Source organism: Bos indicus, chromosome 23 (genome assembly GCF_029378745.1).
Source record: "Bos indicus isolate NIAB-ARS_2022 breed Sahiwal x Tharparkar chromosome 23, NIAB-ARS_B.indTharparkar_mat_pri_1.0, whole genome shotgun sequence".
Classification (NCBI taxonomy): domain Eukaryota; kingdom Metazoa; phylum Chordata; class Mammalia; order Artiodactyla; family Bovidae; genus Bos; species Bos indicus.
Window position 1 is genome coordinate 35,809,430 of NC_091782.1, and position 72,089 is coordinate 35,881,518.

At 37.4% G+C, this 72,089-nt stretch overlaps 1 pseudogene; it reads right to left on the minus strand.

Moving 5' to 3' along the window:
* Positions 1-41,303: 41,303 nt before the first annotated feature.
* LOC109576739 (ras-related protein M-Ras pseudogene) lies at positions 41,304-41,923 on the minus strand (annotated as a pseudogene).
* Between the last annotated feature and the right edge of the window lie 30,166 nt (positions 41,924-72,089).

Genomic DNA, 72,089 nt, shown 5'->3' on the forward strand with positions numbered 1-72,089 from the left:
GTATTGTGTGTGTGTGTATATGGTGTGTATATGTATATTTGTATGTGTGTTTATGTAGTACATACATATATATGTATATACATAAATTTTCTACCAGGAAATTTATTTGCCTAATATTCCAGTGTATCAATATAGCATAATTCATTTAATATCTGTTTATGAAATTTCAGTGTTTTTAGTCTTTTTTTCCTATTCAGTTCCATTCAGTCACTCAATCGTGTCCAACTCTTTGTGACCCCATGGACTGCAGCACGCCAGGCTTCCCTGTCCATTTTTATTTTCCTATTAAAATACTATAATCAAATATTTTTCCCATTTGTAAGATTATCTGGAAGATGGATCTCAGAATTGAAATGACTGGGTCATAATTTTAAATTATGATGGATTGACACAGCATTCCATAATATTACATACTACTGATGTCCTGAGTGAACTCTGGGAGTTGGTGATGGACAGGGAAGCCTGGCGTGTTGCGATTCATGGGGTCGCAAAGAGTCGGACACGACTGAGAGACTGAACTGAACTGAACTAAAGTGCATACTCTTTTAGTTCAACAGGTTACTGAATGTTTTTCATGTACAAAGCATTGGCATTTAATAGCTTTTCCCAAGAAAGTTATTCATCTTTTAACTTTGTTAATAATATTTTTCATCATAGATTTTCTGTTTATTAAGTATTTTATGACTTAAAGTCATGCTTAAGATACCATTTAATTACTTTTATTCAAAACTTTTTATTTTAAAATAATACTCCCAAGATCCCTTTTGGAATTTGAATGGTTTCCATTTTAACAAGCAGAGTTTGATCCATTTGGAATCAATTTTGTATGGAACTTTAACATAGAAATCCAGCTTAATTTTTCTTCCAAATGATTAGATTTTCAAAGTATGCATTTATATACTATGCTTTACTCACTGATTTAAAATGCCATATTTATTATATACAACTAGATTCCCTATATTTTGGGATCTGGATTCTCTTATCTTCTTCTATTTACTCATTTCTCTGTCAGTGTTAGACTGCTGGAAGCAATGTAAGTTTATGAAAGTATTTTAATGCTTTCAAGACTTGTCCTTTCTTATTATTCTTCATTTTCAGGATTTTCCTGTCTATATTCTCAAGCTTATTTTTCCATGAAGATATCTACCCCTGCTGTAACCCATACTGACTATTTTAAATAACACCAGAAATATATGTTCTTTGAAAGTTTAAAAATTATCAGCTTTGAGGTCATCTAGACCTGGTGCTATTCTTGAACATAGCTCTTTAGAATATTTTTGTGTGTGTGTGTGTGCGTGTTTGTTTTAAAGCAAATTTTATCATTTATAACTTCCTTAGATATATCCTATTTATCCAAATTTTCAAAAAGAAGTGCATCAAGTTGAAGAATATATTCCCATAATTTTTTTTTAATTTTATTTTATTTTTTAACTTTACAATATTGTATTGGTTTTTGTCATATATCAACATGAATTTTTATGTTATTTGTTTATTAACTCATTTTAAACTTTGATCTATATTTTTTATTTGACTTTATTCTCTCTCTTTCTGGATTTTGCCAACTGCTTTACATTGAGGGCATTTCAAAGTGCTGCTCTTTAGTTTAATTATTCAGACAATTGTTTTCTAAACATTATATTATAAAATATATTTTTTACTCCATGTTATTGTCCTTTTCCTCATTTCTTGATTTCAATAGATAAATTAATTTTTAAAAGATTTTAGAAATTTCTAGTAGATATTACCTATGCACTTGAAAATAATATTGAATTGTTATTGTGCACATAGTTCTACAAATATTAGGTAAATTCGGCTGATTTTATTGTTTGGGTCTCTATTTTTTACTGACTTTCTGCCTATTTTTTCTGTCAGTTACTCAGGGATGAGTTGTTGAAGTCTCCTTAATGAATTAACCCTGTAATCAGTATAAAATGTCTCTCTCTATTCCTTCAATAGTTTTAATCCTGAAGTATTGTTTATCTGTTGTTAATATGGTCACTTCAGTTTTGTTATGATTAGTGTTAGCAGAGTATAACTTTCTCATAATTTTACTTTTAATCTATCTCTGTCTGTATATTTAAAATGTTTTCCTGTAGACAGGCCTTTAAAAAAATCAACTTAACACACTCTGTCTTTGTATTGGTGTGTTCAAATATTTATATATAATTTTATTAGTATTATCAATATGACTGCTGTTTTTTCTGCCTCTTTGCTATTCGTCTTCTGATTATACCATCTATTCTTCATCTTCAAAGACTTTTTCAGTCTTTGCCAGCTCTCTCTTATTTTAACTGTTTTCCAGTATCCCATATTATCACCATTGTTAGCTAATTTTTATGCTGGTATTTTTATTATTTGGGCTCCCCAGGTGGCTGTAGGGGTAAAGAATCCTCCTGCCAATGCAGGAGACATAAGAGACACGGTTTCTATCCCTGGGTGAGGAAGATCCCCTGGAGTAGGAAATGGCAACCCACTGCAGTATTCTTGCCCTGGAAATCCCATAGACAGAAGAGCCTGGTGGGTTGTGAATCCATGGGGCCGCAAAGAGTCGGACACAACTAAACACATGTTTTACAGCACTCTTGGGAAGTTATTTTTAAGCTACCATTTTTAGTAATAGCTCTAGCTTCTGCAAAATACATCTCTAACTTCTCATAGTCTACCTACAACTGATATAATAACACTTTCTCATATAATGTGTGACCCTTGCAATATTATAATTCCATTCCCTCCATCCTTTTTATTTTGCTGCACATTTTACTTTTTCATATGTATATAATCCCCTTAATACATGTTATATTTTTTTGTTTTAAACTCTCAGCTTTATTTTAGAGAATATAAAATAGGAAAAATGTTTCATATTTATCTTTACTTTTACCACTTCTAAAACTCTTCTTTCTGTAGATCCAAGCCACTGTCTGATACTATACTTCTGCTTGAAGAACTTTAACACTTGTCATTCAAGTATTCTGACAGTAAATTCTCTCAGCTCTAAGCTTCTGTTGTTTGAAAAATCATTTTCTTCTCATTTTTAAAAGATATTTTTGCTGAATATGAAATTCTATGTTTATAGTGTTTTCCACCCCCCTGTTTAGCACTTTGAACAGGTCATTCTATTGCCTTCTGGCATGTGTATTTGTACTTGTGAAGTTTAGTTATATATGTTTTTGATCTTCTGTATAAATGTTATCCCCTCTACTTCACCTGGATTCTTTTAAGTTTTTCTCTTTATTTCTGATTTTAAAAATGTTTATCATGCTATGCCTCAGCATGATTTTATTATTATTTATTGAGCTTTGAGTCTGTCAATTTATAAAGTTTATATTTCCAAAAGTTTCAGCCATTAATTTTTCAAATACTGTTCTTTCTACCTGTCTTTATTCTGGGACTCCAGCTATGCATTTATTAGACTGCTTGGTTTGTCCCATAGGTCACTGTATTTTTCTATGATTCATTTTAGATAGTTTCTTTGGCTATATCTTCATGTATTTTGATCATCTGTCTTATCTAATCAATTAATATCATCAGTGAATATTTCACCTAATGTATTTTTTTTCAATTGTAGGAAGTTTTATTTGATACTTATTCATAGTTTCCATTTCTCTTCTAGTCAAGATGATGTTTTCTTTTAAATTCAGGAGGGCATTTATAACGTAGCTTTTCCAGTGTTCTTGTCTTCTAATTTCATTGTCTCTGTCACTTTATACTTCTGTTTCCTTTGACTTCTATGGGCTTCCCAGGAGACATTAGTGTTATAGAATCTGCCTGCCAGTGCAGGAAATGCAAGAGACTTGGGTTCCATCCCTGGGTTGGGATGATGCCCTGGAGAAGGAAATGGCTACCCACTCCAGAATTCTTTTCTAGAGAATCACATGGACAGAGCAGCCTGGCCAGCTATAGTCCCTGGGGTCACAAAGAGTCAGACATGAGTGAGCATGTGTTCACTGCACTGCATCTGCCTTCTACGTATGGATCAGATTTTCCTGCTTATTTTATGACTGGGAATTTTGTTTTTTCATCCTGGTATTTAGAATTTCACTTATTTGATTGCTTGGATTTGATGTATGCTATGAATTGAATTGTGTACCCTCCTCCCCAAAATTCATATACTGAAGTCCTAACCTAGGTACCTAACCCCCAGTACCTCAGAATGTGACCTTATTTGGAAATAGGGTCATTACAGATATAAATACGTGGTTAAGATGAGGTAATACTGAAGTAGAATGAACCCCTAATTCAATATTACTTTTGTCCTTATAACAGGAGGGAATTTGGTTATAGTTTATATATAAGAAGAATATTATGTGAACATGGATATGACTCCACAATGTTAGGAAAGGGTCTTGGAACAGAGCCTCCCCTTACAGCCCTCAGAAACAACCAAGCCTGCTGACACCTTGGTCTAAGACTTCCAGAACTGTGAGACAATACATTTCTGTTGCATCAGTCAGTTCCGTTCAGTTGTTCATTCGTGTCCAGCTCTTTTGCAACCCTGTGGACTGCAGCACGCCAGACTTCCCTGTCCATCACCCAAACTCCCAGAGCTTGCTCAAACTCATGTCCATATTGTTGGTGATGCCAGCTAACCATCTCATCCTCTGTCATCCCCTTCTCCTGCCTTCAATCTTTCCCAGCATCGGGGCTTTTCCAATGAGTCAGTTCTTCGCATCAGGTGGCCAAAGTATTGGAGTTTCAGCTTCAGCATCAGTCCTTCCAATGAATATTCAGGACTGATTTCCTTCATGATAGACCCCCACTATTTTGTAGTACTTTCTTACCCCAGCCCAGAAAACCAATGTAGTGTATTCTATTAAAGATTCTTGGCATTTGTTCTGGAAGTCAGTTAAGTTACTTGAAAACTGGTTTTATCATTTGCAGAAGTGTTTTCAATCTTAGGGCAAGTTTGGAATAACCTTTACACTAGTACTAGTTGAGCTCCGCTGCCAAGGCATGACTTCCTAGTTGATTCTACTGAGGGTTCTTGGTATTAACAAAGACTCTCCACTCTGGCTTGTTAGAACTCAAATATATCTTGGAACTGCGTGGCTTGGGAACCATTCAGCTCACCAATCCACTGTGTAGCTGAATGGAGTCTACTCTGTGCCTATTAAAGGGGAAAAGTTTAGTATTCAGCAATAGACTCGTAGGGAACTCAGCTTCTTGAAGCTCTTTCATTATAGAGTGTTAATCCTGATATTACATATTGCAAATTCTATCTACTTCAGCCTTCCTAGACTCTTAGATTTGTTTTATCACTCAGTGATAAGTTTTAAAGTATCAGCGACAGTTGATATTTTGAATTAAAGGTCTAACTGACTATGAACTAACTGTAATTTATTCTTATTATTGCTTTATCACTTAAACCCCCAATAATCTTAGAACATATTGTTAAATGTAATATGCATAGATGTAGGTAGTTAATAGTCCCATTGTACTCTTCAAAGTTTGTATATTTTCTGAGTATTTCTTTTAGTTTCATGTTCAAGTGATATTAAATAAAACTAAATTATTGTTCTTCCTCAATCCTAGGAATTAGTGTCAAGCAGTGATGATTTGATCCAAGTTTCATTTCTTGCAGTTATCAATTTTTCTCTGTTTTAATCTCATGAGGATACAGCTCAACTCTGCAGCTGTATTTGAGGTTTGGCATTCAAATCTTCAAGAATTGATAAATGGAAGCAACCTGGCAAGGAGTATGAAGAGTGATTAAGAGACTGACTTATTGGACTGGGATATATATTTCCATTCCTAAATTATTAGATTAGAAGCAGGAGATAAGATAGAGCATGTTAAAAATGTAGGAATTTAAGGAGTTATGTAGAACTGTGAAAGGAAGTAAAACAAAAAATACCAGGTTGAAACTAAGATAGATATGAATTGGATAGAAAATCCTAGGGGCCAGAGAGAAATGTTTTGAGCTGAAGATCTGCAGGTCTTTGAATTCGTAGAGCAAAGACCAAACACATGTTTATTATTACTTAATGAATCTCTCTCTCTACTGATAGGCTGGTGAGACCTTTAAATATTGAATGGCATCATTAAGAACCATTGATTACTAGGAGGGATGTGATGTGATATCCTGTGCATGAACAGAGAAATCACCAAAATTCATTTCATTTATGGACCATAAGGGTCCTACAGGCCCTTCAAACATCAAAATCAATCTACTTATGCTGTATTAGGAGAAAATACTTTAAAATTTTTGCTTGAGTAACTGCCAGTGGTTGTATTAAGATCATTAGAAGATTGTACTACTGACTCATTTGTAGATGTGGATGGTCAATATGAAAACTTACATTTATTATAACTTCATTAACTAGCTCATGAAATATCTCTAATTTAGGAATAGTTCTTTGAAGGATTATTTCTCTAATAGCTGAGGCTTAGTTTTTGTTTCTCCCACATTCACACACACACACACACATTTGTTATAGAGGTGATTGAATCGTAGCATGAAAGGACCATAGAGATCATCTAGTTAAATGGTATTCCATAATTTGGGCTTCCCTGGTGGCTCAGTGGTAAAGAATCTGCCTGCCAATGCAGAAGATGTTGAAAAGATCCCTTGGAGAAGGAAATGGCAACCCACTCCAGTATTTTGCCTGGGAAATCCCATGGATAGTAAAGCCTGGTGGGCTACAGTCCATGGGGTTGCAAAGAGTCGGACATGACTTAGTGACTAAATAACAACAATTCCATAATTTAACAAGTTAAAAAAAATAAGAAAGAGATCCTTTGGTGACAATTACATAACTAGGGTGGGGTAGGATCAAGTCTAGTCTCAATCCAACCACCTTTTAGCTATATCCTGTACACTCTGATGTTTTTTAATGACATAAAAAGATCATGGAGAAGGGCATGGCATGGCAGCCCACTCCAGTATTCTTGCCTGGAGAATTCCATGGACAGAGGAACCTGGCGGGCTACAGTCCATAGAGTCAAAAAGAGTCAGACATGACTGAAGCGACTCACACACACACACAAAGATCAAGGATTCTGACTGCACATAGTGTTGATATTATTATTCAGTTGCTAATATATGTCACAAAAAGGTCAGACATGAGTGATCCACTAAACAATAACAATGTATGGCTAAATTTACTGATGTGTGATAGATTTCTTGATCCTATAATACAGCATGCACATGTTCTCTGTTGTTGTAGATGCTGCCTGCCTGGCTTATCAGTGTGCTATTGTGAGAATCATTTCTTCACGTGGAAAAACCCCTTTTCTGGTAACTACACCCTGAATTTGGAGAAGGCAACGGCACCCCACTCCAGTACTCTTGCCTGGAAAATCCCATGGACGGAGGAGCCTGGTAGGCTGCAGTCCATGGGGTCACACAGAGTCGGACACGACTGAGCAACTTCACTTTCACTTTTCACTTTCATGCATTGGAGAAGGAAATGGCAACCCACTCCAGTGTTCTTGCCTGGAGAATCCCAGGGATGGGAAAGCCTGGTGGGCTGCTGTCAATGGGGTCGCAAAGAGTCGGACACGACTGAAGTGACTTAGCAGCAGCACACCCTGAATTGGTGTATTGGTTACACCAAGCTACAGAATGATGCCATATTGCTTGAAGTTTTTCCATTAGACCAACAGGGGAGTTCATGACTCAGCCCTCCTGATGTTACCTCTCTGTGTCAGCCTTTTTTTGAATAGTCATTTCTTAAGAATAAAGCCCTTATTTACGCCCTACACTTGTCCAGTTTTGATGGAATTTTTTTATTAAAAAAGCATTATTTGGGGTAGACAGAAATGTTGATGTTCACTGCTATCAGTATATTTTCATAAATCCTGTCTCTTCTTTTATGCTATATGATTATGTTATGCTAATTAACTTGCTGACAATTTGGATGTGGAAGGTTGAGGTGGAGCCAACACCAACTGGTTCTAGACTTTTAGTGACTTGGAGGAGAACTTTAAAATTGAGCAAGGTTAGCCAGGCTCCTGTATTTCACAGTGAAGTCCATAAAATATTATGCTATCACCGTAGTATTAGTTTTTGCTTATTTTCTTCCAACTGGATCCAGATTTCACAAAATCCAATATAGAAAATCAAATCTAATTATGAAACACATAAATTAGGAGGTAATTATTTGCATGACAGACTCATCCTTAGCCTCTCAGTGTGAAGTCCATCTGTGATAGGGGATTCTTTCATGTAAATGCTAGCATTTATGAACTTAGATACAGATTATGAATTATTTGACAGGCTGAGTATTTGACTGTTTGGGAGATGATCATAAATAGGGAAAAAACTCAATGTAAGACTTTAATATAATTCCAAACTGATGAAAGAATAATTAGAAAAAAAAATTCCCTGAAATTTTAACATGTCATTGGGAGAATGACATTTTAACATGTCACTGGACATGATTTAACAGATCATATTATGTTTTATGAATAAAATTAAAAATAGTATCTCTAAAAATTGATAACACTAGTGAAGCTACTGCAGACTGACTTACAGTGGGGGGGGGAACCAACAAACACCAGGGAGCCAGATAAATATAGATTAAAAGGAAGAAAAGTTAGAAATAACATACTTCCTTTGGTGAGTACTATACTAATAAGTAAATGCATAAAGGTTAGAGTTTTATACTATGTAACTCTATTGTTAAATGTAAGATTCTGCTGATCTTTCAAGAATCCTCACCTTGGAGTGTACCTCGTTACACTCAGGTGCCTTTCCAAATCACTAGAGTCGTGACTCAAAGTCTATTCTGCTACTCACGAAGTAGTAGCCTCCTCATTGTCTCTTCAGTGTGATAAAAACAGAGAACCTGGCTCTGAAAATGTGCAGAAAATACTGATTTACTTATACTAAGTGTGTTCTCTGTCTATACAGCAGAGTAGTGAAGAACAGTTGCATGGTTTACTTTATCATATAATCAGAAAATCTTTGAATTAATTAGGGAAATTCTTCAGTCAGTTTAGTTGCTCAGTCGTGTCTAACTCTTTGTGACCCATGGACTGCATCATGCCAGGCTTTCCTGTAAATCACCAATGCCCAGAGCTTGCTCAAACTCATGTCCACTGAGTCAGTGATGCCATCCAACCATCTCATCCTCTGTCGTCCCCTTCTCCTCCTGCCTTTGATCTTTCCCAGCACCAGGGTCTTTTCCAATGAGTCGGCTCCTTGTATCAGGTGGCCAAAGTATTGGAGTTTCAGCTTCAGCATCAGTCTTTCCAATGACTATTCAGGGTTGATTTCCTTTAGGATGGACTGGTTGGATCTCCTTGCAGTCCAAGGGACTCTCAAGAGTCTTCTCCAACACCACAGTTCAAAAGCATCAATTCTTCAGCCCTCAGCTTTCTTTATGGTCCAACTCTCACATCCATACATGACTACTGGAAAAACCATAGCTTTGATTAGATGGGCCTTTGTTGGCAAAGCAATGTCTCTGCTAATATTCTGTCTAGATTTGTCAAAGTTTTTCTTCCAAGGAGCGTCTTAATTTCATGGCTGCAGTCTCCATCTGCCATGATTTTGGAGCCCAAGAAAATAAAAGTCTTTCACCATTTCCATTGTTTCCCCATCTATTTGCCATGAAGTGATGGGACCAGATGCCATGATCTTCGTTTTTGAATGTTGAGTTTTAAGCCAGCTTTTTCACTCTTCTCTTTCACTACATCAAGAGTCTCTTTAGCTCCTCTTCATTTTCTCTGTAAGGGTGGTGTCATCTACATGCTGCTGCTGCTGCTGCTAAGTTGCTTCAGTCATGTCCGACTCTGTTCGACCCCATATACCACAGCCCACCAGGCCCTGCCATCCCTGGGATTCTCCAGGCAAGAACACTGGAGTGGGTTGCCATTTCCTTCTCCAATGCATGAAAGTGAAAAGTGAAAGTGAAGTCGCTCAGTCGTGTCCGACTCTTAGCGACCCCATGGACTGCAGCCTACCAGGCTCCTCCGTTCATGGGATTTTCCAGGCAAGAGTACTGGAGTTGGGGTGCCATTGCCTTCTTCGGTCACCTACATATCTGAGGTTATTGATATTTCTCCCTTCAATCTTGATTCCAGCTTATGTTTCATCCAGCCAGCATTTCACATGATACACCCTGCATATAAGTTAAATAAGCAGGGCGACACTATACAGCCTTGATGTACTCCTTTCCCAGTTTCGGACCAGTCTTGTTCCATGTCCGGTTCTAACTGTTGCTTCTTGACCTGCATACAGGTTTCTCAGGAGGCAAGTAAGATGGTCTGGTATTCCCATCTCTTTCAGAATTTTCCACAGTTTGTTGTGATTCACACAGTCAATCAAAATCGGATCCAAAATCAGATATACATAAACAGAGGGCTCAAAAAAGCTTTGTGTGCACCAGGACCCAGAGACCCCACAGGAGACTGAGCCAGACCTGCATTTGAGTGTTTGAGTGTCTCCTGTGGAGGCAGGGGTCAGCAGTGGCCTGCCACAGGGACAGGGGTTCTGGCTGCATCAGACCTGGGAGGCACGGCGTGTGGCATAAGTCATCTTGGAAGAGGCCACCATTAGCCCCGTCATAGAGTAGATGACCCACAAACAGGAGAACAATTATACCAAAGAAGTTCTTGCACTGTTATAAAAGTTCTAGGACCCACAACAGATTTCCCAACTGGGGAGTCTGGCAAAGGGACTGAGGAGCTCCAGGGAATTTGACTTTGGAGGCCAGTGGGATTTGATTATAGAACTTCCACAAGACTGGGGAAGCAGACACTTGGAGGGCCCAAACATAACCTTGTACACACAAGGACCCAGGAGAAGGGAGCAGTGACCCCACAAGAGACTGAGCCAGACTTTCCTGTGAGTGTCCAGGAGTCTCTGGCAGATGCATGGGTTGACAGCTGCCTGCCACAGCATCAGGGGCATGGAATACAACAACACTGGCATAAGTCCTTTTGAAGGAGGTTGCCATTACAACAGGGAGGGAACACAGCCCTGGCCAGCAATAGAAAATTGGATTAAAGATTTACTGAGCATGGCCCCACCCATCAGAACAAGACCCAGATTCCCCCACAATCAGTCCCTCCCATCAGGAAGCTTCCATAAGCCTTTTATCCTTATCTGTCAGAGGGCAGACAGAATGAAAACCACAATCACAGAAAACTAACCAATCTGATCACAAGGACCACAGCCTTGTCTAACTAATGAAACTATGAGCCATGCCATGTAGCGCCACCCAAGATGGGCAGGTGATGGTGGAGAGTTCTGGCAAAATGTGGTCCACTGGAGAAGGGAATGGCAAACCACTTCAGTATTCCTGCCTTGAGGATCCCATGAACAGTATGAAAAGGCAAAAAGAGGACACTGAAAGATGAACGCCCCAGGTCAGTAGGTGCCCAGCATGCTACTGGAGAAGAGTGGAGAAATAATTCCAGAAAGAATGAAGTGATGGAGCCAAAGTGGAAACAACACTCAGTTGTGATTGTGACGGTGGAGTCTGATGCTGTAAAGAACAATACTGCATAGGAACCTGGACCTAACCTAACCTGGTTAGGTCCACGAATCAAGGAAATTGGAAGTGGTCAAACAGGAGACGGCAAGAGTGAACATTGAAGTTTTAGGAATCAGTGAACTAAAATGGACCAGAATGGGCAAATTTAATTCAGGTAAATTCTTAAAAGTGGGTAATTTTTAAAATCAGTTTATTCAATTTGACTGTCTACACTTACATAGACCATTACTTCTTTTACAGTAGAGGCCTCTGTAAGGCAGTACAAAGAACAAGGGTTTTCTAACGTTGAAAATGTGGATAAATCAGCTTTTACACTTTGACGATCTATAAAAAGGAGGCAATGTTATCTATTTTGCACATGTTCCAAGGTTTAAAAAATTAGTGCATGAAGAGACACTTAACACGTGTGATTCGTAGTAGACACTCAATGGAAACTGAGTACATTATTTAATGTGCTAATAATAATGTGCTAGTAATAATATTATTACTATTAAAATAGTAGTTCTCAAACTTGTCTTCTCCAAGGAGCCATCGAATTACCTTTTCTTTCTGGACTCCATGGTTTGGAATTTCATCAGTAAAAACTACTTTTATGAAGTACTGACTGATTAGTTTTTAATATTTAAAAGTCAGTGCTATTTACAACTCTTAAACAGAGATTCTAATGAGCACTGATTAAATGGGTAATCAGAGTGAATTAGTATGAAAGAAAGTGAAGTTGCTTTTTGCGACCCCATGGACTGTAGCATACCAGGCTCCTCTGTCCCTGGGATTTTCCAGGCAAAGGTGCTGGAGTTGGGTGCCATTTTCAAAGAATTCAGTGCTATGTGGAACCTCTACAACTTTACCTTTTCTGAAAGCACCATTTCCTCTAAGTTTCTTGAATTTTTAAAATAAGCTTCTCAAACCCTTTTGGTACCTTGAAGAATCTCTAGTAGTCCAGAGACCCCCATATTGGGAAATAGTAAATAAAATGAAATGCCTTTGAGGTACTGTAAGGATTTTTGAGGGTACATAACAGTTCAGGAAACTCATCAGTATGTATTAAAACTACACAGGGAAACTGTCAGGCTTCTAGAAGCCAATAACATATCAAAGAGATAAACTATCTGCTGCTACGGTACAGGCTGACGGAATAAATTTCAGACTGTGGGAAATATGGCCAGACCTAACCGTAAGAAGGGTGCTGAGCATACACAATGCATGACTGATTACGGGCACCAATTGGTGCCCCCTCCCATAGGCAAGACAGCAGGTCCCAGGACAGCAGCATATGTGATAAATCTGACTTCTTCAGAGAACATAAAATGCCTGCTTCATTCTTCGACTGAAGAGAGTAAATCTTTAAACATCATTTGCATTCAAGCGAAGACTCCGAAGACCTCTCAGAGGTGTTTCAGAGGATGGCACAGATCGGGAGACATTGTTCTGTGCTGCCAGTATCAGAGAAAAGAGGAGAAAATGCCCCGTTAGAGAAAAGAGATGAGCCCTGCTTAGAGATGTGATAAGACTAAATTTCTAATAGTGGAGGCATAGGATAACTTACTGTGGAAATCCATAGCAGTAATCCATGAACTTGGCCTGAATTTAATTTATTTTAAATCCTTCATTCAGCAACTTACATAGATAGTATCTATGTGTACTTGGCAATTTACTCACCCTCTCTGGGTAAGTAAATTTTTATCAGTGTAAATTTAGGATTGTAATATACGCTTAGAGAGTTGCCATGAGTATTAAGTGGTGTAAAGAGGCAAGCTGTCTAGGAGAGAATGGATGTTCAATGCATGATAATGAAGATTACAAAGATTATTTGCATATAATCAAACCAGCATGTTATAACAAGTCTCTTATGCTACACATTGTGCCAATAATCGTTGACTTTCTATTTCTTTTGCTGAGATATTTATCTTCTCCATTCCCAATTACCTATATCTTTGTTGTTCTGTAGAAAATTTTGAAAGAAGTTATCTCTTTCGAGGTGATTTCTTTTTATCAGTCTGAGAGATAGATGATATAGTTCTGCAGTAAGAGATAGAGAAATTTAGGTGAGCAAGATAAGGGAAATGTGCAGTTTCAAATTCTGATCCCAGTAATATATTCTCAATGCATGATTTGATTATATCTTATGCAGTTTTCAGAATCCCAGATACTCTTAAGCATCATTTAGATGCTGGGATTTATCTGGTATTTAGTATTATCCCTAGTTTTGTTCCTTTGCATTAGTGCACATAATTAGGAACTTACTGTATACCACTTAAAAATGAAAGCCAATATTTTACACATTATTAAATACTTTCAAAATTGCAGCAGTGCATTGCATGTGTGATGGCTGGTATAAATTGCAAGTTACAGTAATCTATCAAAAAAGCACTGCAGTAATACATTATTAGCAAATAGAATAAAAAGAACTTTAGCATAATATAAATAGCTCTGGTATTTTTATAAGAGGTGGTTATTATTTGCTTCAAGAAAAGAAAAATCAAGGTTGGCATTGGTAACTATGAGCTACTAAAATCAGCACAATAAAAAATGAAACTATGATTCTTTGTGCTACAAAGACTGTAGATTTCAAATCTGTGTGAACAAAGAAAACTAGAGATTATAGTGTGCTGGAGAAAAATGTGTTAAGCTCCATGGATCTAAAAGATTGTCTTTAGGGATATGCTGAATAAAAGCTCAGACAATTGAATGTCTTTGAGAAGATAGACCATAAAGAGAAGTATCTAATAGAGTTTCCCTTAAGAATTCTAAAAGATTTATAGCTTCAGGGAAATTTAAAGTGGAAATAGTAGGAAAAGGAGAAAAATTAACTGTTGGATAGGTGTGTCATTTGATGGTGATAAGAGGATTAAAATAAAAGTGAAAAAATAATAGAAAGGTAAATATAAAACTTGTATATAAAATTTATAATTTAGAAATTTTATTCCCATACCTTCAAAAATAGATGTTATTTCCATAAATATACTGAGGAGAAAATATGTTTATGGTTAAATAAGTTGTTAAATAAAACCTCCTATCAGATTTTTTTTAAACACATGAAAAGATTGTTATTCAGAGCTATAGAAATAAGCAAAATAGAAAACATACAAACAAAAATTATTTTAAGATTTAGAGAGACTAAAAATCTAGGCACCACATCTTTGTTATTGTCTGACTGCCAGAAAGTATATGTAGTGCTAGTTTGAGGAAATAATGGGATGATGTATGTGAATTATTATTAATTTATAATTTTATTTGGAAAAGATAATAACTTTGGGAACAAAAGGTGAAAAGATTTTTATTATGGCCACAATGCTATTATTGCTAAGTCCCTTTCCCAATACCATCTACTCAATGGAAATGAATAGCTTGTGGATAAACAGAAAATATTTTCAAATGCTTTTCAGTTTAACTTGAAAAGACTAACTATTTAATTAACTATTTATATATCAATAAGAATCTCAGAGTAGCATAAAGGATAATTTATATAAGGTTAAGGTCCATCTAGTCAAGGCTATGGTTTTTCCAGTAGTCATGTATGGATGTGAGAGTTGGACTGTGAAGAAAGCTGAGCACCAAAGAATTGATGCTTTTGAACTGTGGTGTTGGAGAAGACTCTTGAGAGTCCCTTGGACTTCAGGGAGATCCAACCAATCCATTCTAAAGGAGATCAGTCCTGGGTGTTCATTGGAGGGACTGCTGTTAAAGATGAAACTTTAATACTTTGGCCACCTCATGCAAAGAGTTGACTCACTGGAAAAGACCCTGATGCTGGGAAGGATTGGGGGCAGGAGGAGAAGGGGATGACAGAAGATGAGATGGCTGGATGGCATCACCAACTCGATGTACATGAGCTTGGGTGAACTCCGGGAGTTGGTGATGGACAGGGAGGCCTGGCGTACTGTGGTTCATGGGGTCATGGAGAGTCGGACACGACTGAGCGATTGAACTGAACTGAACTGAGGATAAATACTCATAATAGTTAAAGGACTGCCATTGAGTTTATGCAGATTTTCTCACAGTACAGGACTAAAATAAAGAAAAGTAGTTATGAGGAAGCAGATACTAGCTCAACACAATGATAGACTTTCTGCACTTAGTAGTATCAAGTAATAGAGAAAATTTTAGCCAGTTTGCTTATATTGGAAGTATTTTACCAGAATCTGTATTATGACTTACTGGGGAGTTTTCAGATGGAATATCTTCATTGAGAGGAAATTAAATTGATTGACTGATGAGCTTCATTCCAAAAATAATAGTTGAGGCTTCTTGAGTACCATGTTCTAGATATTTTAAGTACATCAATCTCATTTAATCAAAAATCTTTTGGCTTAGGTAATAATATATACTAAAGAAAGCTGAGTGCCGAAGAATTGATGCTTTTAAACTGGGGTGTTGGAGAAGACTCTTGAGACTCCCTTGAACTGCAAGGAGATCCAACCAGTCCATTCTAAAGGAGATCCAACCAGTCCATTCTAAAGGAGATCAGTCCTGAGTGTTCATTGGTAGGACTGATGTTGAAGCTGAAACTCCAATACCTTGGCCACTTGATGTGAAGAGCTGACTCATTTGAAAAGACCCTGATGCTGGGAAAGATTGAAAGAGGGAGGAGAAGTGGGTGACAGAGGATGAGATGGTTGGATGGCATCATCGACTCAATGGACATGAGTTTGGGTAAACTCCGGGAGTTGGTGATGGACAGGGGGGCCTGGCGTGCTGTAGTCCATGGGGTCGCAAAGAGTCGGACATGACTGAGTGACTGAACTGAAGTGAACTTAGGTAATCATATTACCTACATTTTAGAATTGGTTAATATTAAGCAGTTTCTTAGCATGACTAAAGACACTGTGTAATGTCACAGACTTGTCAGGTTGAAGACCCGAGAATAAAATCCAGGTGTTGACACAGAACGGATGCACTTGACCACTGTGTCTTGTGATGCTTACTCCAAACCTATGAGCCTCTGAGTCCATTAGAAATAGTACCTCTATTTGGCGATACACTACAACTAAGCTTTTTAGATTCATCAAAAACATTTGAAACACAAAATCAGTTTTTGAATATACATAGAGAGTAAAGAACTCTGTTTATTATATCTGTGCTATCAATAACAGATGCCCATGTAAATCTCTGTAAGTAGTACCATATCCCAATAGGATTTGTGACATGGTTTTTTGTTGTTCTTGTTGGAAAGAAGTAGTGGGAGAGGCAGGGGAAAGCTGAAGTTAATTACAGTGTGCCTTTGCAGTATATCTTATCTCTTTTATAGGAAGAGTTACAATATTAATAAAGACATACCACATGTAAGTCAGAGATATATTTTGGTTACAGTATGTGAAAAAGACTTTTATCTGCACACATATATCATCTAAAGAGTAGCAGCTGAGAAGTGTGTGGTGACAGGTGGTTATCAATCTGTAACTAAAAATTAGCCATGGGTGAGTAATTCTCAAATAAACAACCATCATGCAGTTCACTGAAAGTTTATGTTATATAAATATGTTACTATATTTGTTTCTTTGAAAGAAAGCCAAACCAAATCTTTATAATAGTGAAATTAAAAATACTATTTATGGATTAAGACTGTAACTTCTACAAAGGCAATCACAGAATATGGATCACTATACCTAAATTGGTACATGTGTAGAGAATTCTCTTCTTTGTGTTTTTTAAATGTGTATTTATTTATTTTTGGCTGTGCTGGGTCTTTGTTGTTGTGCGTGGGCTTTCTCTAGTTGTGGAAGTGGGGGCTACTCTCTAGCTGCGGTGTGTTGGCTTCTCACTGCAGTGTCTTCTCTTGTTGCAGAACTCAGGTTTTAGGTGCATGGACTTCAGTAGTTGTGGCTCGTAGGCTCCAGAGTGTAGGTTCAGTTAATTGTGGTGCAGGGGCTCAGTTGCCTGCAGCATGTGGGATCTTCCCAGACCAGGAATTGAACCAGTGTCCCCTGCATTGCAAGGTGGATTCTGAACTACTGGGTCACCAAGGAATCCCTATATAGAGAATTCTTAGCAATTTTTTTTAAACTTTTCATTTGACTATTATTTTCAGGACTACTTGTTATGCTAAAGAAAAAAGTTAATTCACTAATTCATTCAATAAACAGGCTTTATTGAATGATTCAGCCTTTTGTGTGAGACCAAGAAATAATCAGGAGTTAGAACAACTGGGTTCTATTTCAGATTCTCTCACTATCTAGCCTATGTTCCTGGCAAGGATATTTATTTCTCAGCCCTTAGTTAAAGGCCTTTAATTCTAAAATTTAGTGCCTGTTAGGTCCAAGGCATCTGCCTACAATCCAGAAGACCTGGGTTTGGCTCCTGTGTTAGGAAGATTCCCTGGAGAAGGGAATGGTAACGCACTCCAGTATTCTTCCTGGAGAATTCCAAGGACAGAGGAGCCTGGCAGGCTCCAGTCTGTAGGGTCTCAAAGAATCGGACACGACTGAGCAACTAACACACACAGGTACAAGGCAAGTTAACTGCTCTGTACATTTCCAGACATATTTAGGGAAAAATACCAATATGTGCTCCTGTGTTAATATCATGTAAAATCTTGCATATAAATGAAAAGATATTTCTACTTTTTGTCAAAAGATAAAAATTGTAACACCATAAAAAAAGATTTCTTTATTTCTTGTTTAACATGAGTCTACACTAGTTGTGTGGAGAAGGCAATGGCACCCCGCTCCAGCACTCTTGCCTGGAAAATCCCATGGATGGAGGAGCCTGGTGGGCTGCGGTCTATGGGGTCTCACAGAGTTGGACACAACTGGATGTTGTGACAGCTATCCAGAAGTAATTATATGTTTGACAATATGGGTGTGTGCTTTTCTTGGTAGTGATGAAATACAGAATCTGCAAATCATTTTAAGGGAGAAATGGTACCTGGAAATACATGGGTACATTAGATCAGCTTGGCTGCCTACATGTGCCCATCCAATGTATCTGAATGGAAAATGGAAAGCAGCTAATGATCACTGAACAGAGCATCAGCAAGAATTTAGGAATGCTGCTTACTTTTAAAATGTAACTAGCAACTCCATTAGATACCACATTGGCCTCTAAGGGAACACTCATGTGATGCAAGCTGCATATGAAACTTTCTTCTCTGTAAAAAAAAAACAACAAAAAAAAAACTTTCTGAGCACATACAAAGGAAAGGCATTAAAAAAAAATTCATCAAATGGAATAAACTGGTTTAGTCAAAATGAGGAAAGGAAAGCTTTCAAAAGCAGCCAAACATTTCTAGAACAGTTCTTTCAAATCAAATTGAGATGGGAATGCCGGAACAGAGGAGAAGACAAAACTTAACTCAATGTGGTGGCCAGGAGCCAGGAAAACACATTTTGCCACCCCTTATTCATTATTGCTCCCCTAAACACACCAGATGGGGAGGCTTCATCAATGTTAAACCTGCTGTTATCATCAGAGAGTTTACTTATCTGTGGGTTTGGAACGAACACCTCCGTCCCCTCTGAGAAGTGGACAGGCAGATTTATCCATTGAAGTCTTACCAGCTTCACAGGTTAGAAAGGTGTGCTCCAATCAGGACCGAGGTGGAAAGGTCATCAGGTTCACATAGGTGGGTGTCAGGGGCTCTCTGTTCATCTTAAGGTCCTCTGCTTTTTTTGTGAAAATTTTATGCAGAAATATGTGTAGAACTGTGGTAGTAGATTTATCTTGTGGGGAAAAGCATGACAAAGAGGGGACCGTAAAACAGGTATCAGGATTATATTCCATCTAGAGTAGAATTAAGTCATTAAATATATGTGCATTGTTAGGTCAGTAAGTTTTCTGTAATAAAAGTAAAGAGTTAATATTTCACTTTTGTACATGAATGGGTTCATTTACATATGTTTCATGTGTTCATTAAACATATATTCATGTGCCAAGACTTTAGTTGCTGAAGGCACAATAGTGAAAAGACAGAGGGGTCCCTGTCCTCACTGTGCAAGAGTGTCCAAGTACAAGGTACTTTGGAACTCACAACAGAGAAGCTTGAGATGGTCAAGAGACCTCTTGTGAAATTGAATTTCATGTTGGAACCATACAACATTTAGCTGTGCTGGAGAAAAGCATCCTAGGCAGAAAAATACAGCAGTTCAATGGCCTCATAGTGACAAAGCATATTGTAACTTGTGAAATAACTAAGCGACCCTTATATTTAAAAGGTAAGAATGTAAAGGAGAGTAATGCTGTTTGAGGCAATATATACAGGCAGGGGGCCAGATGACACAAGGTTTGGGGGTTGAGTTTAAGGTTTTAAGGTTTTATTCCAAGAGTAGTGTTATGTAACTGAAAGGTTTTAAATGGGAAAGACTGACTTGTGTCCTCAAAAAAAGTTCTCCTGCTTGCACTTAGAAGGAATGGATTGATCAGAACAACAGTAGATAGGGAGAAAGGCCAAGAAGAGACTATCGCCGTGGTCTCTGTTAGAAATTATGGTGGTTTGCCCTAGGCAGTGACAGTGTAAATGGAAAGAAGTGACATATTCTGGAGATATTTAGTTGGTAGAATTGAATCCCCAGAATTTATCTTCAAGGCATTTGTAGTCTCAGGGGACAGGGAGACATATGAACAATTAATTTGAAAATAGAGTGACGTGTAAAATGAGAACAAAATAATCATAGCTGTGTAGTTGTTAGTTTGCATAATACTTCCTAATGCCTCTTGGCTGTGAACTGAAGAAAGCTCATAGTGAATTGCAAATAGCAGGAAATCTAGGGTTTGGTCCCTATTAAAGAAGGAAAAGGGGAATGAAAAGAAAATTTGCATTTATTGAGTTCCTCAATAAAGGTCCAGGGTCCAACAGCTGTACGGGGCTGCTCCACAGCACATCCTAGGGGCAGCTGTTCCTCCTGGAAGCTGCACGGTATCCAGAATTCGTTCCAGGAAGCCATCACTTTCCTCTCCTGGAGCCCTTCACCTGAAGAAAAGCCACAAGTAATTTGATATACTGCCCTGAGCCCATGAGTGTTTAAGAAAAAATTAAGTAGAAAATTCTGAAACATGAAACTGTCACAGTTTATTGTGTTCTCCAAACACACTTGGGAATTGAACTCTTTAGATCACTTATGACCCAAGAATCTGGCGAAAGTCAGTGGTCCAGGAAAACGGCCCAGGCTGTGTTTGGCATAGAGCCACTTGTTCTAAGAACAGTCCTGGTGTCCTCCTTATGGGACTTCAGAAATAAAGACTGACCTTTGTGACAATAAACATTTATCAGTTCTTTTACCATTGAAAATCTGCTTATTTAGCACTAGTATAATGTGTACTGTTAGAAGGACTGATGCTGAAGCTCCAATACTTTGGTCACTTGATGCAAATAGCCAATTCATTGGAAAAGGCTCTGACACTGGGAAAGATTGAAGGCAGGAGGAGAAGGGAGCGAGAGATGATGAGTTGGTTGAGTGGCATCACCGACTCAATGGACATGAGTTTGAGCCAGCTCCAGGAGATAGTGAAGACAGGGAAGCCTGGCGTGCTGCAGTCCACGGGATTGCAGAGTCGGACACGACTTAGAACCTGAATGTAATGCGTACTGTACTTTGGAAAATGCTGTTGTAAATCCTGCCTCAGTTCTGTTGCTCTTTCAAACCCACCTTATGAGAATTTGAGACAAGAGGCATAGGGAAAGAATTTACATGCTAAATCAGTTGTGGGTTTTAATCCCAGCTGGCGTTGACTCATTGGAAAAGACTCTGATGCTGGGAGGGATTGGAGGCAGGAGGAGAAGGGGACGACAGAGGATGAGATGGCTGATGGCATCACCGACTTGATGGTCATGAGTTGGGGTGAACTCCGGGAGTTGGTGATGGACAGGGAGGCCTGGCGTGCTGCGATTCATGGGGTCGCAAAGAGTCGGACACGACTGAGCGACTGAACTGAACTGAACTGGGCCACTCAGTAGCTACAATTCACACTCTTGAATTTTCTGTATATGTTTTATTATCTTTCAGATGTGAATAAAAAGACTTTATTTGCAGGAGTATGAAACTTAATTGGGGTCATTATGAGACAATGACAAGTGGTGATAGGGGCTGTGAGCCAGATTCCTTTCACCGAGACTGAGACAGGGACTATGGCACCCGGGTGTTTTCTCACCCATTGAGCTTCCGAGATCCTCCTCCAGGGTCCTGCTTCCTTTGGGAGAAGTCGTCACAGAGGCAGGGGCTCTGGCCTGATTCCTACATTGTATGGGACACCCCTGACACTTAGTACATCCCAACCCATCCTCTCCCTGCCCTGTCCTCAGATCAGATGAGATCAGTCACTCAGTTGTGTCCGACTCTTTGTGACCCCATGAACTGCAGCACACCAGGCCTCCCTGTCTAACACCAACTCCCAGAGTTCACTCAGATTCACATCCATCGAGTCATTGATGCCATCCAGCCATCTCATCCTATGTCGTCCCCTTCTCCTCCCGCTCCCAATCCCTCCCAGCATCAGAGTCTTTTCCAATGAGGCAACTCTTCGCATGAAGTGGCCAAAGTGTTGGAGTTTCAGCTTTAGCACCATTCCTTGCAAAGAAATCCCAGGGCTGATCTCCTTCAGAATGGACTGGTTGGATCTCCTTGAAGTCCAAGGGACTCTCAAGAGTCTTCTCCAACACCAAAGTTCAAAAGCATCAATTCTTCGGCACTCAGCCTTCTTCACAGTCCAACTCTCACATCCATACATGACCACAGGAAAAACCATAGCCTTGACTAGACGAACCTTTGTTGGCAAAGTAATGTCTCTGCTTTTGAATATGCTATCTAGGCTGGTCATAACTTTCCTTCCAAGGAGTAAGCATCTTTTAATTTCATGGCTGCAATCACCATCTGCAGTGATTTTGGAGCCCAGAAAAACAAAGTCTGACACTGTTTCCACTGTTTCCCCATCTATTTCCCATGAAGTGATGGGACCGGATGCCATGATTTTTGTTTTCTGAATGTTGAGCTTTAAGCCAACTTTTTCACTCTCCACTTTCACTTTCTTCAAGAGGCTTTTGAGTTCCTCTACACTTTCTGTCATAAGGGTGGTGTCATCTGCATATCTCAGGTTATTGATATTTCTCCCGGCAATCTTGATTCCAGCTTGTGTTTCTTCCAGTCCAGTGTTTCTCATGATGTACTCTGCATAGAAGTTAAATAATCAGGGTGACACTATACAGCCTTGACGTCCTCCTTTTCCTAGCCCCACCCAAATGCACGTGCACACACGCAGTGCACACACACACACACACACACATATTTGATGTTATCTAGGTCACATGGGGGTTGCACCCTGTGATATTCTTCATATGCCTGTAGAACACAGAAGCCCTACCAAACACTCCCTAAGACAATCTGAAATCTGTATTTGCATGAGGTGTAAAATAATAGATGTGGCTGATAAAACAGCTGAAGGAGAATGCCAGGAATTAACCAATATCTGCATAAGGTGGTGGAAAATCAAATCAAATGCCACCAAAGATATATGGAACCACATACTCCTATTGCATTGTTTATAAGCAAAGAATAACTCTTTGGGAAAACACCCTTGGGCTTTCTAGAGGTTTCAGAATACCACTTGGTAAATTGCCATTTCATATACTAATTGTTACCTAAGTTAGCTAAAAAATTAATTTACTGTGTGTATCTGTTAATCTCAGGACTCTTTCAGAAAGTACAAGAACACTACAAAACTGATTGGTTTTCTATTTTAGTGATTGTTTTAGCCATAAGCCATTCTACTGCTCTTCCTTGTCAAATATCTATTTATTCAGTGTGGCCTATGTTGAGAATGGTTTTTAGAAATAGAGAAGTAAAATATGACCTAAGACAAATAGAATGTTAACTGCAAGAGTAATTTAGGTCAGAGTAACAGGGAGAATTTATTGCTAAGTCAAATATTAGATAATATCCTGAAAGACATTTATCTCAAGTGCCCAGTAGTCCACCTAATGTTAACAGTGACATAAATCCCAATAAATCCAGGTGAAGTTGTTAGGTTATTCATTTCTTAGTACCTGCTCTCGTTACCTTTTCTCTCTAGTGGTTGTAAATCCTTGAAACAAGATTCATTGATCTATTCATTCGTACATTAATTCATTCCACAATATTATTGAATGCCTGTCTTTATTTATAATTTTTATGTAAGTTCTTAATGCAGTAAAACTAAGATAAAGGTACACAAATCATAAATTATGGCTCAGTGAATTATCATAAAATAAACATACTCATGGACTCACCAGGACCCAAGTCAGGAAACAGAAAATTTTCAACATCCCCAGATCACCTTCGTGCATGCTGCCAATCACCATCTGCTTCCAAAGGTAACTATTTTGACCTCTCACCTGTTTTAGACTGTTTACACAGGGACTCATCCTGGATGTATTTTTTATGTGTCTGAATTCTCGTTCAATGTTATTTTTGGAGATTTATGCAAATTATAAATAAGACATTATGTCACTGGTTTTTATTACTGTGTTATTCTGTTGTCTGAATAAACCACAGGGAATTCAGCCATTCTGTAGAGGATATTCCCATTTTGGGGATACTGAGAATAATGTTACTTTGAACATTCTTGCATATGTGTGCTTGGTGCACGTATGTGTGCATTTCTTTTGAGTTTATACCTGCAATGTGTATTGTAAAATAGACATCTTAAGCAAACAACCCATTGAATTTTTATCCATGCTTACTCTTATGTAATTACCACCAAGATCAAGATGACTCCCAGAAAATTCCCTAGGATCTTTCCATATATTTAGACTCTTTCAAATAATTTCTAGTTGTCTACCATGATTATCCTTCTCATAATTCCTTAAGCATATTATTAATAGTTCTTTTAAAGTCCTGGTGTGATAAATCCAGGGGATCTTCCCAACCTAGGGATTGAACCCTGGTCTCCCACATTGCAGACAGATTCTTTACCAGCTGAGCCACCAGGGGAGCCCAAGAATACTGGAGTGGGTAGCATATCCCTTCAGCAGATCTTCCTGACCCAGGAATTGAACCGGGCTCTCCTGCATTGCAGGCAGATTCTTTACCAACTGAGCTATCAGGGAAGCCCCAATTCTGTTTTATTCACCTTCTAAGAGTCTATTTTCTGTTTTCTCAACTTTTCTATAAATTCTTATATTCTCATATGGCTGATTATTTTTGATTGATAACTAAACATTGTATATGGAAATGCATAGAAACAATTTGAGGCTGTCCTTCTTCAGAGATGATTTACTCTTGCTTTCAATAGGCAGTTCTGCTTTTGATACATCCTAGTAAGTCAATCAGAATGAGATGGCTTGTAACTGGGCTTCAGACCTTATGAAAGCTATTTGTTTTCAGCTCACTCATTCCTGGGCTAAAGTTTTGCTGCTTTTCAACCCCAAATTGGGGAGGTTTACCTGGCCTTCTTGTCCTTGGGAGGCCATGATTTCAAATGTGTGTTTCTAGTGTCTCCAGAAGTGGCAACAACTCTGGGAGATTCCCAGACAGTCAGCCACTTTGGAAATCAGTCATCACTCCCAACCCACCCCCTAACCCAGGCAAATGCTCTTCCAAATGCTTGGCTCGCCTCACTGCATTTTCTATTTTTGTATATCCTAGACCCTGAAAATTCTCATTGTTTAGTCCTCTAGTGCATTTGAACATGAAAAAAAGTTTTGTGTTTCTTCATCTAGTTGCTGTCTGAGGGACATTAGGACCAAAGCAGATTAGCCTGCCTTCGCCAGAAACCCAAGTCCTTGAGTGCTTTTTTAAAATGCAGGCTCTGTGTAAGAAGTTGCAGACACCAAGTTTAATAAGAAACAATTCCTGCCCTCAAGCAACTCACAGTGTTCTAGGAAAGACAAACCAAAATCTTACATCACCTTGCTATTAGGGCTGTAATAGAAGTAAGGATTAGGGCCGGCAAGGGCCTGAGGAAGCAATAATTAACTCTGTGTGGTGTGTCAGCCTGAGAATTACAAAAGAAAAGGTGTTTGCTTGTCAGAGAGTATGGCATAAATGGAAGATATCAGAAAGAGTGCTTGGTAAGTTAACCAGAAAGTAACCCTTGAGTTGAGATTTAGAGTAATTAGGAATTTTCCTGTGGCTCAGGAAAGGAACGAGGGTAGAGTATGTCGGGCCTAGGGAAAATAACACACAAGTCTAGGCTGATATCCAGGTGTCTCTCCATCCTCCTTCCTTCCTTCCTTCTAGGTGAATATTTAATAGTTGTGAGGATGCTGAGAGTGGGTTGCCACAAAACTCCTTCATCCATATTATGAAGTGTTCCCAAACTTTTTATTTTCTCTATCGTCCCTTATAGTCCTTAAGTTCCTGGACCTGAAGCCGAGAAGAAATCCAAACCATGCCTATTTCGAGCAAAGCTAGCATCTTTGTCTTCTCTGAAGGCTAGATTCGTAAACACAACTGGTTTGACTTTTAGAATGATTGTCAGTTCAACAACAATGGCAAGAACCCCAAAACAAACAAAAAAAAATATGGAATAGTCAGACCTAGAAATATAAGCAGAAAACCCAGAGCACATGAGGACAGGATTTTGGCCATCTGCTTCATATAAACTTATTTCTAAACTATGCTGTGTGATTGGACTGGATCTATATAAACATCTGGTTCAGCCTTTACAATAGTCAGTTTTTCTCTTTTGGCTTGACTTATTTTTACTGAACTTGGCCTTCTTAATGGGCTCATCAGTTTAGCTTGCAGACATAGCCTGTGTATATTATTTTTTTCCAAACAACGTGGCAGAATTCAGGAGCTCCTTTATGAGAAGCAGACTGATAACCGAGAGCTCACTGACACAGGGCTTTTTTTCTGCTTACATCTATGGATTTTTATTTCAGCTGTCTTGGAATCTTGCTTGAGACAATAGAGGGAAGATTTCCAAGAAGTTGTTATGTCTTGCTATTATTGTGGGAATAAGGATTTCATTAAGACAGATTAGTCAAAGAAAATATACAGACAGTGATTCCAGGCAAAACAATTTGTTATTTTAGCAGTCTATTCGTATCAGAAATCTTCTTGTGTAAACTAGGATAGAAATCTAGTTCATATGTGTTCTTTCCTTTCCTCTTATCTTGATGCTATTCTGCTTTTTGGTTCCTTTTCCAGAGAACATTCTCAGTCATATTTGCTAATGTGAAGGGCTCTTAACAAGCCATAGACTTTTATATCTTCAGAGCACTCTTTAGTACAGTTGGTCTTATGTGGAATTCATTCAAAACATCATTAATTACCACATGAGCCAAAATCATCTTCTGTTCATCTGTAGCTGCAGACTTTTTGGAGGTTATTGTTGGATTTTCTTGTTGTAGTTTGTCTGTTTCTTTGGCAGTAGTGATGTGGTCTTAGGAAGAAGGTATGAGTGAACTTAGGGTTTCAGGCTAGGACAAAAAAGAAGGGGTTGACAGACTGGATTAGATGGCTATTTGGCTATTTGTAAGCTTATCCTCTCATAAGACTATATTCTTCTGATGCATTATTTTCCAAGTCTAAAGAGTATTTTTTCTTTCCAGTTTTAGTATGCTAACTCAGGGAATTATTACACTTCTGCACAATTCTTAAGGAAGTCATACCTAAACTTCTTTCATGGTTGAAATCTTTGTTACCTGTTCTGCAAGATAAATCCAATAATGTTTTTCCATGGCTTGTCAGCAAACAACAACAACAACAACAAAAGATAACATATCACATACAAATTACTAGCTAAAGTACCTGTTTATCACTTTATATCCAGCATCTTGGTGGAACTTAATAAAATAGATCAAGTGAAGAGAGAACCAAAGGTTTTTGGGGGCCATCTCTGGGCTATGTATTTTGCTTAAGGTATGCTGCTGCTGCTGCTGCTAAGTTGCTTCAGTTGCATCTGACTCTGTGTGACCCCGTAGACGGCAGCCCACCAGGCTCCCCCATCCCTAGGATTCTCCAGGCAAGAACACCGGAGTGGATTGCCATTTCCTTCTCCAATGGGTGAAAGTGAAAAGTGAAAGTGAAGTCGCTCAGTTGTGTCTGACTTTTAGTGACCCCATGGACTGCAGCTCCTCCAGGCTCCTCCATCCATGGGATTTTCCAGGCAAGAGTCCTGGAGTGGGGTGCCATTGCCTGCTCCGTAAGGTCTGCTAGTTAATACTGATTACCTTTGTAAGGAAGATGTTTTCAACAGTTTAAAGCTGAGAACATAGTCTGCTATGTGACTTGCATGTTGCAAAACTTTGTTGTCAAGTGTTGGTTGAAAAGAATTTCATGACCTGAAGTTTTTGCTCAGTTGTCTAAGATACATTGTTAAGCATTTTATATCTTGGCGACACTGCTTTCTTGGGATTTGGCGGAATTTTCAAGGCTGAAAAAGAATGAGGAATGTGATTTTCCAATTATATTGATCACCTGAAGGAGAAAGAGAAAAGTTATTATTGGCTTGCCTTCAGAAGTGAATATCTACCTTAGGAATGTGACTGAATGTGTCTTATCAAATTCATTGTACATTTTGGCTACTTTTAATCTTGAAGTTATTTTGGGCAAATAAGCATACGTGTTGTACAATACCAGTGTAATGAATTAAAATGGAAATGTTTTATATTTATATCTTTTTTATTTCATCATTTCACTGTTCCAGAACATTTGCTTACATTTTACTTTGGGGAAGTTGGGAGTGTGAGATGGTGCTATGCTTCCATCTGAACTTTAGGTCTCTATAATGTTGGAATCTACCATTGTTCATCAGTGTGACTGATTCTCTTATTATTTTATGCCCATTTCCAGGCATATTGACCAAGGACTCTTTTGATTTTACTGTCTTCAAATGCTCTGTAAAAGAGAAATTCATAGACCTAAGTGTTAGAAGGGCCATTAAAGTAAAGGGAAAGGAGCAATTTTCTTAGGTATCTACTTGCACCAGGAGTAGGGTTGCTAGATTTAGCAAATGGAAACACAGGAAATCTAGTTAAATTTGAACTTCAAATAAATACTGTAATGGATAAACATATTTAAAAACATTCATTGTTTATTTGACAACCTTAGGCATTATACTGGACACTTGAAATCTTACTTATTTTAATCCTAATGTCACTCCTCTGGGGAAAAATAATACTGTGTCACTCCTTTACAGATAAGAAAACTGAGGCTCAGGGAGCATGTGTTAATGTTCCATTAGTAATGTTGCAGCTGGAATTTTGAAGCCCAGATGTGTCTGATTCCAGTGTCTACTCACTTCTCCCTACCCCGTGCTGATTCCAAGAGTATTTCCATTCATTTCAAAGGGGCTAACAAAATTCTAAAACAAATACATCTAAAATATCAACCAGAACTCTGCTTCCCTGAATAAAACCATTTTGGTTCATTCTTTCAAATTGATGTTACTGTTATGAATTCCTAAGAGAAAGAATGGATGCATTACAAATTCAAGATATAACAAATCATCACAACACCCCTTAAATGATGCTTGAGAAACTGACCCTTAAGTCTTTGTCCTTCATCTAGACAAAGCAATCTCCATACAGAATCCTTGATTAGATCCTCTCTTTTATGTTCAAGCTGGTTTTAGAAAAGGCAGAAGAACCAGAGACCAAATTGTCAACATCTGCTGGATTATTGAAAAAGCAAGATAATTCCAGAAAAACATCTATTTCTGCTTTATTGACTATGCCAAAGCTTTTGACTGTGTGGATCACAATAAACTGTGGAAAATTCTGAAAGACTTGGGAATACCGGACCACCTGAACTGCCTCTTGAGAACTCTGTATGCAGGTCAGGAAGCAATGGTCAGAACTGGACATGGAACAACAGACTGGTTCCAAATAGGAAAAGGAGTACGTCAAGGCTGCATATTGTCACCCTGCTTATTTAACTTCTATGCAGAGTACATCATGAGAAACGCTGGGCTGGAAGAAGCACAAGCTGGAATCAAGATTGCCGGGAGAAATATCAATAACCTCAGATATGCAGATGACACCACCCTTATGGCAGAAAGTGAAGAAGAACTAAAAAGCCTCTTGATGAAAATGAAAGAGGAGACTGAAAAAGTTGGCTTAAAGCTCAACATTCAGAAAATGAAGATCATGGTATCTGATTCCTTCATTTCTATGCAAATAGATGGGGAAACAGTGGAAACAGTTGCAGACTCTATTTTTTTGGCTCCAAAATCACTGCAGATGGTGACTGCAGCCATGAAATTAAAAGACGCTTACTCCTTGGAAAGAACGTTATGACCAACCTAGACAGCATATTAAAAACCAGAGACATTACTGTGCCAACAAAGGTCCATCTAGTCAAGACTATGGTTTTTCCAGTGGTCATGTATGGATGGGAGAGTTGGACTATAAAGAAAGCTGAGAGCCGAAGAATTGATGCTTTTGGACTGCAAGGAGATCCAACCAGTCCATCCTAAAGGAGATCAGTCCTGAGTGTTCATTGGAAGGACTGTATTGAAGTTGAAACTCCAATACTTTGGCCACCTCATGTGAAGAGTTGACTCATTTGAAAAGACTCTGATGCTGGGAAAGACTGAGGGCAGGAGGAGAAGGGGATGACAGAGGATGAGACGGTTGGAAGGCATCACCGACTCAATGGACATGAGTTTGGGTAAACTTTGGGAGTTGGTGATGGACAGGGAGGCCTGGTGTGCTGTGGTTCATGGGGTTGCAGAGTTGGACACGACTGAGCGACTGAATGGAACTGTATGTAAATGTTTGATGATTTGATTCTCAGCGTTCTGTATTAAGATTTAATCTTTAAATTTTCATAGAGGATCTGTATTCTTCATGTTCAGGGAAAATCAGAAAACAGTAAATAAAGATAGATAAATATTCAGAAAATAAAATCCCAATGTCCACTCTTAACTCCATTAGTCTTTAATTCTCTTCTTTAATAGTGAAAGGTGCTATCAGTGTCGCAGGATCAGAAAGTAAATACAACAGTGATTATTCAAGATTAAGGTGCTTAGTAAACATATAATAAGTGTTGTAGAATACCATAGGCAGTGATAAGTTCTTATTTTGCTTGAAACAAAGTTTGTGATTGATCAGTCCTTACTTGTTTCAACAAACACAGCAAGTTAACATTCTGGATGGATGCAGAATGCTGATGAAGAAAATTCCATTCTAACATCAACTTTGGACCCCAGATGACCCACAGTAAGAAGTTTTCTTTTTTCCATCTACTTATTCCAAATAATTGCTCTTCTTTCAGTGAGAACACTGTTCTTTGACAGCTGTTTTCAATATGCTTCTGTTTGTTCCAGTGTCTCATATATACTCAGATCTTCAGTCTGACCTGGGATGACATTATCTACTCACTTTAAGTTCTTGCTGTACAATTAAATTCGGGTATCTCTTTCTTTCAACCTTACAAGCTTTCTGCAAATCTTCCTTCATAATTCATTTTATATGAACCTCTTTTATTTGTCTCACAAACAATTTATTATTTAAAAATTTGTGTTGGACGGGATAAGCATTCTGAACACACTCTTATAAGAAACAGTCACTAGTCCGTATCTCTTAAAATATTTTCTTGCACTGAATCAGGATTGCTTTTACGGGAACAACATCTGACATTTTAATCTTTTGGTTCCCTTTCTTGTTTTATTTTTAGACATTAAAAATTTTGTTCACTTTGGGGAGGTATTTTTAATAATTTGTTTCCATAAATGTTTGTCAAGCATGTTTCTATAATTTCATTTCTAATTAAAAAGCAAGCCAAAAAAGTTGTTATTGAAAGTAATTTCATCCTTTCAGAAAATTTGCTAAGATAATAATACAAGGAGGCCCTGAATGTCAGGTACTCACTCAAATTCATTGGTTCTTATTGTTCTTCTCCCCCTCTTTGTGTGTGTGTGTGTGTGTGTGTGTGTATTTCTATCATCTATTTATTTAAATTTCAATATATGTGTATATGGAGGGGGATTTCCAAACAAGAAGCAATGCTTCAATACCAGATGAGTGTCCTGCAGTTCATCTCAGTTCTGATACTGTGTGCCTGGAGATACTGTCAGATCCCAAGGTTGGGGTCTCTGTTCCCTAAGAGTGTCCCCCCTCCCACCACCTCAGATGCTGGTTGAAAGTCCAGGTTATCACCTGAGCTCTTGAGGATTGGCTTTCTATAGACCAGAAATTCCAGTGACTCTTTCTTTGGGTTCAATTAATTTGTTAGGGTGACTCACAAAACTGAGAAACATATTACTTACCAGTTTCTTATAAAGAGACCAGTTTATTATAGAAGGATATAACTCAGAAATAGCCAGATGGAGGAGATGCACAGGGCAGGGTATGGGCAAAGGGCTTCTGTGCTCTCTGAGAGTGATGCTCTTTCCAGATCTCCAAGTGTTCATCAATCCAGAGGCGCTATGAATCCTGTCCTTGTGTCTGTATGGAGTCTTCATTACAGAGGCATGATTGAATCACTGTCATTGAAGGTTGAACTCAATCTCCATCCTCTCTCCCTTTCAAGGAGGTCTGGTTGTGGTGGTGAGGGGAGGGCTGTGGGACTCAAAGTTTTAACCCTCTAGTCGCATATTGGCTCCCCCAGTAACCAGTCCCTATCCTGGGAAGCTTTCCAAAATCACCTGTTGATGTAACAATTTATACTTTACTGCCGTTCACTTAGGAAATTCCAAGAGCTCTGTGCCAGGAATGGAGATGAAGACCAAATATATATTTGTTTTTATACATCATAATTTCATACTATTTATTTTCCTCATCATCTGCCTTTGCTTTTTCCATTTTACTGAGAATGGAAGGTTTTTTTTTTTTTTTTTTAAAGAAATAGCATGCAATGTTATGCTTTCTCTTATTTTTTTCATAATTCCATTTTTTGCTCTTCAATCTTTCACTGACTGCTTGTTGTTATTATTCTTTTTTAGTAAACTTAAACATACATGAGAAAATAGCTTTCTAGACCTAGTGTATGCCAGTACACTAGCACGCTGTATGCCAGTAAAGAGTATGTAGTTACGCTTTGTTCCACCCTGTGTTGGTCAGATCTGTACAATAGATTAAGTTGTATAGCTTCATCTAATCATTAGTTTCCAGAAGGTTTCTATCAAGTGCTACTGCTACCGCTAAGTCGCTTCAGTCGTGTCCGACTCTGTGCGACCCCATAGACGGCAGCCCACCAGGCTCCCCCGTCCCTGGGATTCTCCAGGCAAGAACACTGGAGTGGGTTGCCATTTCCTTCTCCAATATGTGAAAGTGAAAAGTGAAAGTGAAGTCACTCAGTCGTGCCCGACTCTTAGTGACCCCATGGACTGCAGCCTACCAGGCTCCTCCGTCCATGGGATTTTCCAGGCAAGAGTACTGGAGTGGGGTGAGGTTCTCTAAATTTTAAGTTTGATTATTTCATTCCATTGTTGGGATTTCTGACATTGCTGCAATAAAGGATTGTACTACTATAATTCTTAGTGTACTGTGCTCCTTCAACTCTTCCTGTTCTACTCCCATTAGAGCACTTTGTCTTGGAAGTTGACACTTTTCAGAATGAAATACACCACTGTTGACCTCCCAAATTTCTTCCTTAATTGTTTTTCTGAGCATTGATGTTTCCAAATCAATGAAGAGAGGGATTGATGATGGAACAATTCTACTCTGGCTACCACAAAAAATAACAGTTATGTATTTTAGGGACAGAGTTTAATGTTTTGGTACCTTCTTAAGAGTGTGATGAAGAGTTATTTCTGTGTACTTTCAGATGCACTGACTTTTTCTGTTTGTGGTGACATAGCATGGATGCTGCCTTCATTGACCTTTCAATACAGTTTCTGAAACTTCAAATTTAATGGCAGTTAATCCAAAATTCGTAGACAGTTGACTCTTAGTTCTACTTAAAAACATGAGAATGGAAATAGTGCTATGCCTGGGTTGAGCCATTCATGCCTTATAATATTTTAAGTGTTTTAAATTGCCAGGTAATATTTATTATTTTAATAGTTATACTCAAGGCACAATTTATTTGCTCTGGCTCTAATATAAAATTCATTTAGATTGTGTTAGAGACAAATTCAGTAGAATTTGCTATGTGATAGAAACTATCATTCATTCTCTTTTTCATTCATTTTGAATGATTGAAGAACATAGATTTCTAAAAGAATCAACTTTGGATTTTAAATGTAAACTTTGAATCCTGGGTCTACTTTTGATTGTTTTATACCATCAGATAATTTTAACTTTTCTAGTTAAAGAATTTTAACTTCCCTAGGTCCCATTTGCATGCTTTGACTTCAGTACTCTGTATTTCAAAAGTAGCTATGAGGATTGAAGTTATCTTGAAAAAATGTAAATTCTGTGGCATTGTGTGTGGCTTTTCAAGTTGGTGCTCCATATATGAAAGTTGATGTTGTTTTTATATAGTTTCTGTTTCTGGGAAAAAATCCCACTATTTGTCTGTGCAGCAGAACTAGAAGCACAGTTTACTGATAAAAACTACCTCAGCTAGCAGGTTATGTCTCTGTAGCGTGCAAACCTTACTTATGGATGACGAGCCCTCTTGTTTTCCAGTAAGTTACTTTTGCAGTTGATTGTATGGATCTGAATGAAAGATACCATATGTTCCAGGCCTGGGCAATACATATTAATAAGCAATAGTGTAAAAAGTTTATAAACAGAAATGTCAGTTAAATAGAGCTGGGAGAGCTCGCAAATCCTGATGTTAGCAGAGTCTCTAACAGAAAGACTATTCTTTCAAGGACTCAGCCAATGAAAAGCCATGGCTCTCTGTCTACTATAGCCCTCTTGACTTCCTTTGCTTCTCTATAAAGTGCTTTTCCTTGCTTGTACTGTGGGGATTTGCCCGTGGATCACATGGTTGCAGATCCACCATTGCAGTTCTCTGTCAATTCTCAACAAACCCATGTTTGCTGGGGAAATAGCTGGCCATCTGTTAATTTCAGGTCAACGATAGAACACTGACTGTACTTACCCTGATGCACTCAGCAGAGCCACACCACCTTAAATTGTCACAGTCTGTACACTTAATTGCCACATTATATGCCAATAATTTTAACAACTTTATTAAACTCTACTGAAGGATGCAACATAAAGGTACTTTTATAGCTGTTGCAGTTCCAACTTGAACTTCAGGCTTACTCTGTGCCCTGGGTCACATAACTGGGTTTTTATCTTTCCAGCTCTGCCTCTGTGCTTCTCTTGGTGATAATAGCAAATCCAATTTCCAAAATGAAGTCAGTGTTAATGGCAGGTGTGGGGCATTTGTTCAGTCTGCTCTTGTATTCCTTAGCTTTGATGCCTCTACATGTACACGCCTCCTGCATTGGTAGCTTTGTGGCTTTCTGTGAGATTTCCTGGTGCTTACAGTGTTCCACAGCCTCTGGTGGACAGAGTGCTTCCTACCAGAGTGAGCGTCCTCTCAGCATCTCTAGTGAGAATACCGTTTTATAATTTTATAATTTTTCCTCTCCAATGGTCTGGGCCAGTCCCAGGTGCTGGCTTGTCTTAGACTGCTTCATGCTGTGACACTTAACTGAGTTATACTGAGCCAAGTTCCAAGCCATGACTAATCCATTTTTAGTATTTAGGCAATGGAAAATGGTTCAAATTTATTGTAGATTATATCTAGGATAAAGTATTTATTCTTATTCAATTGGTATATTTGAGAGAAGCAAAATGCTTATTTTACTTAAATACTGTACCATGTGAAAATTTATTTTCTTGAGAGGAGTAAGAAAATCATCTCATTTATTTTTTTCTTCATGTTCACAATGGAAAGCCAGATTAAGTCCCATAATACAAATAAATAAAAACTGTTTAATGGCATGTCAGCTTGAACAATGACATAGCAAATGTGAAATTAAATTTTAATGCATTTTTGAAATATGAGGAAAGGATAACCATACAGAAAGCTATATTATGAGCTCAGAAAGCATTAACCATTTTTATAAAAATATTAATAATTTATCATTAACAAAAGGTGGAATGAAAAATCATTGCAAATACTTTGAAGCACACATCTTAAATAAGCTGGTGATTTGCAAATAGCCTGTCAGAATCTTGCAGTTTTATTTGAAAGTTTTATTTTATTTATTTTTAGAGGCAGTTTGTACAGGATATTTAAAAAAATGAAAGAATTTGGTAAAGGAAAATACCTTTATATTTGTGGCAGTAAATGACATTCATTTTAAAAGCCTAAAGGTCTGCACATTACTTGTGTCCTCTCTTCAGTCTGCATCCCAAGGACACTGAAATGTGACCACAGATGTGTTTATTTTCCTAGACAGAACACATAGCAGAGTAAGAAGGACACTCAAATGCTTCATAAACAAATAAGCATGGTATCCATTCTGTTAGTTGAAATACAGCCACGTCATGTGCCTGTGATCACTCAGAGCCCCATTCTTGCCAGCGGTGGAGAAAGACAGACTGCCGCGCTGTGCAGGATTCTTGCAAACCTTGACTGTGTAAATGCTTTACGACAGTTACCACATAAGCCCAATAATCACTCTGCAGAGGAGTTTGAAATTATGTGCCTTCAGGGTGAAGTAAATTTTGTTCCTGGACTTTGATACTACTTAACAAAGACTCTCTTTTCTGTCATACCAGCTGGAACACCATGTTTCAAGGGTAAACTCTTGAAAAAACTCCCAAATTGCTGTTTTCTTATTTTTTTTAATCTGAATAGGCAGAGGAATTAACTATGTTTTTCCAGTTTTAATTTTTTAAGAGACTGACTCATTTGGTTTGATTATGAGGTTATATATCTTACAAGGTGTATTATGCTTTCTGGGACTCCTCAAAGCCTTATATTTTTCTTGCACCAGAAAGAACTATCTGTGGCAGCTACTTGCAGCCAGCTTGGAGTAATTGGTGTCACTCAGGCTTGTCTTTCTGCCATTAACAGCTAGAAAATAGAGGAAAATATGTGAACCAGCTGTTCACAGACACCAGATACCCGGCAGGGTGTTTGAGGAAGTTGAGATGGGGCAGAGTATTGAAGAAGAGGGAGATTTGGAGAGAACATGTTTCAGGATATTTCACTACACATCTGCAGACTGAAACTTCACAAAACCAGGCAAAAACAAAAGTACTAGAAAGAATTAGTTGAAACATTCCTAAGGCTTACACGGGGCTAGAAGAGACTTGAGTTCCAACTAACGAGAATGGAGAAACCTCACTGAACATGTGGGGACATTCAGTAGAGACAACAGAGGGCTACACCCTGGTCATGGGGCCAGGCTAGAGTAACAGTTCCTCTTACCTTTCTCTAACCAATGTTAAAACTGACTCACTGCCAGAACAAATCATGAAAACAGGCTTTAAAACCTGACTACCAGGACAAAGTGCCACACTCTTTAGAAGAAAGAAAGAAAACCCAAACACTCAAAAACATAGCGTTCAGAATTTCTAGTATCTAATGGAAATTATATAACAGGGACTCGAAGAAGCAAGGAGAGGTATCCATAAAGCAGGGGGAAAATGAGTCAATAGAAACAGACTTGAAATGACAAAAATAATGGAATTAGCGTTAAACCCAGTTGCAGTTTCTGGAAATGAAAAATGTAATGTGAGAAATGCTTAATTCACTGGACGGTTTTAAGAAAAACTTAGACACTAAAGACAAAAGAAAAGATCAGTGAGTTTGAAAACAGTGTAATTGAGAATAGGATGACAAATGATCACAGGGAGAAGAAGAGCGTAAAAATAGAGCCCGGTGCTACATGAGGAATTGTGAAGTAGGCCAAAATAACAGATATAGTTGGAATTGAAATTGCAGAGAGAATAGTCAAAAATTGTAAAATATTGACTTAAAATCATTCTAAATTTAGTGTAAATTACCAAGCCATACATCTGAGGAACTCAACACAGCTAAGTAGCATAAACACAGAAGAAACCAAAGGAACACAACAATTGTTTAAAATCAGTAATAAGATGAAACTCTTAATAGCAATCAGAGAAAAGAAACACGCATTACATAGAAGGGAAAATAGATAAGAATCACTGTAAACATTTTATTTTAAAATTCAAGCTAGAAAGTAGTAGAAAAGTAACATTAGAATTCTGAAGGGAAGAAAAGGCCAATCTAAAATTTTCTGTTTCAGTGAAAATAGTCTTAAACTGTGAAGTTTAAGTAAAAACTTTTCAGAAAAATAAAACCTTGGAGAATTTGTCACCGGTGGATGTGCATTACAAAAAATGTTAGAGGGAATTCTTCTGGTCAAAGGAAAATGATGCTAAATCTGCAACTATGTATAATAATGTAGTGGGTCAAGATAAGTAAATATGGAGCTTCTTTCCTTTCTTTCTTTTATCATTATTCATTAGTCTGAGTGAACTCCGGGAGTTGGTGATGGACAGGGAGGCCTGGCGTGCTGCGATTCATGGGGTCACAAAGAATTGGACATAACTGAGTGATTGATCTGATCTGATCTGATTTGTATTTTAAAAACAGAAAAAATCATGAAAACAGGCTTTAAAACCTGATTACCAGGACAAAGTGCCACACTCTTTAAAAGAAAGAAAACCCGAACACTCAAAAACATAGCGTTCAGAATTTCTAGTATCTAACGAAAATTATATAACAGGGACATCATGACATCAAAAGCATGATCATAAAATCTAATTAATTATACTTCATCAGTATTTAATATCTTTTGCTCCTGATAAACACTGTTAAGAAAATGAAAAGACAAGCTACAGACTGGGAGAAAATGTTTTTAAATCTTGTATGTGACAAAGAGCTTGGATCCAGAATATTTAAAGAATTCTCAAAACTCAGTAATAAGAAAATATACAACTTAACTTTAAAAACAGGCAGAAAATATGAATAGCACTTTGCTAAAGAGGATACAAAGATGGCAAATAAGCACATAAAAATACGTTCAATAACATTAAGCCATTCTGGAAATCCAAGTTGAAGTAATACCATTCGTGTATTAAAGTGGGTAAGATAAACAATACTGACAATAACAGGTACTTAAAAGGATAGAGAACACCTGTAACTCATACATTGCCAATGGGAACAAAGATGGTACAGTCACCGGAAAATCATTTGACAACTCTTTTGAGGTTAAACATACACACACCATATGACCCAGCAGTCCCACGTGTGGGTGTCTGCCCTAGAGAACTGAAAACTTACCCTTACACAAAAACTTATACACAAAAATTCATAGCCTCTACATTCATGATTGCCAAAAACTGAAAAAAAAAAAAAAAAAAAAAACAACACTCAAATGCTGTTTGCCTAATGAATGGATAAACTGTTTAATATCCATAAAATAATGCATTGTGAACAATATAAAAGTATAAACTGTTTATACACAACAACTTGGTTAAATTCTAAATATTTTATTTTATGTGAGACAAGTCAATCTCAAGAGATTATATGTACTATTATTTAATTAATATGATAGTCTCAGAAAGACAAAACTATAGTGATGGAGAATAGATAAGGGGTTTCCAGGGATTAGTTTCAGCCTAAAAACTGTAGAGCAGGATTGAGCCCCAGAAAAGCAGATGTTTTCAGTTTAAATCTGAAGGGAGAAAAAAGATGATGTCCCAGTTAGGAGACCATGTGGCAGGAAGAAATCTCTCTTACTAAGTAGAAGATCAGCCCTTTTGTCCTAATCAGGCCTTTGGTTCATAGGATGAGGCCCACTCACATTAAGGAGGGTAATCTTCTTTAATTTATTGATTTAAATGTTAAACTCATCCACAAACACCCTCATAGAAACACCTAGGATAATATTTCACCAAATATCTGGGCAGCCCGTGGTCCAGTCAAGTTGATGTATAAAATTAATCATCACAGGAAGTACATATCTACAAATTGGTATCATAAGGAATTTGGTGGGAATCTGGAGGTTTTCTATATTCTGATTATAGTCGTAGTTACACAAATACATATGTATTAAAATCCAAAGAGTGATACACAAGAATTAAAATGAAGTCAATTTTACTATATAACTGAAAAAAATAAAAGTAAAAAGTATTGACTAAAATGGAGATAATACACTATGAAGTTTGTAGCATGTGCAGAGACAAAACATACCACAACAAGAGCACAAAATCTGGAAGGGGCTAAATTGAAGTGTGTTGTTTCTACTTTATACATGAGGAGGCAACTAAACCCTCCAATAAAAAAGCAGAAATTATCAACATGGATAGAAAAACAAAGTTCAACTGTATGCTCTAAGAAACGTTCTTAAAACATGAAAACACAAATAGGTTAAAAGCAAGAGGATGGGAAATTATATATAAAAAGCAAGATGGAAAATTATACAATCTCCAAATAATAACTGCAGTAAAGTTTGACTGGAGAGTAAATTATACCCCATGACAAAAATATTATTGAGGATAAAGTATATAGTATAAAATGATAAAGAAGAACAATTCATTAAGAAAATGTAACATTCCTAAGTATGTAAGGACCCATAACAGAGCCTCTAAATGTGTGAATGTAGTACTAAGAGGGCTGAAAGGAAAAATGGTCCTTCTCAGTAACTGAAGTTTGAGCCAACAGAAAAATCAGTAAAGGTATAGAAAACTTAAACAACACTACCAACATGAACTAACTGATATTTATAGAAAAGTTCAAGAGCAGAAAACACTTTTTTTTTTCAAGTAATATGGAACATTAGGGAAACTAGGCTTTGTTCAGGGCAATAAAAAAATCAGTAAATTTACAAGAACTTAAATCACACAGAGTTTATACTCTGTCCACAGGAAAATTCAATTAGAAATGAAAGACAGAAAGCTATCTGGAAAAACACAAAATATTTGGAAAGCAAAAAACACTCTTCTAAATAACCCATGGGTTAAAGAGAAAATGACAAGACAAATTAGAAAATAGTTTGAACTGAATGGAATTAAAATCTCAACCTGACAAAATAATTGGAGTGAAATTCAGTTGGTGCTTTGAAGAAAATGTATAGCATAGTCATATTGTCAAATCTCATTGAACTATACTCTTTAAATGAGTGAATTTTATTTTATATAAAGTGCCTCAATTAATTAAGAAATATAGCTACTAAGTCTTGGAAGAAACATTCCAACTTGAGGACTCAATAATACTTTTCTGAATATCATACTTTTGTTGACTATGTATAGGACTGTTCATTATGTGTTAGTGAATAATAATAGCATTTATTGAGTGTCTGCTACTTTATAAACATGCTGCCAATTGTCAAGGATGCCAGTATGATTAGCATCAGGCTCTGCTGTTGACATACCGCCTTGCAGGGTTAGACTAGTCGTTGGCCATACAGTGGCAGATGGTACCAAAGCCCACACTGTGTATTCCTCATTAACAATGTCATTCATAAACAAAATTGTGCACAAAGTGATAGGTCAGCCCTTGTCATCACCACAATCAACAAAGTGTGTAAACACATGTTGATCTGTGCTTTTCCAATTTTTATTAATTCTAAGCTTCTTTGGGGATCTTGAGAACAAACTCATATCTTTCCTTTGGTCATCTCATGTAGAAAATTCGAATCTTAGTCATTTTTTGGGGGGAGGCATACAGACCCCTTTAATAAAACAATAATCCTTAAAATAACTCAAAAATCTACAAAAGACACCCAAACTCAGACACTGTGGCCTGGGGGTGGGGTTGGGGTGGAGCTTGATCATGGCTTGTTTTTGTACATGGAGAAACACTCCCACATCAGACCTACACTATGTAGTTCAGAGAAATAACACAGCCACTGAGGGAGGGAGGGACTGGATTGCATCAACACAGGGGCTCGGATACTTTCTATCTACCTGTTGGCTTCTCGTCTCTGGTGAGACACCCCGTCTCCTGTGCCCCTCCGGAAAAGCCAGATCCTACCTCCTCCCTGCCCACCCTCCCTCTCTCTCTTCCTGTGCCAAGTCCTCGAGCAAAGGGTCATGGTTAGATGGTCTTCGGTGCAGTTAGGCAGTGGAGTCCCGAGGACTGGCCAGTTCCCAGTCACTGTGCCCAGGGCCTTGGGCCATCACCATATCACGCACTGCAGTTTGTGGGTGCTCGTGACCTGGTCTCCCCAACGTTTGGTTTTCTTCTTCTTCGTCTGGCTTTTTTTCCCAGAATCTGTTGCCTAATTACTCTAACCAGGTCATGGAAGGCTTCGTCAACGTTGAGAGGTGGGTCCTTGGCACTGGTTTCTATATATGGAATATTGTGTTTGGTCGCCATTTCTTTTCCTTGCTCCCTGGTGATTTTCCTCAAATGAATCAGATCGACCTTTTGACCATGAGGATCATCGGGAATGACTCCCTGTCCTTGACGCGCAGGATGAGCTGGTGGAAGTAGTCCATGTGCTCGAAGGTGGCCTTGTCCGTGACCGAGAAGACGATGGGGAAGCCGTCCCCTGTGAGCATGTACTGCTCCCGGAAGGTGCTGAACTCCTCCTGTTGGGCCGTGTCCAGAACGTCCAAGATGGCCCATTGATTGTCAATATTTGTATGTTTCAGGAAAGCGTCTTGGATGGTGGGGTTGTAGTCAGGCACAAAGATCTTCTGTAAAAGCTGAATGGTGAGGGCGCTCTTGCGCATACCTCCCCACCCCCAGCTTGTATGTAGGGAGGTTGTCACTGGGGACCGCACTCCTTACCATGTTGCTGGGTGGTCAGACCGTGAACGGGGCTTTTTAAGTAGTGAACAGGCCCATCTCACTGGGGTCCCGATCGTCGCCGACTTCTCTATTGCACACCGTTACCCTGGAGCCTGCGGTGGGGCAAAAGGGAACCTTAGTCATTTTGAAATAACACTTTGAGTTCATAAGTCATCTGCCCCAGTAAGTTGATTCTAAGTCTAGGCTTGTGTAATATGGCCATGATGATCAACTCTGCTAGAACCAACACAGGCAGAATGGGAGGGATAAACCAGACTATTGTAACCTTTTTTTCCCACTGCCAAACGATGATCAATTAAAAAACCAGAACCAAGATTGTGAGCTTATTCATGATCAACACCAGAGACAAGTCAGAAAAATCCTGAACTATTTCTCAATGCTAATATTGAGTTTTTATAGTCAATTAAATTACTATTTTTATATTTAAATACTTATCTAAAGCCACAGGATTTTTGTTTTCTTTTAGTGAAAGATTTCTAAATATGTTAGTTAAATTTTATCAGATACTGATAAATAAAATGAATATGGATTAAAAGGAAATTTGGAGATAAGCAGCAGCAGCATGTTAATTTAGTGAGCTGATTTTTTTTTTGTATGAATCAGAAAAAACACAGAAAATGTTAACATTTAGATAAGACAGGTGAAAAACATTTATTTTAAAATTAACATTAATCTTTTCAAAGAAACTTAAGAGCTTATCTGTAGCTAAAATGTTATTCAGTAATAATTTGGTTTGGTAGGTAAAACGTGAGAGGGAAAAAGGAAATGAGTTGAAGGGAAATGATGGAAATCATCTATGTGCCTATTTAAGACATGTCTAAGTTTAGGGCACGTGCAAGTGGAAACACGGAAGATGACTGAAGCTAGCAGATACTGAACCCATCTTGTTCTCTCTTTTTCTTTATTTCCTGTAATTAATGCTAATTTTTATTTTAGAAAATCTGTAACACCAAAATGTTCTAGAAAAGTACTGGAGTGGGGTGCCATTGCCTTCTCATAAATCTTAATTACACTAACATAAAACATGATTATATCTTTGCATTTCAGTGCACAAACATCTACTATTAAATTAGTATTAGAAAGGTGCTGTGACCAGAATATGGGCAATATTTCTATCATGTGACTGAAGGCCATTTATTTAAGTATTTCCTTACCTTCACTATTCAGGTTATTGTCATACATTCCTAGATAATAATGCCACAATCAATATCATTGTACAGAAAAATTGTAGGTATCAAGAGTTGTTTATTAAAAGGGAACCAGTATTTTAAAGGCTTTTCCAGTTTTTTCTGGAAAGATTTTAACAATTTATAACCTCATTACTAATATGTAAGCATGCTTATCTTACTATGTCCTTGTTAATAATATGCACTAACATTTTTTAGTATCTTGCTATCTTAAAAACTGAAGGTTATGTAAGTTTTCACTCATTAGATTAGCTGTGAAGATACATTTTTTTGTCATACTGTTTGTAGCTTTTACTTCATAAATCATCTATTCCAGTGCTGTCCTATGAACATAAAAACTGAGCTACAAATTTCATTTAAAATTTTTTCAGCAGTCACATTAAAAATTATAAAGCAGTATGGAAAATTAATTTAGGCAATTTAGTCTACTTAGCCCAATTACCATTTCAACATATAATCAATATAGAAGTTATTCATGAGAAATTAAAACATTTTTCATGCTAAGTCTTTGAAATCTCTACTTGACACAACACATCTCAATTTAATTGATCACATTAGATGTGCTTGTTCTTATCTCAGGTATATTTCAGAGACAACAAAACTGATTTAGAAGAGTCAAAAGAAAAATAGGAGAACAGAGTCAATTTTTAATGGGTTTGAGCCTAGGATTTCCTTACCTGATTATGCCCTCCATCACTGAAGCACCTCATGCACTCTGGGCAGAAGTTCTAGACCCTGATCTCTGAGCTGTAGGACACTCACAAAGGATTGGGGGAGGACAAGGGGGAGGTGAGTCTATAGTCTCTCCATCTGCCAGGCAGCCAAGCAACTCTGTCTATTCTGCTTGGGTCTAGATCAACTCTGGGCTTTCCCATTTTCCAAATTCATCCTTTCATTGTATTATATTTTTAGCTTAATGCAATTTTATGTTCCTTCCATCTGTATCCCAGATATGATCCTGGTTCCCCTTTTCCACTGGGGGATTTCAACTTGAACCTCACCAATTCTACAACTTTTGAAAGTCTTGATTCTCCCTGGAATTTCTGATAATTCCCAGGTATTTATACTCCAGCATATCCTTTGTACTCCACTCCAGGCTTTCCCACAGTACATGTTTTTGCCTGAAATTGACGCAAACATAGTTCCCTTTTTATTTTCCCCAAAAGAATCAACATTGATGGAAAAAGCTTAGTGACAAATGTAACATTTATTAAAGCACTGTAAGACAGAAAAAGATAAGAGATAGGTGCATAGAAAACATCATGGTAAACGACTTAAAAATCCTCTTTGTATTTCTTATGCAACAAAGTCCTTTTCAGATACTCTGTCTTTGTGGGCTGTCGCTTCCCACCCTTGTGCCTGTGCAGGGCCTCGACTCACCCATTTCTCTCACCTCTTTCTTCAGATTCATCTTCATGATGACTCTTCCAGCTAACTTCTCTATTTCTTCTTTATTCATTGATCAGAAAAAATGTGGTTCTTCCAGATATCTATTTCAACGTGTACTTACCAAACTATCCTCCCTTGTGAAGAGAGGCTTCTTTCCCTCTCCAGATTTTTTACTTTTATATATTATCTCATTGCAACTTAAGATATTGCTTATAATATCTAAGTTCAAATATCTAAGTTCAATATCTAAGTTCACAAAATTCACTCTCCTAAAATGTACAATTCAGTCTTTTTTAGTTTATTCACAGAGTTGTATAAGTAACACTTCTGCTTTTTTTTTTTTTAATAATCTATCCTCTTCAACAGTAGTTGAATCAGGTATAGCAATATATACGATATATTTTGTTTGAAATCATACCTAGTGTTAGTTTATGTAACATATCCTGATTTTTCATCTTTCTAGTTTTTTACAGAAATATCAATTGCCTTTTCTGTACTATTGAAATGATTAATGGTATCATTTTCTTTGATGATGTTTATATATCTGTTTTATCTCCCTGTCTTAGCAAGTCATATAACAGAGTTGTGGTCTTACAGCTTCATTATTAAGGTTATAAACTGTTGAGATTAAGCACTGTATCATTTTCTTACTTTTGTTTTCTTCCACTAAGGCTACCCGTATCACCTACCCATATGACAAGACTTTATTAGATCTCACAGCTCCTTTCTTTGCCTGTCGTCAACACCAACAGCTACTTCCCCCTTGACCTTGGAGTGTACACTTCAAGTTCACACTCTTTTTCTGCTCTTCCTTGACTTCAGAAGTTCTCTATATTCAGAGATATCCTTTAATTTCTGCTTGTATCTCTTGTAACACCCATTATGGATTGATTGCCCACTTGACTGGTACTAAAGGTCTCAGAATTCATAGATGGAAACTTTTCCTACAAATCTGTTGTAAAGACAAGTTCTATAAAAGAATTTCCAGGTCAGGATTAGGAGCTATACGCATGGTCCACCAAATATACTCTCCAAAAATATGAATATCGTAAAGAGAGGAAAGCTGAGAAAGGCTCACATTAGAGGACATTAAAGATAAAATGGCAGCTAAATACAGTATGTATTTATACATACATATTGTATGTATGTGGAGAAGGAAATGGCAACCCACTCTAGTACCTTTGCCTGGAGAATCCCATGGATGGAGGAGCCCGGTAGGCTACAGTCCATGGGGTCGCAAAGAGTTGGACATGACTGAGCGATTTCACTTTCACTTTCATGTAGGTATGTGCACCTGCAGTCTCCAATATGGCAGCAGCTAGTCATGTGTGGCTATAAAAGTTGATATTAGTTGAAATTAAATAAAGGTAAAAGTGCAGTTTTTCAACACAGTGGCCACATTTCAAATACACAGTGTCTATCTGTGGCTAATGGTTACTGCATCAGAGAGGGGAGGTCTATTCATACACACTTTCACTTTCAGAATATGTAATTCTTTTCGAAGAATTCTTGGGTCTCAATACCAGTTATTTATTAAAAATTTGGGTAGCATATCACTATAGCTAAAATCTCTAGTGTTCAATCATTTATTATATATCTGCTAAATTTACCCCTGAAAATTTTAAATAAAAATGACATGATACATTCTCTGAGTTTTTATGATTGTAAAATGTAATTTACAGACAACTTTTTTTGACAGTCTTGCTTTAAACACTAAAAATAATGGCTAAGAAGAAGATATATAGCACCATGACTTCAACAATGTTATTGGGAATTTTAAATTGTGGTTTACCAACAAAAGGAAATTTTAAAATTGCCATCTTCAGTTTTCTAATTTTAAACCCCCTTAAAATTATTAAAGTAATTTCCCAGAATATAAGTTGCTATGGAATGGTCTTGTTTTAGCAAGAAAACCAAGGAGTGCGTTTACAAAAACGTACAAAAATTATTTCCTAAAACAACATTTTTGTCTATGAGCTTTGGATCTCTTTAATAAAGAGGCCTGTGCTCAATAGTCATTGTGCATGAAAGACCACGGTAATGTCGTATTATTGAGCACGAATGCCTAATTTTAAAGAGTAACCCTTTTGCATTTATGACCTATATATCAGAATGAAATCTCATTGCATTTCTGGATTTTGGTAGTTGTAAAGTCATTTATCTAAAAAAACATTTATTTTTAAATGTTTGGACACACTGGAGAAAAACTCAGTTAAAAGGAAATCAAACCCAGTGTTAGTCTGGGCTTTAGTGTCAGTAAATGCAGTTTTGAAAGTAGTTGTTCTGATGGGTTCTCTGGAAGTTGGTATGTTCTGAGAGAGAAGTGGGAGAGGCCTCGTAATTAGGGTAGTAAGTTGTCTTGATACAGCTGCCAACTAGTCTTATCCTAGCTTTGATTAAGCAAACTTTTTAGGGAGTTCAAATTGCCACAAACTGTATTGATCTTTATGAAAAGAATCTGATTGGTATTGAATGGGATTGTATTAATCAATATCTTGGGGTCAACCAGCTTTATTTTGACACTATAAATTTCAACACAGATGTGAGTAGATTACAGTATTGATTTTGATTTTTTTTTCCTTTGAGCATCTAGTATTATGCCTAAAGTATAATGTCTGCTCAATAAATGTTGAGTAAGTAAATAAATAATTTTTTAAAATTTGCTTTTGAATGCAAAAGTATGCTTAAACCTAATATGCCTCTGGAAGCAATTTCAGCAAAATACCACATGATGGGGTTGCTATTCTATGAACAAGGACTTCTAAAAAGAAAATACCCCTGCTGCATTTCTGGTTATGGTGAACTAATTTAGAAGTAGGTAGAAAACATTAATACAGATTTCTCAAAAAAGATCAGCTTCCTTTTTTTGGTTAAATATTATATAATTATTTTAAAACAGATGCCTTTAAAAATAATACAGCAGTAACTCACCAGTGTGGTTCAGAGTTGAATTAGCCAAAAGTTTGAAAAAAAAAAAAATCACAACACAGGTCCTTTTGCCTTACCTTGGACATTCTGACTCAGAAATACTTGGAATAAGAAGGGGGATCCATAATGAAAAACAAGAAAACAACCCAAACAGTCTCTCCTAATTCTCTGTCTCAGCTAGAATTGAGACTCTAAACTAGTAGAATATATTATTAAATTTATTAAACTTTTGCCTGTGACAAGGCTTCCCTGGTGGCTCAGATGGTTAAGAATCTGTCTGCAATGCAGGAGACCTGGATTCAATCCCTGTGTTGGGGAGATCTCCTGGAAAAGGGTTTTAGGAGGAAGTAGAATTGTTTGGTAGCAAAAGAAAGATACTTCCAACCCAATGAGAGATAAGAAAGAGATCTCAAAAGCAGATGTGATAGTTCGTAAGTTATACAATTGGGGGGCCATTTAGTATATAGGCGATTATTTCTATAACTGCCTATGGTCCTTAAGAATTCTTTCAATACACATTATAGTCATTGACATTCATAATGATCCCACTGAAACATTTGTTTCCAGAATACATTATAATACATTTCCAAAGATCCTTACAAAAACAAAAACCACCAACACGAATAAAAAAATAAAATAAACTTTCAGATTATTCCCCAGAGTTGTAATTTACTATTCAACCTCTTTATCTCCTATTGTATAGTAGAACTTCAAGACTAAATTTTGTCTGCTTTTTACCATGAATCTTTGTTTATACACTTCTGATTGCTAAGGGCAGAGTCTATATCTTATCTTTTTCTTTTCTGTGTGTTTAACACAGTGTTTTACCGAAAAGAGACATTTGATTTATTTAACTTCAGAATAAGCTCAGATAGCTGGAAAATTCATTCATATCTAATTCTCCTGAAATTTCTGAGAATTGAGGCTTATTTTATTACTTTATTATTTTTTATTAGGTGAAGCAGGAAGGGATTTGTACGAATGACTTCTCTAGAAATCATCTAGCTAGAATTCTTTCATTTCACTCAGTGAAAGGCTACCCACTCCAGTATTCTGGCCTGGAGAAATCCATGGATTGTATAGTCCATGGGGTCCCAAAGAGGTGGACACGACTGAATGACTTGCACTTCACTTCATTATGACTCTATACCTTGATACTCATTACCAATCAAAAACAATAGGATGTCTTAAGAATACAACAAATACGTGTTTTAATTTATTAGAATACAAAACAGTAAAATGATATATAGATTATATAACTAGAGATAAATATTACCAAAAAGTGCCAAAATAAATTGATTTTTTTTAAAAAAAGGGTGAATTTATAAATGTATCATAAGCTATGAAAAATACTTATGAGACTCTAAAAGGAACCATATTATAATACTCCTTGGGACTGAATGGTATATTAACCCTCCTATATTTTGAATAAAGTGTTTTGGGTGAAGGTGCTGCATCCAGGAAGAGAAGAATATCTAAAATATTTATTTTCATAATGTTTTCCTCCTAGTTTCCACTCTAAAGATATCAAAATTGCATGGATATTGATAATTCAGTCAGATTTAGCTTCTGTTAAAAACCAGTCATTGTAGGATTTATGCATGATTCATAATTTGCCAAAATATAATTAGCAATTGGAAAAGATGTCTCACATGTGGCTGAAGGAAATCATCCCATTGGTTATGATTATTTTTCCAGATATGATGGATAATACATACATTTTAGGTAAAAAGAAATTTCAATTTACAATTTTAATTTCACCAGTCTATTATGTATGTTTGATTGAACAAAATGTGATTTGTTCAAATATTTTGTCTTATTATCTTTAATTAAATTCTACTTTATGATCATGAATTTGTAATGGCATTAATAAGAATAAGGCAAAAAAATGATAGTGGAGTTTTAATTTAGTGCTTATAAGATCAACAGAGCTGAGAAGGGGCCACCTATCATTTATTTCACTGACAATTTAATTAGAATTTGAAGAAATACTAGTGGGCAAACTTTAATGCGTGTATTAGCTTAAATTATGTAACACTGAAAGGATCTGCAAATACCTTAAAATGACCATTTCTTTTTTAATTGTAATCTAAATATTTATTAAATGTTAATAGAGCATCTGCTGTCAAACCATGGCCCTTCTTTTTAGTATTCTAAAGAGTACTGTGGTCCCCTGTTATTTGTGACTTGAAACTGGTTTTTTAAACATTGTTTTGCTTGTTTAGAATTATTTTTTTACTAATTGGACCCATCTCTTAGAACTCCTGTTCTGGTGCCTTGAAAAAGTTGAGCCAGAACTCAGGCTCAGAATGCCCCTTTTATATGCCTCTGTATAACATAACATAAAGTATATGATATAAATAATTAATTGATGGAAGAAGCACAAGCTGGAATCAAGATTGCCAGGAGAAATATCAATAACCTCAGATATGCAGATGACACCACCCTTATGGCAGAAAGTGAAGAGGAACTCAAAAGCCTCTTGATGAAAGTGAAAGGGGAGAGTGAAAAAGTTGGCTTAAAGCTCAACATTCAGAAAACGAAGATCATGGCATCCGGTCCCATCACTTCATGGGAAATAGATGGGGAAACAGTGGAAACAGTGTCAGACTTTATTTTTCTGGGCTCCAAAATCACTGCAGATGGTGACTGCAGCCATGAAATTAAAAGACGCTTACTCCTTGGAAGGAAAGTTATGTCCAACCTAGATAGCGTATTCAAAAGCAGAGACATTATTTTGCCAACAAAGGTCCGTCTAGTCAAGGCTATAGTTTTTCCAGTGGTCATGCCGAAGAATTTATGCTTTTGAACTGTGGTGTTGAAGAAGACTCTTGAGAGTCCCTTGGACTGCAAGGAGATCCAACCAGTCCATTCTAAAGGACATCAGCCCTGGGTGTTCTTTGGAAGGAATGATGCTAAAGCTGAAACTCCAATACTTTGGCCACCTCATGCGAAGAGTTGACTCATTGGAAAAGACTGTGATGCTGGGAGGGATTGGGGGCAGGAGGAGAAGGGGACGACAGAGGATGAGATGGCTGGATGGCATCACTGACTCAATGGACGTGAGTCTGAGTGAACTCCGGTAGTTGGTGACGGACAGGGAGGCCTGGCGTGCTGCGATTCATGGGGTCGCGAAGAGTCGAACACGACTGAGCGACTGAACTGAACTGAACTGATATATATAATAATATGTATGTCTGTATGGTGTGTGTATATGCATGAGTGTATGCATATGTATGGCTTCTCTGGTGGCTCAGATGGTCAAGAGTCTGCCTGCAATGCAGGAGACCTGAGTTTGATAACTGAGTCAGGAAGATCCCCTGGAGAAGGGAATGGCAACTCACTCCAATATTCTTGCCTGGAGAATCCTATGGACAGAGGCACCTGGTGGGCTATAGTCCATAGAGTCACAAAGAGTCAAACACAACTGAGCAACTAACACTTTCACTTTCTTTTTATGCATATGTACATATACACTTCAACCCATTCTCATGGAGACCTAAGAGAATCCTAAGGATGGCTGACCATTCAAAATTAACAAAACAAAATGAGCAAGTATTAAGGTGAGGACTGTGACATTGAGAGGAGAAAGCTCACGAGTGTCTTCCTTAAAGGGAAAAGAATGGCCAGTAGTCCTATGGCAAGAAGCAGTTATCCACTCTAACGGTTTGATTTGAAGGGTCTATGAAGGCTATTTTCCACCAAATAGTTTACTGCTCCAATTCTTGTGTTTAATATTTGAGCATGTACTGAGTGCAGGACACTGCACTAGTGTGTGTGAGTAGAATGGCTAAAAAAAGTCAAGGAAACTTTTTTAAAGAGATTGAAATTTAAAGAAATTAATAAGATAACATAGTTTTAAAAAAGTTAACTCAGTTTTCCTAAGCATTTTCCTTTTGAATGAAGAAACCATCATTATTTAAGAAACCATGTAAATAAAGCTTCGAGATAGAAACTGAGACCCTGAGGCAACTGCTAGTGAATAAATAAACTAACCAATATTAATTCTATCTTAGAAATATGTGAGATATTGAATGTGGATGAGGAGAGCTCAAAGACAGCAGAGCGTCACAGTGGTTGGCTCAAGAAATTTAATCAAAAATTTAATTGAAATTGTCTCTATTTCTGGGAAAAACATACTCAGTGAGTGTGAAACAGAATGCACAATGATAAGAGAAGGCTGCTCTTTAGCAGGAATTGGTAAGACAGGTCAAATTGTGAGTTTGACTGGGGCAAAAGGGTGGAGAGGCACAGTCCAGGCAGAAGGAAAAGTGTATGCAATGACATCAATCTGGGAAGTGGCTTTCCCCCTGACTCATCCCAGAGAAGGTCAGCAAGCCTTAGGATTTGTAGTACAAGGGTAGGCTACACCAAGGAAGACAGTGTTTGTACTAGGTTTTTGTTGGAAAAATTGGGTAGTTAGTGTCTTAGGATTGCTAAGACAGATTGGATTGCTATAACAGTATACCACATACAAGATGGTTTATTAACAAAAGACTTCATTTGTCACAATTCTGGAGGCCGCAAAGTTCAATATCCAGACACTTGAAGATTTGGTGTCTGTGAAGATTCAGGTTGTCCCCACATTAAGGAAGGGGTGAGAGATTTCTCTGGGTTTTCTTTTATAAGGGCACTAATCCCATTCATGAGGGTTCCATCCTCATGATCTAATCACCTCTCCAAAGCCCCAGCTCCAAATACTGTCACATAGGGATTAGGTTTAAACAAATGAATTTTGGGGGAACACAAGTGTCAGTCTGTAGTGATCATTGATAGTCTTCAAGTGGATCACAGTTATGATTGGATTTTAATTTTAAGGAAATAATGCTGACTTATCTATGAAGAATGGACTGAAGATTGCAGTGGATAAGATAGCTGGTGGCTTTATGAAAAATGAACTGAACAAAGGGTATAAAAATTATAGAGACTAACTAATAGGATATATCTGTAATCTCAATAACAGATGATGGTGTCTGGATATTTCTGGGGTTAAACATTAGAAAAGTCTAAGGTCATAATGAATTTTAAATCTCTTTGCTCCTGGTAACTTTCATATATTTAACAAGGTATTGCTAATAAAGTTCCCATTCTTTTTCACTCACCCTTTGAACTTTCTGCAAATTTGTGTGAAGTCATTCATGCGTCTTCAATTCATGACAGTAACATAGCATAACATGTGATATTCCCATTTGCATTATACTAGGAGTTAGCTCTTTTTGTAATGATATGTGTGAAATTAGTACAGTAATTAATAAAAAAAGTATATCTGCTATAAAGTTGGAGCATTGAGCTGGAATTGTTACTATTTTTTTTTTTTTTAAACTAGGAGAGTCTCTTCTTTGGATAATTTGGCATCAGAGTTTTGAACTAAATTTGAACTTAGTGGTGTATGAATTAGTTTCCCCTTGCTTAGATGTGACTACATTTTTTCCAAGAAAAACAATTTGAAAGTCTTGGAAAAAAGCTCAAAAAATCCTCTTAATATATCAAATAACTCTTACAAAACAATTCTTTGATGTTAAGTGTGAAAGTATCAGAAACATGGAGATTAAATTTCCTCTGGGACATTTCTACATGAATGGAAAAAGTGCTTAGTAAAACACCTTTTGGGTTTTGCCTATTCCCAGAAGCATTTTAAAAGGAAAATAGGCATTTAGCAAATCCAAGAGCAGCTGAATTTTTACATCCTTTATACAGACGTATTGTGTTACTTAACTTCTTTTCCAGTTCCTTTCGTTTGATTCTTTTAATATATTGGGATTTTCTAAACTTTGCCCAGTTGGTTTTAGTTTGGGATGTATATTTTCAAGTAGGACCAACAGTATGACCAGAAGTCATTGCCAACAGAGATGCTACTCCAAGGAGTTTCTGGATTTAAAGTATAATATGTTCTACCCCGTTTACAACCACACCTTCCTCATTAAATGTGACTCTCATTCAGTGAGATCAAAGCTGGCCTTGAGAAAACTGGGATATATTCAAAATTTGAGGGTTGTGAATAAACTTGGCCTGCATAAAATGCACCAAGGAAACACCATGCCTTTCTTGAAGAATCAATGCTTTTTCCCTAAGTTCTGTTATTCAATGACTTAAACAAACAAAAAAACACACTTTTTATCAGTTTGTATTGGTTTCCATGATTCACTTTTTTTTTTCCAAAAATATAAGTGTTCATGAGTAAGGAAATTAACAGATGAACTGAGCTAAACACTTTACATGCATTATATTAATATTATATTTGAACTGGTGAAATCTCAGATGGTAAAGAATCTGCCTTCAATGCTGGAGACCTGGGTTTGATCCCTGAGTCAGGAAGATCCCCTGGAGAAGGGAATGGCAATCCACTTCAGCATTCTTATCTGGAGAATTCCGTGGACAGAGGACCCTGGTGGGCTACAGTCCATTGGGTCACAAAGAGGTGGACATGACTGAGCAACTAACACCAACCCCTTATTTTTAGATGAGCAAACAGAGTCAAAGGGTCAGTGTCCACACTCAGGAAATCACAAAAGCGAATTTTAAAATTTTGGCTGTTCTTCCTACTCTCAAAGTTATGGTTCTTTTAACTTTTCTGGCTTTACTTTTTCTCCTGTCATTTAAAGATGAATTTTGCTAAGGATCTATACTTGGCTTTCTTCTAGCTATGATTTCTCACAATTTGATGCCATCCAATTCTAGATTTTCCCTTAATATTTCTGCATAGATGATTCCTTTGTATCTATGCCCTTTCCATCATCAGCAATATGTCGGGTCCTAATTGAATTCAAATTTAATTTTACAAAAAAGGTTACTAAAGTATGTAATTCACTTTGAAAAACTTGAAAAATGTTAAATCTTTACCCAGTGGGTAAGTAAACTATCCAGTAGTAATACTCATATTTAAAATGGGCCTATATTCAAACTTGTATGAAAGTTTGGATATTTGTGTGGCATACAGTTAATAGCAGATATAAATCTTGTTTCTTCCAAGGTGGCTCAGTGGTAAAGAATCCGCCAAGCAGGAGATGTGGGTTCAACCTCTGAGTCAGGAAGATCCCCTGGAGAAGAAAATGGCAACCAACTTCAGTATTCATGCCTGGGAAATCCCATGGACAGAGGAACCTGGTGGGCTAAAGACCCCTGGTGGGGTCACAAAGAGTTGCACATGACTGAGTGTCTCAACAACAGCAATAAAAACAACAACAACAACAACAGCATAAATCTTGTTAGAGCAGATGTACTAAAGTCTCGATTTCAGTTTTATATGGGGGCATTTTATTTGTAGGGTACAATATAGAAAAATATCCTGAGATGAAAGAGTTCTGAGTTTATGCTTTCATTTTATTTTATTTTTTTAAATTTTATTTTATTTTTAAACTTTACATAATTGTATTAGTTTTGCCAAGTATCAAAATGAATCCGCCACAGGTTGGGGAACACATGTATGCTTTCATTTTATTTCCCTCCTTATACTGCATGTATACACACAGGCTTATAATGAAGGTATATTTTGACCTCTTTCATTGAAACAGAATCCTACAGAGCATCTTTTCTCTGACGTATGAGATTCTTTGGCAAGAGTATAACTGGGTTTTCTCAGCTTGCAGTTTCTCCTATGAGACCAGCAGGAGAGAAAACCAATGGGAAATTCATTTCCCAGTTAGCATGCTTCCCTTTCTGTATTTCAAAGTGTGGTCCCTTGTAAAATCTTACACGGAACTTTCATTGCACTCTTGAAATATTCAGTTCCTCTGCTGTATCAGATTCTCACACACACAGAAAAATGTTCAATTATAAAAAAAAGTTTCCTTTACAGACTATAATAAAATATTACATTGTGAATTATATGAGTACTCACACTTCAACCAATGATAATAGAAACCATTGCACACCGTGTGATAAGCTTCAGACATAACCATTCAGGAAGCTAATACGAAACCTTTGGCTAATTTGGCCAAATTTCTCTAATTATCTTCAAGGTGATGTCCCTGCCATCATTGTTAACTGTATTTATTAATGTAATAGTTTCCTAAATATAATTTAATGAAATAATACATAACTATTATGAAAACTTCATAAACATTTTTGAATTTTTAATAGGAGCCATAGATATACAGATAATTCAAAATTATTTCACTTTTGAATATTTATTTCAAAAATATTGAAAAAATTATTTCACTTTGCTCAGTTGGTCTATCTCTTTGTGATGCTATGGACTGTAGATAGCCTGCCAGGGTCCTCTGTCCATGGGGATTCTCCAGGCAAAAATACTGGAGGGTTGCCATGTCCTTCTCCAGGGGATCTCCCCAACCCAGGGATCGAACCCAGGTCTTCTGCATTGCAGGTGGCTTCTTTACTGACTGAGCCATCAGGAATTAGCCATTTCACTTTAAGTGGTTTAAATATTTAAATTATTTTCAAATAGTAGTTTATTTAAGGTTGTTATCTTTTTAAACAATAAACTTTTAATTTAAAAATTATTTTAAATTTGCATAAAAATTGTAAAGATTGTACAAAGAGTTCTTGTGCATTCCATACTCAGCTTCCCTTCTTATTAACATCTTACCTATATGACACATTTGTCACAATTAATGAAACTATAATGATAATTATTAAACAAAGTCCATATTCTATTCAGATTTCTTTAGTTTTCACCTAATGTCCCTTTTTTGTTTCAGGAACCCATTCAAAATACCATAATATACTTAGTCCTCATGTATCCTTAGTAAACTCTTTGCTGGGTTTTTCTATTTTTCCTTATTTTTGATGACCTAGACAGTTTTGAGGGGTACTGGTCAGGTATTTTGCCTAATGTCTCTCAACTGGGATTTGTCTGTTTTATTCTCATGATTAGAGTGGGTGATATTTATGGATTTCTAGGAGAAAGAACATAGAGATGCAGTGTCATTTGTACCACATCAGACCAAGTATATATACTATCAACATCCTTCACAATGTTGATATTAACCTTGATTATTTGGGTGAGATCATGTTTGTCAAATTCCTTCATTATAAAATTACTTCTTTTCCCTCTTTTTTGATATGATATTCTTTGGAAGAAAGTCACTATGCACAGCAACATTTAAAGAGTGGGATATTTAGCACCATCTTCTTAAGAGCAGAGTATTTGAATAAATAGTTTAGAATTCTTGTGCATGGGAACTTTGTCTGTCTTCTCCCACTTATTTAATTATTTATTCATTTATTTATGTTAGTATATGCATGCAATTATATATGTGTTATAATTATGTCGTATTGTAATATGTAAACAAATATTGCATTTTTTTATGTTATTTTATATATAGGTATATGGGGCTTCCCTAGTGTCTCAGATGGTAAAGAATCTGCCTGCAATGTAGAAGACCCAGGCATGATTCCTGGCTCTGGAAGATCCCCTGGAGAAGGGAATAGCTACCCACTCCAGTATTCTTGCCTGGAGAATTCCATGGACAGAGAAGCTTGGCAGGCTATAGTCCATGGGGTCACAAAGAGTCAGACATGACTGAGCAACTAACACTTTCCCTGGTAGATTAATGGTAAAGAATTTGCCTGTCAATGTAGAAGATGTGGCTTCAGTCCCTGGGTCTGGAAGATCCCTTGGAGAAGGAAATGGCAACCCACTCCAGTATTCTTGCCTGGGAAATCCCATGGACAGAAAAGCCTGGTAGGCTACAGTACTTGCAGTCACAAAGAGTTGGACATGACTTATATATATATATATATGTAAATATATAATACATATTTATGTGTATATATATATATATATATAAAATCACTGCATATGGTGATTGCTCCATGAAATTAAAAGATGCTTACTCCTTGGAAGGAAAGCTATGACCAACCTAGATAGCATATTCAAAAGCAGAGATATTACTTTGCCAACAAATGTCCCAAGGCTATGGTTTTTCCAGTGGTCGTGTATGGATGTGAAAGTTGGACTATTAAGAAAGCTGAGTGCCAAAGAATTGATGCTTTTGAACTGTGGTGTTGGAGAAGACTCTTGAGAGTCCCTTGAACTGCAAGGAGATCCAACCAGTCCATCCTAAAGGAGATCAGTCCTGAGTGTTCATTGGAAGGACTGATGCTGAAGCTGAAACTCCAATACTTTGGCTGCCTCATGCAAAGAGTTGACTCATTGGAAAAGACTCTGAGGCTGGGAGGGATTGGGGGCAGGAGGAGAAGGGGATGACAGAGAATGAGATGGCTGGATGGCATCACCAACTCAATGGACATGAGTTTGAGTAAACTCTGGGAGTTGGTGATGGACAGGGAGGCCTGGCGTGCTGTGATTCATGGCGTCACAAAGTCAGACACGACTGAATGACTGAACTGAACTGAACTGATACACACACACACACACACACACACACACATATGTATTCAAGCAGAGGTTGAATAGGAAATTGGAATTTGTGTGTGACTTTTAGGTCATTATTCTAACTCGAAGAGGCTTATGTGGCAATTAGGAAGGATAACTTTGGATTTATTGAAATAGCCAGCCAATCATGACAAGGAAATCTTTTTCAATACAGTGAATTCTCTGATGATGTTATTAGCCTGGAACTGGGACACGTAGTTGGGTGTAGGTTCTCCAAAGGCAAAGACAACAAAGTAAGCACAGAAAAAGTGAACAAAACACACTCAGTTTATGGCATTACTGAGAAAGCTGGACCTGATGTCTACTTCAGTGAAGTCAATTACCCTCAAGGAGTGCTGACTCAACACAGATTGAGTACCAAGGAGTGATCAAGATCATGGAGGAAGGGGTATAAAAGATGAGGTCTATCCATTTGGCGTAATTGAGATGGTCAACAAAGGAGACTGCCCTCTTTACTATCTCTGTGGTTTTATCTTTTCCAAAATGCCATATAAATAAAACTCATGAAGTATATAAGTTCTTGGACTGACTTATTTCACATAGAAACTTGCGTTTAAGATTCATCCATGTCTCAAAGAGTTGGATACAACTTAGTGACTAAACAGTAACAGTTCAATCCTTTGTATCATTAAGTAGTATTTCCTTGCATGGATGTAGCACACTTTTGGAGAAGGCAATGGCACCCCACTCCAGTACTCCTGCCTGGAAAATCCCATGGACGGAGGAGCCTGGTGGGCTGCAGTCCATGGGGTCGCTAAGAGTCGGACACGACTGAGCAACTTAGCAGCAGCAGCAGCAGCAGCAGCACACTTTGTTTGTTCATTCACTTGTTGACGAACATTTACTTGCTTCTTGTTTTTGGTGATTATGAATAAAGTGGCTTTAAACTTTTACATGAATATTTCTGTTACATGAATTTTCAGTCAGTCCAGAAGTATGATTGTGGGATCATACTGTAAGACTGTGTAGCTTTATAAGAAATTGCCAAGCTGTCTTCCAAAATGGCTATATCATTTTTCATTCCTACCAGCAATAAATGAAAGTTATGCTCTGTGTCTTTGTCAACAATCAATATTCCTGTATTTTTGGATTTTGACCATTCTAATAGATGTGTAGTGGTATCTCATTGTTTTAATTTGCATTTCCCCAATTACAAATAATTCAACATATATTAATATGCTTATTTGCCATCTGCATGCCTTCTTTGGTAAGGTGTATGTTCAATCTTTTACCTTTTTCTAAATTGGGTGTTTGTTTTCTTGTAGTTGAATTTTAATATTTACATTTTTAAACTAAAAAGGATAATATTCCCTATTGTAATTTTAAATACCCTTCAAATCACACTTAACTTGACTGCACCTTTGTGATAGAAACTTTTAATATTAACTGGTCAAAATTGAACTGATACTTGTAATCTCTTTTGGAGCTCGATGGTGTCATGTTACTGCCCAATGGGATGTAACTGGAAGTGTTATATCACTTCTGTTTCCTTTATCCTTCCCACTGACTGGAATGTTCACATGATTGTTTGTAGGTTTCGCTAGTTGTACCTTCTATGTTTCCTCTTACTATACTGTATTTTTCCTGTTGTGGCACTTGTGATGTTTTGTGGGATGTTCTTATTTTACTGTTTTCCCCCCTGCTAGCATATAAATTCTATGAAGACAAGAATTCTGATTGCTGTTTTTTATTTTCAAATCTCATAGTGCCTAGTAAATAGTTAGTATTTTCTAACTTTTTATTGGATATATCATAACTTACTAAATGATCATCATATAATTAGAACTTTTATATGAAAAGTCAAAGTTATTTTCCTGCATACATTCTGTCTTCTCAATTATTTTAAAAGCCTCAAGAGAGGAAACCATGAAATATTGCACAAAGATCAATATAGTCAGTAAATGCTTGATGATAGCCCCATACAGCTAAACCAACTTGATTAAAATGTATAAAAAGTAGTGTGAAATGTAGCCTTAAGGAGGAAAACTCTAAGTACAAATACACAGTTTTTAAAATCTTTATAGTAGTTGAGAATGCAAAGTAAATAAAGTCCTTGACCTCAGAGAGAGCAACATTTGGTATGAGAATTCAGCAAAAGCCAGTGTGGTCCCAGCTTACATGCTTCAAGTAGAGGAAAGGAATGTGAACATGGTAAATCTGGAAAATGCTGGACAAATTATAAGCAATTTTCAGCATACGAAGGCCAGGTGGAGAATAGTTCTTTGGTGAAGTGAAGAAAGATCAGAAAAGCAAATCCTAAAGATACTTGGTTGTTCTGTATTTTGTTCATAATCTCTAATCTGACTGCTGTCCTATCGAAATTGTTTCAAAGATCTCACTCACAAGTTATTACAATACTTTGTTTACTGTGAAAGCTCATTGATGATATTGCTATTCTTCTGGCTTCAAACTTTGGAAATGACTCAGCATTTAAGACTGTATTTATATATTTTTGTGATATTTAATAGCTTTCTGATACATTAAAAATATGTTCCTATTAGGCAGAATGCTTACTTCTTTCTTGTTTCACACTCATCTATGATGAGATAATGATAACTTGTCAATATATAGTCTCAAGGGTCTGAAGATAATTAAATGTTAGTGTATTTAGCTTCATTCCTTCTTTGAGAAATGGACCCTGGACCCACAGGTAAACTCTGCTTTCCAAATTGCTGGGTTTTCAATATACTTTTCCACATAAAGAATAATGCTACTGTAACTACCACTAATCTCTCTCCCCAAAATATTGACTGAATGATTACTTGATGAGAAGGTATTCTAAATGCTTTGAAATGGTATTATCACATTGAATCATAACAACCCCAGGGGTTAGGTATTATTACTACTTCCATTTTGGAGAGATGAAAACTGAGATGGAAAAATTAGGTTACTTGTTGTTGGCTATTTTATATAGTGATCATATAACATATATAGTGATTTTCAGAATGACAGTTCTAATCCAGACAGTCATGAATCTAAGACTGAAAGAATCTTAGCCACTGCAATTTGCCTCTGTATTGCCTCTGTATTTAGCCACTGTATTGCCTCTCTGATATCTGCAGAAATGTATGCGCTATTCTGCATATGTATCTAAAGTTGTTAGTTTTCTGAAATTATTCTTGGGGATTGATAAATGTTCAAAGATTACTAGACAATACTTCTGGGGAGAAGTCCTTACCTAGATCACCCTAATTGTTGTTCAAAATCCCAGAAGATGGAACTTCTGCCAAACCTATACAGTTTGTCTATGAAGGTCAGATCAGAATTAAAACAATTTCACTGTGAGATTGAAGTTCCAATTTTTGACTCACGAGGCTAAATCAACTACCTGCTAGTCATATTTACAATGGTAATGATTTTTACTAATAACAATGAACACATCCATTCAGGTATTCAATCAGCAAATCTTCATTGGGCACTGACTGTATGCTTAGTACTCCGTTATATGCTGGGAATACAGAGAAAGTTTTCCCTTAAGGAGTTCACAATGGAGGAGATTCACAAAGAGGTAATTGCAATTATTGTGGTCACATGCTTTCATGGATGTATGTGCAGGTATAGATATGAGAACTAACATTTGTAGCCTGGAATGCAGTGGGGCAGGTCAGAGGATGTCAGGGCTAAGATGAATCCCAAAGGATGAATTGACCAATAGGAGTTAGAAGGTTTATATATATATATTAAAAATGAGTATCTTTTATCTTAGGAAAGATGCATTATTCAATAGGAACTAGAAACAAAGTCAATGGAGAAGGAAATTCCAGGCAAATGGGTGAGCAGGATAGAATGTATGGAGGAAAAAGAGTCTAGAAGAGTATGTAGTGAGCTACAAATGATTTGGTGGTGTTCTATGAAAAATTTAAGGTAGGAAATGGCAAGAGTTTAGATTCACGACTTACTTTTCACAGGTAAACTGTAAACACTTTCTAAGACTTTTTGTTAAATATCTTACATTTAATTGTATTACCAGTTCCAAGCTCGCTCTGTTCGCCACTTGAGAGGCCAGTGAATCTGAGGGACGAGATATTGATGCAAGGAACAGAACTTTATTCAGAAAGCTGGCTGACCTAGAAGATTGAAGACTAATGTCTCAAAATAGCCATCTTCTAGAGATCTGGATGCCAGGTTCTTTTACAGATCAGAGATGAGGGGGCAGTTGAGGAAACAAAGTTAAAAAGGCCATTTAATCTTGCAAGTATCGCCTAGAATGGCAAGCCTCAAGCAGGCTTGTGTTAATTTCTTCCTTCCTGCCATCTGCAGGTGGGCAGGGTTCTGAACAAAGGCACTTTAGCTTTACAATCAGGCAGAGCAGCAGGATTCTCTGAGGCAGGCTTTTATGTGTGATTATAATAAGAAAATTGGCCAGAGAAACAGATCTAGCAAGGCAGAGTCAAAACTGACTCTTCCTGGTTACAAGCCTAATGCACAAAAAAGCAACATTCTTGTAGAGGATCTTCTAGCAATGGGAGATAAAAGAAAGCATCACCAGGAGGTACTGAGAATCCATTAAGTCCAAATTCTGCATCTAGTGTTTCAGGGAATCTGATTCAGTAACTATCCCAAATGGCAGATTTATCTTTGATTCTTCAGAAATGAGATGTTTGATTGGGCTACAGTCCCAGAGGTATGCATGCACCCATGGGTTTTCTGTTGAAGACTTGGGTATTTCATACCTTTAACATAATTCATCCTAAAATTATGGAAGATAAAGTATCCTGGAAGTACTCGAGAAGTTGCTAGATTATCTCAAGTGGCATCTGTCAACCACATAATAACCTTGTTTACCAGCTGTATGAAATAGATCAGGATGTATGATAATTCATTTTGTTCTGCTTTTTTTGTCCCTGTATCTAATTTGAAACTCTACTCTGGGTCCAAGTTATGTCATATCTAAATTAACTCCCCAAATTCAGTTTTCTAATTTTCTAATTCAGGTTCCATTTTTTATATATACATTTATGTCATGTCAGTTCAGTTCTGTCAGTCATGTCTGACTCTTTGCAACCCCATGGACTATAGCATGCCAGGCTTCCCTGTCCTTCACCAACTCCCAGAGCTTGCTCAAACACATGTCCATCAAGTTGGTGATGACATGCAACCATCTCATCCTCTATCGTCCCCTTCTCTTCCTGTCTTCAATCTTTCCCAGCATCAGGGTCTTTTCAAATGAGTCGTTTCTTTGCATCTGGTGGCCAAAGTATTGTAGTTTCAGCTTCAGCATCACTCCTTTACCATTGAATATTCAGGACTGATTTCCTTTAAGATTGACTGGTTGGATCTCCTTGCTGTACAAGGAACTATCAAGAGCCTTCTCAAACACTACAGTTCAAAAGCATCAATTCTTTGTCACTCAACTTTCTTTATAGTCCAACTCTCACATCCATACATGACTATTGGAAAAACCATAGCTTTGACTAGATAGATCTTTGTTGGCAAAGTAACGTCTCTGCTTTTTTAATATGGTGTCTATGTTGGTCATAACTTTCCTTCCAAGTAGCAAGCGTCTTTTAATTCATGGCTGCAGTCACTTACTGCAATGTTTTGGAGCCCAAGAAAATAGTCTCTCACTGTTTCCATCATTTCCCTATTTGCCATGAACTGATGGGACTGGATGCCATGATATTCATTTTCTGAAAGTTGAGTTTTAAGCCAACTTTTTCACTCTTCTCTTTTACTTTCATCAAGAGGCTCTTTAGTTCTTCACTTTCTGCCATAAGGATGGTGTCATTTGCATATCTGATGTTATTGATATTTCTCTCTGCAATCTTGATTCCAGCTTGTGCTTCATCCAGCCTGGCGTTTCACCTGATATACTCTGCATATAAGTTAAATAAGTAGGGTGACAATATACAGCCTTGATGTACTCCTTTCCCAATTTGGAACCAATCTGTTGTTCCATGTCCAGTTCTAACTGTTGCTTCTCTACCTGCATACAGATTTCTCAGGAAGCAGGTAAGGTGATCTGGTATTCCCATCTCTTTAAGAATTTTCCACAGCGTGTCATGATCCACACAGTCAAAGGCTTTGGCATAGTCAATAAAGCAGAAGTAGGTGTTTTTCTGGAACTCTCTTGCTTTTTCAATGATCCATCGGATGTTGGCAATTTGATCTCTGGTTCCTCTGCCTTTTCTAAATCCAGCTTGAACATCTGGAAGTTCATGGTTCACATATTTGAAGCCTGATTTGGAGAATTTTGAACATTACTCTGCTAGCATGTGAGATGAATGCAATTGTGTGGGAATTTGAACATTCTTTGGCATTGCCTTTCTTTGGGATTGGAATGTAAACTGACCTTTTCTAGTCCTGTGGCCACTGCTGAGTTTTCCAAATTTGCTGGCATATAGAGTGAAGCACTTTTACAGCATCATCTTTTAAGATTTGAAATAGCTCAGCTGTAATTCCATCACCTCCCCTAGCTTTGTTCGTAGTGATGCTTCCTAAGGCCCATTTGACCTTGCATTCCAGGATATCTGACTCTAGGTGAGTGATCACACCATCATAGTTATCTGGGTCATGAAAATGTTTTTTTGTATAGTTTTTCTGTGTATTCTTGCCAATTCTTTTTAATATCGTCTGCTTCTGTTAGGTCCATACCATTTCTGTCCTTTATTGAGCCCATCTTTGCATGAAATGTTCCCTTGCTATCTCTAATTTTCTTTGAAGAGATTTCTAGTCTTTCCCATTCTATTGTTTTCCTCTATTTCTTTGCACTGGTCACTGAGGAAGGCTTTCTTATCTCTCCTTGCTATTCTTTGAAACTCTGCATTCAAATGGGTATATCTTTCCTTTCTCCTTTGCCTTTTGCATCTCTTCTTTTCTCAGCTATTTGTAAGGCTTCTTCAGACAATCATTTTTCCTTTTTGCATTTCTTTTTCTTGGGATGGTCTTGATCACTACCTCCTGTCCAATGTCACGAACCTCCATCCATAGTTCTTGAGGTACTCTGTCTATCAGATCTAATCCCTTGAATCTATTTTCACTTCCACTGTATAGTCGTAAGGGATTTGATTTAGGTAATACCTGAATGGTCTAGTGGTTTTCTCTATGTTCTTCAATTTAAGTCTGAATTTTGCAATAAGGAGTTCATGATCTGAGCCACAGTCAGCTCCCAGTCTTGTTTTTGCTGATTGTATAGAGCTTCTCCATCTTTGGCTGCAAAAAATATAATCAATCTGATGTCGATTTTGACCATCTGGTGATGTCCACATGTGGAGTATTCTTCTATGTCATGTCACTCCCTGAAATTAAACACCCAGGATTATTTTTTTCCTGACTTGTCAAAATCATTGTCAGCAATTAAAATCTTCCCCTTCACAATGTCATATGTTTTATTAAACCCTATACTTTATTTGATCTCAATATATATTATCTGTCTTAATTAAATATCCTTTTGTACCTAAACACCTGCTGTTCTACTTAGCTAAGATGTTGTCACACTTCCCATCTCTAGTTTGGCTCTTTGAAGTCTTACTTATTTTTTGAGTCTTTGTCCAAGGTCCATATCTTTCATGAAGACTTTCTTGATTATTCCAGGTAGTGGAAGATAAAATGATAAACAATAATATAACTGAAGAAATATATGATTATATTAAGGTTCAAATAGTATTTTAGAAATAAGTAGATTCACTTAAAAAGTCCAAGGAGAAAAATGTGTGTGTACATATATGTGCATACACATTTGCACACTCAAATCATAAAAGAACGTTGGAAAGGCCAGTTTAAACCAAGCCATAAACGAAAATTAAACATCAGACTTTCTGCCTAATTTTGATAATATTCTAGTCTGCTTACCCTCAGAACGAAAATATTTAGTATTTGTATTATCATCAAAGAAGGACTATTGGGATGCTGAACTAGGTATACTATCAAACCTCTTTCTTTTTTTTTTTACTAAAAGTGGAGGTGAAATATGAAGCATTGACTATGCTCCAAGATCAGTACAGAGTGGAAACCTGGTTGGAGACAGCAATGGAACAAAATAATGAAGTCTTAATACTATGTGTCTCTGTGTGTGTGTGTATTCTACAGCCCTGTAGCTTCTTCCACTGCCTTCTGACAGATCAATATGGTCAATGAATTGTGTAGCTGCGTATCTACATTGCCCCATCTTTTCCCCAGACATTGCTGCAAACAGGAAAAAACACAGTGGGGAAAAATGGATGCCCAGAGTCCTTGTGCTCTGTGGCTTGGGCTTGAATAAAGAAATCGAGGTGGCCGGGGGTTTGGCATAGTCTCCTTACCCTCATCAGGTCTGCCCATAGTGGGATGCAGAACAGGGAGTCAGCACCAGACCTCATTGATCTCACTTGCCTTGGATCCCCTATAGTAATTAATGTTATTAACCTAATTAGCACCTAATTATATTCTCTCTTTATTTTTCTCACTCTTTCAACTGTATTAGAGATCCTTCAGGGCAGAGACTGTTCTGCAGATCTGTTTATGTATTCTCAGTGTTTAACATAACACTGAACACAAAGAAAGTGCACTGTATGTTAACACAGCCCATTTTTGTACATAAAGACAAGAGAAGTCCAGTGCATTTAAGAGTGTATTTTAACTAAGACATGATTTTAATAGTTCCGTCATCACTAGTTTGGTTTTTATTTGAAGCAATTAAATTTCCACTAGATAAAAATAACAGTAATTGTGCACTTACTATGTTGAGAGTGTGTTCACATATGTTGTTTAACTTAATTATCACAACCAGAGCCAGATTAAGCAGCAAGATCATCTGTGTCCTTGCCCAGAGTGCCATTCTAACAGGCACTAACAATCTATGGCACTTAAATATTGCTGGAAGACAAAGAAATTTTTATTTATTAGAAATATTATAAGGTCTTCTTCTGGCTTCCCGGGTGGCGCTAGTGATAAAGAACCCAGCTTCCAACTCAGGAGACAAAAGAGACGTAGATTTGATCCCTGGGTGGGGAAGATCCTGTGGAGGAGGGCATGCAACCCACTCCAGTGTTCTTGCCTGGAGAATCCCATGGACAGAGGAGCCTGGCAGGCTACAATCCATAGGCATGCAAAGAGTCAGGCATGACTGAACGGACTTAAGATTCACAAGGTCTTCTTACTCACACTGTGTTTCAAGAGCCAGCAGGACAGGATCACCTGGGAGTTTGTCAGAAATGTCAAATCTCAGATTCCACCCAGACCCGCTGAACCAGAATTTATTTGCATTTTAACATGATACCAAGTATCACACTGAAGTTTGAAAAATAGTCTCAGGGATAGTATTTGTGTGGTTAGAGGTATTATTTTTATTTATTTATTTTTTATTATAAATTTATTTATTTTAATTGGAGGCTAATTACTTTACAATACTGTATTGGTTTTGCCATACATCAACATGAATCCACTACGGGTATACACGTGTTCTCCTGAATGCCCCTCCCACCTCCCTCCCTGTACCATCCCTCTGGGTCATCCCAATGCACCAGCCCCAAGCATTCTGCATCATGTATCGAACCTGGACTGGTGATTCATTTTGTATATGATATTATACACGTTTCAATGCCATTCTCCCAAATCATCCCACCCTCTCCCTCTCCCACAGAGTCCAAAAGACTGTTCTATACATCTGTGTCTCTTTTGCTGTCTCGCATACAGGGTTATCATTACCATCTTTCTAAATTCCATATATTTGCATTAGTATACTGTATTGGTGTTTTTCTTTCTGGCTTACTTCACTCTATTATGTTTATAAACTACTTAGGTGGAGTTATACTCCAAGAGACAGGCTCCAGTAAAAATAGTTGTTCACTAAACTGAGTCTTTGGACCCGTGAGTTTAGCAAATTTCAGGACTTTTGCTTTGCTTAGTCAAGTTTAGGGCCAGAGCTAAGTTGCTCATGATATAGCAGAGCCTGAGTATTGCTAATAATACTGGCAAACTTGACTTTTAAGTCAGAATGAAGACAGACAATATTCTATATGCAATTCAAATATTTTTAAAGTGTGAATATTAAAGGACATTGGATTAGGCATCCTGGCTTTCCCGGGGTTCTTCAGATGTAACTTTACACCTGCTGCTTCCTCCTTTGGGGATGCCTTTTCTCCAGGTCTTTGCCTGGCTGGCTCCATATGTCATTTGTGTTGCCTCACTGGGGAGTTTTTCCTTAGGCATCCTCATTAAAATAGCCTGGAACCTCTAACCCCTCAGTCTGCTAATAGCATGTATCACTTTCTAAACTCATTTATTTATTTACTGACTGACTTGTCTTCTCCTCTTAATTGTTAGCTCTGTGAGAGGAGAAATTTTGTCTATTTTTTAAACATCATATTCCCTGTTCTAGTACATGACAGATTCTCAGTAAATAGTTGCAGGATGAATGAGTCAGAAGATTAATTAAAACAGTTACTGATACCAATATGCTAACATACACTATATTTTATACATATATATATAGAATATATATAAAATGATGAACTATGTAATAATCATCCTCAATTCAAGTTCATCCCAACTTTGCATTAGCTTTTTAAGGGTTCCCTTTGAGAAGCAAGATGGTTTGTTATACATACATGGCATAGATGAGACCTAGAAACCTTTTCATGTTTTAGCAACTATTGGCTAAGTGCTTCCAATACACTCATTGACAAGCACTGCCCTAAGAACCTAGTTCTGCTGCATATTAATGTATGATTTTGCTCAAATTACTAAGCCTGTTTAAATTTCAGTTTCCTCATATGTTAAATGACACTAATAAAATTACTTTTATCTGTTTCATGGGGATTTTGAGGCTATAAATTGGGGTAGTACCTTCAAAATTCTTGTAGAGTCTGATGTATTCTAAGCACTCAATAGATCGATATTAGTTTCGGAAAAGTTAGACAGTCAGTGCTTAGGAGGATGAAGAATTATCTCATAGATATAACATTTGCTTTTGTGAAAACAGTGGTAATAGATGGTATTCACAAATAATATGAAATATTTTCCGAAGTACTCTCACCACATTCTTCTCTATTATTATGACATATTTCCTTCATTTTATCTTCAGAGAGGAAGTGAATGTGTGTTTGACAAATTCCTTTCACTTGCTTTTAATCTTTTCCTGTTGCATGACTGTGTTGGATTACAACATTAAAATTGGATATTTTGCACTTTTTTGCAATTTTTATTATTAATAAAACAAAACATACATGTTAGGCACGTGTGATTGTGTGCTCAGTTGCTAAGTCCTGTCTGACTCTGCAACACCGTAGACTGTAGCCCAATAGGCTCCTCTGTCCATGGGATTTCCCAGGCAAGAATACTGGAGTGGGTTGCCATTTCCTTCTCCAGGAGATCTTCCCAACCCAGCGGTTGAACCTGCATCTCCTGTGTCTCCTGCATTGGAAGACAGATTCTTTACCTACTGAGCCACCTTGGGAAGTCCCTACATGATGGGAGTAGATTGTAATGTACAACTTGATTAAGTTTTGCATATGTCTACACCCACATAATAAACATCAGATAGGAATATAGAACAAGACCAGGTCCTCAGAAGTCATCCTCCTTCCAGTACCCAATCCATACTGTCCTCTGCCATAATTACCACTAATCTGACTTAACATTATTGTGGATTGGTTTTGCCTGGTTTAAGTTTATATATGGAGTTATTAATGCTTCTTTTTGTTTGACTTCTTTTACTCAACATTATGCCTGTGAGAATTATTCAGATTATGTACATTGTAATATATTGCTCATTTATTTGCTGCATAGTATTTTGTTTTATAAAATAGTATACTACATATTTATTTTATCTGCTCAAGGATTCTGCTGAGTGTGTGGGGTGGTATTACACTGTGATTTTAGTTTCCATTTTCTCAATGTTTAATGGGAGGATAATATTTTATTACATTTATTGGACAATTGTGTACCTTTTTATTGTTGATTTGTGAGTTTCACAAAATTTGGATATAAGTGTTAGTTGAGTAAATGTGTTGGAAATATCTTCTCCCATCCCATGTCTTGCATCTTTACTCATTAATGATATCTTTCGATGAAGTCTTCATTTTAATGTAGTCCAATTCAGAGTCCTCCTCTAATTTATGGTTACTGTTTTGTAGCCCTGCTTAAAAAAATCTTTACTACTGCAAGAACATGATGATTTTCTTGCATTTTATTGTACAAACTTCATTTTACCTTTCATATTTCCTATTTTTTAAAGGATATACTAGCTGGTATAGAATTATCATTTGGTAGCTGGTGGGCTGCTGTCTATGGGGTCGCACAGAGTCGGACACGACTGAAGCAACTTAGCAGCAGTAGCAGCAGCAGCATTTTATTGAGCTTCCCTGGTTACTCAGATGGTAAAGAATTCGCCTGCAATGTGGGAGATCTGGATTCACTCCATGGGTTGGGAAGATCCCCTGGAAGAGGGCATGGCAACCCATTCCAGTATTCTTGCTTGGAGAATCCCATGGATGGAGAAGCCTGGCATAGGGTCGCAAAGAGTTGGACATGACTGAGCAACTAAGCATGGCACACAGCATAGCATTTTACTGCACTTTGAACAATGCCATTCTGCTGTCTTTTGGCTTCCAGTTTCAGGTGGAAAATTTACTCTGTGTCTGATAAGTACTCCTCTGAAGGAAATGTTTCCTTTATCTCTGGTTGTGTTTTAACTTTTTCATTAGTCTGAGTATGATATGCCTTGATATGATTCCCCTTGTATTTTTCCTGTTGGAGATCTATAAAGGTCTTTGAAATTGTGACTCAAGGTCTTTAAATGGTTTAGAAAAATTGTCAGCTACTGTTTCTTCATATATTGCTCCCTTTTTTACCTTTTCAGTTAAACATATTTTCCTCTGTTCCTCATGGCTCAGATGGTAAAGAGTCTGCCTGCGGTGTGGGGGACCAGGGTTCGATCACTGGGTCCAGAAGATGCCCTGGAGAAGGAACTGGTAACCTACTCTAGGATTCTTGCCTGGAAAATCCCATGGCTGGAGGATCCTGGCCGGCTACAGTCCATGGAGTCGCAAAGTGTAGGACATGAATGAGTGACTTCACATTCACTTTCTTTTTATAATCTATATGGTCTATTTGTGGCTCAGACCATGGCTCAGATGGTAAAGCATCTGCCTACAATGTGGGAGACCCGGGTTCAATCCCTGGGTCAGGAAGATCCCCTGGAGAAGGAAATGGCAACCCACTCCAGTATTCTTGCTTGGAAAATCCCATGGATGGAGGATCCTGGTAGGCTACAGTCTATAGGGTCGCATAGACATGACTGAGTTGGACACGACTGAGTGACTTCACTCACTCACTCAATCTATATTTACATCTAAATCTGTATCTATATTATCTAGAACTCTATTTTAAAGTTACTGGATGTTTTATTTTCCCTCAGTTTTATTAAGATATATTGATTGTATAACATTGTATTAGTTTAAGGTATACAGCATGATTTGATATTTTAGTATCTTGCAAAATGAGTAACACGACAAATTAGATATCCTTTTACCTCACACAGCTACAAATTTGTTTCTTGTGATAGCTTTTAAGCAATTTTAGAATATGCAATACAGTATTGTCACCTATAGTCACCATGCTGAACATTACACACCCAGAATGTGTTTACAACTATAATTTTGTATTTTTTTTTTACCAACTTTGCCCATTTTTGCCCACTCCTTCAATCCCCTCTGTTAGCCACCAATCTCTTCTCTGTATCTGTGAGTACAGAGAGTTTTGAGAGTCTACATATTAGTGAAATTATTCAGTCTTTATCTTTCTCACATATTTTGTTAGCATAATGCCCTCAAGGTCTGTCTGTGTTGTTGCAAGTGACATAATTTTCTTCTATTTTTATGGCTGGCTCAACATTCAGAAAACGAAGATCATGGCATCTGGTCCCATCACTTCATGGGAAATAGATGGGGAAACAGTGGAAACAGTGTCAGACTTTATTTTTCTGGGCTCCAAAATCACTGCAGATGGTGACTGCAGCCATGAAATTAAAAGACGCTTACTCCTTGGAAGGAAAGTTATGTCCAACCTAGATAGCATATTCAAAAGCAGAGACATTACTTTGCCAACAAAGGTCCGTCTAGTCAAGGCTATGGTTTTTCCTGTGGTCAGGTATGGATGTGAGAGTTGGACTGTGAAGAAAGCTGAGCGCTGAAGAATTGATGCTTTTGAACTGTGGTGTTGGAGAAGACTCTTGAGAGTCCCTTGGACTGCAAGGAGATCCAACCAGTCCATTCTGAAGGAGATCAGCCCTGGGATTTCTTTGGAAGGAATGATGCTAAAGCTGAAACTCCAGTACTTTGGCCACCTCATGCGAAGAGTTGACTCATTG